The sequence below is a fragment of the Eretmochelys imbricata genome, chromosome 14 (assembly GCF_965152235.1).
Source record: "Eretmochelys imbricata isolate rEreImb1 chromosome 14, rEreImb1.hap1, whole genome shotgun sequence".
Lineage (NCBI taxonomy): Eukaryota > Metazoa > Chordata > Testudines > Cheloniidae > Eretmochelys > Eretmochelys imbricata.
Window position 1 is genome coordinate 42,679,960 of NC_135585.1, and position 71,884 is coordinate 42,751,843.

A 71,884-nucleotide genomic window follows, 5' to 3' on the forward strand; every position below is an offset into this window, starting at 1 on the left:
AGGGATAGGTACTGGGTACTCCCTAATCCCTGAGGATTGGAAAACGCTGCTGCGCATGATGTTATCACCCAGTCAGTATGTTATTTGGATTAGTGAGTATCGGCAGATGGCAGAATGCCAAGCTCAGGTACATAGAGTGCACGGTATCATTTATGAGCATTTGGCAGGGGAGGGCCCGTTTGCTACTATTGAGATGCAGTCTCAACTCCCTCAGGCCGTCTTCCCCATTATTTCCACCTGTGCCCAGCATGCTTTCAAGAAGGTCCCGGATTCAGGCAAGCCTACCAAAAGCTTTGTCAGTATCCGTCAGGGTGCCTCAGAGTCCTTTTTGGATTTTACCAACAGATTGCATGAGGCTATCCTCCGACAGGTGGATAACACTGAGGCAGCTCACGAGCTCCTGTTAAAATTGGCAGTTGAAAATGCAAACGAGGATTGCCGCCGTGCTCTCCAGGCAGCGCAAGCCTCTGGTATTTTAGAGCTCTCAGACATGCTGCGGGCGTGCCAGAACATCGGCACACAAGCCCACAAGGCTGGAGTTCTGGCTGCCGCCCTGAGAAAAACCGGGAAGGAGGGGAAGCGTTGTTACCGCTGTGGTAAGGAGGGTCATTTTCAGCGGGAGTGCTGCTCATCTAAGGCACCAGCCCGACCCTCCAAGAAGTGCCCCAAGTGTGGGAAAGGTTATCACTGGGCTAATCAGTGTCATAGCGGGTCGGGAAAGCGCATGATGGGTCCCCCCCGAACCCAGGGCCAAACGGGGGCGTTTCCCACTCAGACAACCGCTCCTCTGTCTTAAAATCCGTAGACTCTATGAGAGCGGCGACTGCTGGAAGTGCGGGGCTTGATTTGATCATGCAGGAGGACACTGACTTTCGGCTGCCAGGGGAGGTCTGTGCCAAACGTACACAGGTGACGGGACCTCTCCCTGCCGGCTTTGTCGGTCTTGTTCTCCCTCACTCACATGCTGGGAAACAGGGCTTTTTTGTCATTCCAGGGGTCATTGATGCTGACTACACTGGCATTATTAAGGTTCAGGTGTGGACTCATCTTCCACAGTCGCTCCCGCGTGGATGGTCAATTGCACAATTGATTTTAGTCCCCTACCAGGTGCCAGCTGCCGAGGATCGAACTCGGGGCGGAGGCGGCTTTGGATCGACGTTGTCTCACTCGCCGTCTCACAGCGCGTCTTCTCCACTTGTTGCTCTGACAATGTCAGTCTGCCCCTCGAAACCTCAGTTAACACTTCTCTTAAATGATGTTCCTTTTACAGGGCTGGTGGACACTGGAGCTGACATTACGGTGATTCGTGATCTGGAGTGGCCGGTTAGTTGGCCTACGGTTCCTTCTAAAGAATTGTGGGGGATCGGGGGTAGTAAACCTGGGCGCCAAAGTTTGTCTTGGGTCACAGTCTCTAAACCGGGAGGCCGTACCCTTGCTACTATCCGCCCTTTTGTACTCCCTGTCCACCTCAATATTTGGGGCCATGATTTACTTACAAAGTTAGACACCACCCACGATATTAACATCTGATGGCCCAAAAACCTCCCTCACCCACCGTGCCCTCCGCATTACCCTTGGTATGGCAATCCTTAGAGCCCGTATGGATTGACCAGTGGCCCCTCCCTCTAGAAAAGCTAAAAGCGCTTCATTCGCTTATGCAGCAGCATTTGCAAGCACAGCGATTGGAGAGCTCCACTAGTCCCTGGAACACCCCGGTGTTCATTATTAAGAAAAAATCGGGTGCTTGGCGGCTGTTACATGATTTAAGGGAAATAAATAAACGCATCCAACCTATGGGCCCCTTGCAGTTTGGCTTACCAAATCCAAATTTAATTCCTCAAACCGATCAACTTTGTGTGTTAGATTTAAAAGATTGTTTTTTCACCATCCCCCTTTGCCCACAAGATCGTGAAAAATTTGCATTTACGGTGCCACAATATAATAATCAGCAACCCTCTCAAAGGTATCAGTGGAAGGTCTTGCCCCAGGGAATGCAAAATAGTCCAACCTTATGTCAGCTTTTTGTGGATCGGGCCCTTGCCCCTTTCCGTGCCCGGTACCCTACGCTAAAGGTCTACCATTACATGGATGACATTTTGCTAAGTGGTCCCCGGGTCACGGCAGAACAACTTGAATCTTTGTCTCAGATTCTCGGCCAAAATGGCCTATTAGTGGCACCAGAAAAAATCCAACGCTCTTATCCCTACCACTACCTCGGACATAAGGTTTTACAAACCTATGCTGCTCCGGTTCGTCTGGAATTAATTCTACCTCAATCCCTAACCCTTGTTAAATTACAACAGATTTTGGGTCATTTAAATTGGATTCGGCCCTACTTTCGTCTCCCCACTTCAATGCTGCAGCCGTTGTTCGAGCTCCTGCATGGAGCCCGGGCACCGGGTGCGGTTATTGCCATCACTGAGGAGCATATTGCCTGCATTCGACAGATCAATGCAGCATTGAGTCAGCAGTTTGTGAACAGACTCCCAGAGGTCCGTCCCTTACGGTTGGTTCTTCTTGCCACCCCTCATACGCCAACTGCGGCTCTGTTTGCACCCCGTACAGACACAGCCGTTTCTATTATAGAGTGACTATACCTTTCATCCACCCCTCCTCAAAATATTTATCCATATTTAGATGCCCTATCTGATCTTGTTCGTAAAGCCCGCCACCGTGCAGTGCAACTCACTGGCACTGATTTAGTTGCCATTGTGCTCCCCTTGTCCCGTACTGAATTTGACTCCTTGTGCCACACCTCCTTGGCCTGGCAGGTTGCTCTTTGTGATTATGTGGGAGAGATTTCTTACAATCCTCCAAAAGATCCTCGGTTGGTCATTACCCAAAAGGTGCCCCTAATTGTTCATCGTCTTAGCCGCTCTCAACCCATTGTTTCCGCTGTCACTCTTTTTACTGATGGCTCTCCCCACCGAGGTGTAGTCACTTATCAGTTGGGTGACCCCCCTCATTGGCATTCTCGTTTTACACTGCCTCAGCGTTCTGCACAGCCTTCAGAATTGGCTGCTGTTATTTTGGCCTTTCAACTTTTTGCTGATTGTCCCTTTAATTTAATTGTGGATACCCATTATGTTTATCAGGTAATTGATCATTTACCCCTTGCCCTCATTACCCCTCAGGTTGATGCGGACCTCCTTCGCCTGTTTTTGTCTTTGCAGCATCTTATTGCCACTCATCATTTCCCTTACTTTGTTGCCCATATTCGCAGTCATACCCCTCTGCCTGGGCCACTCACTGAGGGCAATGCACGCGCCGATCACGCGTTGTGTGGTCAGGTAAATTCCCTTTTTTCTGACCCCATTGAAAGCCATGTCTTTTTTCATCAGTCTGCCTCTGTTTTGGCCCGGCAGTTTCACATTCCTGCTGATCATGCACGTTCCATTGTTCGTTCCTGCCCCCACTGTGCTGCTGCTGCTCCTACCTTTTCTTATGCCGTTAACCCCAGAGGTACCGCAGCAAATCAGCTGTGGCAAATGGATGTTACTCATGTGCCACAATTCCGCCCCTATTCGTTTTTACATGTTTCCGTTGATACTTATTTGGGCTTCCTTTGGGCAACCCCACAACGTGGGGAAGCCACTAACAAAGTTATTTACCATTTGCTGGCCTGCTTTACCGTTATGGGTTGCCCCTGCCAAATTAAAACAGATAATGCCCCAGCCTACTGCTCTGCAGCCCTCTCCACCTTTTGTACTCGCTGGGACGTCCATCTTAAACACAGAATCCCTTATAATTCCACGGGCCAAGCCATTGTTGAACGTGCCAATCGCACACTCAAAACCTTGCTTGATAAACAATTAAAACAAGGGGAGCTGCATCTCCGACCCTTAGGAGACATTCAACAACAAATGCATATTCTCTTGTTTACTTTAAATAATTTAACGCTGAATGCAGATCAGCAGACCCCTGCGGATCGGCATTTTCACAAATCTGAGGTACTGGAAAGACCGCGTGTCTTTTACCATCAGCTGCCCGATCCACAGTGGCTGGGCCCAGTACCTCTAATCACTTGGGGTCGGGGATATGCTGCTGTGTCTCTCCCTGCAGGACCGTTGTGGGTTTCAGCTCGGTGTGTGCGACCGGCACTTAAACAACATGGCATGGCACCAGGGGCTGTCGAATCCCATACCAGAGTTTCAGCTGACTTTGGAGGAGACCGCGTTGCCCCCGAGGCGACAACGACGGGACGGAAACGGAGGAGGCGTAGTGTCCCAAACCGGCCCGTGACATGGGGAGCAGTAAAAGCGTCGGTCGCTGCGGCCCAACGAAAACTGGCAGCAGATCAACAGCCAGAGACTCCTGAGACTTTGTTTGTGATGATTCTCGCCCAAATTACTGCTAATTCTGTGATGATTGTGTGCCTTTTGTGCCTGCTATTTCCTGTAGGGGTTGGCTCGGAAGCGCTTCCCCCGTTACGAGCCCGAATGACATATAACATATGGGAAAGATTGGCTTCCATAGCAAATGTTACCCACTTTTGTCTATCTAATTCTGTAGCTGCCGGAGATTTGTTAGGTACATGCCTTATTCCAGTATGTCATCACCCTGAGGAGATGGAAAATAAGACACTGTTTTCTGCTTATGCGAATCTTTCTTCCCAGTACTCTAGCATGGCTAATTGGGGCCCGGCCAACTATACTCTGCCTCGCACGGCTATATCCCTCCACACACCGTACCCGGCCGGGGCTGACAATGTCACCTGTGCGCGTGTAGTTAACTGCACTAGTACAAAGGTGCCCTTGGGCTGTCGAAAAATTTCTCAACCCCTTTAAAATTGTTCCCATGCTGTTAATGTTTCATACAATTATGGCCATATCATCCTACCATCAGGATGGTTTTTTATTTGCGGTTCACGCACCTTTCATTATATTCCTGCAAACTTAAGTGATGGCACCCTTTGCTGTCTTAGTAGAAGGACACTTATATTGCCTTTTGCCGGTCAAAAACATAGTAGAAGAAGTGTACCCCTTTCAGATGATTGTATTGCAGATGTTGAGCTTTTTAGTCTTGCTGAGTATACTGCCTTAGCGGCCTCTATTGTTGGGGTCCCCGCGCTTGCCATGTATTCAGCCAGAACTTTAAATAACCTGGCATGCTTTGCAGCAAAGGCAATTAATACAACATCCCAGGCTATTGCCTTACTTAACACAGAACAACACGAATTAAGGGATGCAATCTTGGATAACAGAGCAGCCATTGATTTTCTGCTCCTGAAACACCATCTAGGCTGCTCCACGTTTCAGCACATGTGTTGCTTTAATTTAATTGATAATAGTCGCTCCATAGAAACTAGACTGGCTGAATTGGCCAATCTTACAACACACATACGCCAAGATCTGCGGTTTGAGGGTTTTTGGAATTGGCTTACAGGTTGGCTGCCCTCTCTAGAATGGCTGCGACAGCTTTTCGGTTATACTGTGTTTGTAATCATTGGGTTTATTTTTTGCTGCTGCTGTGTACAATGTATTCCTTCCTTGTTAAGACTTTGTGAAATTTCGCCCTGGAAAGCTCCCCAAGTTATGTCCTTGTCTGTCTGGGAGTTAAATAGCATGACAAAACAAATTGACGGCTACCATGAGATGGCCGAATATCATTAAATAAAAAACGGGGGGATGAAGGGTTCATGTTTAGTTATTCCACCTGGAAGCAGGCAGGGCACACCCTGACTGTTTTGTAGAAGCAATGCACACATTGCTCTATCCAAGGACAAGGGCTAGATATGAACCATGAGAACTTGATTATTGGCACAGTGACTGTGGGAAGCTTTCTTAGCCTGGGCTCAAGGCCTGAGAACCAGGATTGTAGTGGATAAAAGATGGTAAATAAGTATATTAATCAACGTCATACATTCCTTTGTGTATCTTTTTGCGGTAGCAGTGTGTAATGTTTAGGGGGGAGAAATATAATAAAAGGAGAAGGTGGAAGGCGGGGGGCAGAACAGCCCATCTCAGCTGACCAGCCTGCTTGCTTGCATAAAGCTGTGTTCTGTCTCATCATTGAACTGCCACAGTGAATACCTTACAGGGTACTTAGATTCAAAACACAGAGAATCCCTCTAGGCAAAACCTTAAGTTACAAAAAGGCACACAGACAGGAATACCCATTCTATTCAGCACAGCTATTTTCTCAGCCATTTAAAGAAATCATAATCTAACACATACCTAGCCAGATTACTTACTAAATTGTACAAATTGTCAGCATCACGTGTTAAACTATAGAAAGTAAATATCCTTAATTCAACAGATCATACCTGTTTTTACTGTTCATTCACTAATCCATTTGTAAGCTTAATTCAAAAGTCTAAATCACTGGATTTTGAATCTAATAAGTTCTCCCGCAGTATTTTTCTTACTTTTCCTATCTGTAAATTTTGAGCATTATCGATGGAAATACATTTTCATCATTTTGTATGTGTGTGTGTGTGTGGTGAAATCGACATTTACCAACATTCACCAATACAAATCTAATCCTTCCAAGCCTAGTCATGACGTCTGTTCCTTGGTTGTTAGAATTTGATCCTGGGCAAACTGTAAAATCAGTTTTCATGTTCGATACAAAGGGGGAGATTGTCAAAGGATTTTCAATGGGAGTTGGGCCACAGAATTGCCCTCTTTGCCTCTGAAAATCTTCATCAAAGACAAAAATCATGGTCCTGGACTCAGAAGAAGATACATAAATAACCCCAGCGTTCCAAAGGTGTGTATTGGGAAGGGTAGCTGAGTACTGAAATGAGCTGGAGAATGGAAAATGAGGGAGGATCTAGGAGAAAAGATTAGGAGTTCAAGTTTGGCAATATTGTGCTGGAACTAGAGATTAGGATTCTCTGCCTTGGAATATAGCAATGTAAAATGTTCATCGTAGAGCCTTTGAGGAACAAAGACAAGTCCTGCCTGCCGCAGAGCACAGCAGAGATTCATGAAGGAGAAAATAGCAGAGGACAAGACTGACCCATTTACATTAATATTAGAAGAAAGGAAATTTTCAGGGAAACTGGGATATTTTTCTTCCTATTCTTCTTCATGCTAAATTCCATAGATCTGTTAAAATGGGATTTGCATATCAGTGATTCTCCAGAGTGCAAATCAAGATCATCCCTTAAATATGGACATCCAGAATCAAGGGAAATTCTACATGCCGTGTGTCCATAACCTAATGGAGTTCAATGGGTATTGAGTACCAAACTCTCTTAAACCCCTTTGAAAATCCCAGCTAAGAGCATGGAGGGACTTTTGACAAGGAATAGCACTGGCTGAAGATTGAATGAACAATTAGTAGATCAAAAGTGCCATCAACTTTTCAAATGTCAATGGGAAAAATGATGAAATGATCAGGATCCCCTTCCCTTCCCTTGCCCTGTTTCTTGACAAACTCTAGATGTAAGTTGCAGCTGATCAAGGCTTCGGGAGATAGGGGAGGTGGTAATAATTATTCAGGCACTAGGATTCTGACTTCAACATTCAAGGAACATCCAATAATGCATTTTAACTGTTTAACTCCATGAGCATCTCTTGTGACCTACAGAATTCAAGATTGGGGTAGAGATGGAAAACTGATTTGGTGTGTTGGTTTTCACCCTCAGAGTCCTGGATTTCCCTATTGCTGCTATTTACATACAGAGGGAAGCGTCCACTCCCATGGATGATGAGATTGTTTCTCATCAGGAGGACTTAGAAAAACAGAATTCAATACAAAGTATCCTTTGTTTCTCCAGATGTTAGAAAATCTGTGGACCAAATGAATTTGGTCACTGTGTGGGGTGGGGTAAAATTTTCAACAGCAGCTAAGGGCCAGATTTTTATAGGTATTTAGGCACCTAGTGGGATTTTCAATAGCATCGAGGTGGCTAAAACCCACTCAAATCCACTAGTACCTCAGGAGGATGTTAAACAGAAGCTACTAAAGTTAGACATTTTTAAATCAGCAGATCCAGATAACCCGCATCCAGGAGTTTTAAAAATGCTGGTTGAGGAGCTCACTGGGCCTTTACTGTTGAAACTCTGGAAGAAAGCTAATGTTGTGCCAATATTGAAAAAGGGTAAATGGGAGGACCAAGGTAATTATAGGCCTGTCAGGCAAGATAACGGAGTGGCTGATTGTGAGGTTATTGACATAAGCTGGGACCGTATAAATCATTGTTGCAACCAAAGTCCTGTAGTGGCACCAAATCTTGTATAAAGGGAGTCAAATAAGGTGTCAAAGACAAGGTTATGGTTTGCTGGTGCTGATTATGCTGTCTATTTGTGTGTATTATTTTTGTAGTTAAAGTTATGAATATTGGCTCTATACCGTCTGTATTGCAAACTTATGCTACGCTTCTCCGTGACACCCCAGACAAGTTGGTGTCAGCTCTGCCTAGCCTGCTTGATGGCCCATTAAGGACCACCAGATATACAATTGACCCACTGAGAGAAGGCAGACACACCTTGGGACTCAGCAAGGTATGCAGGGACCTTCCTATGGACAGAACTCTGATTCCAGGCCATGTGATGGACAGCTTTTCTTTGGCACAAAGAAAGAAAGACCACATGGCAAGAGACTATAAAAAGCTACTGCAGCTCCTCCATCTTGTATTCAATCCTGCTTCATCCCTCTGGAGGGACTTTGCTACACTGAAGCTTTGAACCAAGGACTGAAAGATCCATCCCAGCTGTGGATGTTCTCCAGAGACTTGATTTGAACCTGCAGTTTATTCTCTCACTGCTGCAAACCTGAACCAAGAGCTTTGCCATCACTGTATGTCATTGATTCCATTGAACCAATTCTAGCTCTCGTCTATATCTTTTCTTTTTATGAATAAACCTTTAGATTTTAGATTCTAAAGGATTGGCAACTGCGTGATTTGTGGGTCAGATCTGATTTGTATATTGACCTGGGTCTGGGGCTTGGTCCTTTGGGATGGAGAGAACCTTTTTTCTTTTACTGGGCTATTTGTTTTCATCACCATTTGTCCCCATAACGAGTGGCACTGCTGGTGATACTGGGAAACTGGGGTGTCTAAGGGAATTGCTTGTGTGACTTGTGGTTAGCCAGTGGGGCAAAAGCAAAGTCTTCTCTGTCTGGCTGGTTTGCTTTGCCTTGGTGTGCACAGAAACCCCAGCCTTGGGCTGTAACTGCCCTGCTTGAAGCAATTTGTTCTGAATGGGCACTCTCCGTTGGGTCCCACCAGAACCAGCATCGTTACACTGATAAGGGACTCAATTAATAAAGAAATAAAGTAATATAATTAATGTCATTTAACATGGGTTTATGGTAAATAGATCCTGTCAAACTAACTTGGTATCATTTTTGATGACATTACAGTTGTGATTGATAAAGGCAATAGTGTTGATATAATAGACTTCTCTATGGCATTTGACTTGGTGCTGCATGACATTTTGACTAAACAACTAGAAGGATACAAAAATAACATGGCACAGAATACATGGACTAAAAGCTGGCTCACAATTAGGTCTCAAAATGCAATTGTTAAAGGGAATTGTTTTGGAACAGGTATGTTTCCAGTGGGGTCCAAGAGGGTTCTGTTCATATCCTAACTCTATTTAACATTTTTTAATGATATGGAAGATGACATAAACTCATCACTGATAAAGTTTGCAAATGACACAAAAATGAGGAAGTAGTTGATAATGAAGAGGACAGGGTTACAGAGCGATCTGGATCGCTTGGTAAGCTGGGCGCAAGCAAACAATATAATTTTACTATGGCTAAATGTGAATGTCTACATCTAGGAACAAAGATGTAGGACATACTTGCCGGATGGGGAACTCTATTGTGGGAAATAGTGATTCTGAAAAAGATTTGACGGTCATGGTGGATAATCACTTGAACATGAGCTCCCAGTGTGATGCTGTGCCAAAAGGACTAATGCAATTCTTGGATGCATAAACAGGAAAAAGACTATGTCCAGTTCTCGTGTGAACAATTCAAAAAGGATGTTGATCAATTGGAGAGGGTTCAGAGAAGAGCCATGAGAATGATTAAAAGTTTAGGAAGCATGCCTTATAGTGACAGACCCAAGGAGCTCAATCTATTTAGCTTAACAAAAAGAAGGTTAATGGGTGAATTAACCACAGTCTATAAATTCCTTCATGGTCTCTTCAGTCTAACATAGAAAGGGATAACACCATACAATGGCTGGAAGTTTAAGCTAGGCAAAATAAGACTGGAAATAAGGCGTACAGTGAGAGTAATTAACTTTTGGAGCAATTTACTAACAGTCATGGTGGATTCTCCATCACTGAGAATTTTTTAATTAAGATTGGATGTTTTTCTAAAAGATCTGCTCTACAAATTATTTTGGAGAAGATCTATGTCCTGTGTTATACAGAAGGTCAGACTAGATGATCACAATGGTCCCTTCTAGCTTTGCAATCTATGAATCAATGAAATCAATCAGTTTAGGTGCCTTGGTGTTTTTGAAAATCCCACTACATGCCTAAATGCCATTTAAAATCTGGCCCTGGGTGACTTGAGAGCCTACATCCAATTTTCAAAAGAGCTTTAATCTTTCAGAGTTAGATTTTCAAAAGTATGAAGATGTCTAAAGCTTCAGATAGATGGTGAGTGGGATTTTCAGAAACCCCTCACCAGATTAGGTGCCTAACCTGCTTAAGCATTTTTGTCACTCAGCACCATTGACATCTAAACACTTTTGAAACTCTAGCTCTTAGGCTCCTAAGCAACTTGCATGATTTTGTAATGGGATTTAGGCTTCTATATCATTTAGGCACTGTCATAAATATAAAGGGAAGGGTAACCACCTTTCTGTATACAGTGCTATAAAATCCCTCTTGGACAGAGGCAAAACCCTTTCACCTGTAAAGGGTTAAGAAGTTAAGATAACCTTGCTGGCACCTGACCAAGATGACCAATGAGGAGACAAGATACTTTCAAAGCTGGAGGGGGAGGAACAAAGGGTCTATCTGTCTGTGTGATGCTTTTGCTGGGAACAGATCAGGAATGCAACTCAGAACTCCTGTAAAAAGTTAGTAATTAATCTAGCTAGAAATGCATTAGATTTCCTTTTGTTTAATGGCTGGTAAAATAGGCTGTGCTGGATGGAATGTATATTCCTGTTTTTGTGTCTTTTGTAACTTAAGGATTTGCCTAGAGGGATGCTTTATGTTTTGAATCTGATTACCCTGTAAGGTATTTACCATCCTGATTTTACAGAGGTGATTCTTTTACCTTTTCTTTCATTAAAATTCTTCTTTTAAGAACCTGATAGCTTTTTCATTGTTCTTAAGTTCCAAGCGTTTGGGTCTGTATTCACCTGTACAAATTGATGAGGATTTTTATCAAGCCTTCCCCGGGAAAGGGGGTGTAGGGCTTGGGGGATATTTTGGGGGAAGACTTCTCCAAGTGCGCTCTTTCTCTGTTCTTTGTGTAACACGCTTGGTGGTGGCAGCATAGGGTTCAAGGACAAGGCAAAGTTTGTACCTTGGGGAATTTTTTTAACCTAAGCTGGTAAGAATAAGCTTAGAGGGTCTTTCATGCAGGTCCCCACATCAGTACCTTAGAGTTCAGAGTGGGGAAGGAACCTTGACAGGCACCCTTGAAAACTGTACCTGTGATGTCTAATAATCCATGTAACAAAGCTTCTCCTGAATTATGGTCTCTTGTGTCTTGACAGATGGAGCCTGTGACTGGAATAGAGAAGGAAAACCAGTCCAGGATACAGGAATTTATCCTTCTGGGCTTCCCCGGTAGTCAATATTTGCAGATCTCTCTTTTTGTGGTGTTTACCATGATGTATGTCCTGACAGTTGCAGGAAATGTTGCCATCCTAGTCCTAGTGAGGGCCAGCCATCAACTCCGCACCCCCATGTACTTCTTCCTTTGCAACCTCTCCTTGCTGGGGATATGATACACCACAGCTTGTGTTCCCAAGACCATTGAGATTTTCCTGTGGAAAAGCAGAACCATCCCCTTTAGTAGCTGCATCCTGTAGATATACTTCATTTTCTCTTTGCGGGGCACAGAATATTTCCTCTTCTCTGCCATGGCCTATGACTGCTATCTGGCTATTTGCTACCCATTGCACTATAGCACCATCATGAACAGCATCTTGTCTGCTCAGCTGGCCCTTGGCTCCTGGGTGTGTAGTTTCCTGGCTATTTCTATCCCAGAATCTCTGAGAGTTAGATTGTCCTTCTGTGGCACTAATGTCATTACTCGTTTCTTCTGCAGCATAGATTCCTTCATCGTTCTCTCCTGCACAGACACCTATGTGATTGAGATGGCAGCTCTTATCATCTCGATCATCGTCATCCTGGGACTATGTTCAATAACTCTGGTCTCCTACATTTACACCCTCTCCACCATACTGAGAATCCTGTCAGCCCAAGGCCAGCAAAAGGCCTTTTCCACTTGCTCTGCCCATCTCACTCTTGTGATTATATGGTACAGCTCCACCATCTTCCTGTATGTCAGGCCTTCCAGACAGAATGCCTTGGACATGAACAAGACTGTCAACAGTTTGAACACCATTGTAACTCCACTGTTCAACCTCTTCATTGACAGTCTGAGAAACAAAGAGGTGAAGGAGGCTTTATGGAAGGTATTCAGTGGGCCATGAAGTTGTTTTTGAATGGCTTAGATGTTACTGGGTCTGATTCTCAGCCTTTGCTCATGTTCCCTTTGGTAGTAACTGTCCTTGTTGTTGTTCTTTTAATCCTGGTTCCAATTTTACATTTACAACTTTGGTATTTGGGTAAAATGTTCAGAAGTGCCTAAGGGCCAGATTTGCAAAGGAATTTAGGCACCTAAAGATTCAGATAGGCCCCTAAATACCATTAAAGATCTAACTTCTAGGAGCCTAATTTTTATTGAAAATCTACTGGACGTGAGCTCCTAAGGGGCATATTTTCGAAGATATTTAGGTGTCTAAAGATGCAGATAGTTGTTTAGTGGGCTTTTCCAAAGCACTTCAGCAGATGAGGCACCAAAATCCCATTGATTTCAGTGGTAGCTACAAATACTTTTGAAAATCTGTCCCTTAAAATCTCTCAAGAGGTCTCATCAACAACCCATTGGCATCAATGAACATCTTTCAACTCAATTAAATGGCCTTTAGATCAGGCCCTATGTGGACATTACTTTTAGCAATTCACATTTAGGCCCCCATCCTGAGATCCTTACTCAAGTGCTAAATTATATTATTTTGAGTCGTCCAGTTGACTCTAACGGGACTACTCACACTAGGAAAGAAAGCTTGGGCACAAAGCTTGTGCAGGATCAAGACCTTAGTGACACTGAATCTGCACTCAGAAGTTTGTTCTAAGTTTAAATTTGTAGCAACTCCAGAGTTTTCATTATCTGTGATGTATGACTGGTTGGCCAACTCACACGACATTGTGTCTGTTTCCTGGTTCAATAGCTGAAATATTATTATACAGCAGACTAAAGAACAACATGCAGGAAATACAGAATGATGAACAACGATGGTGGATTTTTTTTTTAATTAGTGAAGAATTTCAAAAAATCAAACTTATTTCCCTTTTTAAGGGTTCTAAGTTTGGGGGTCCTACATGTTGGTAAATGGAAACAATTCAATAACGTTTTTACAAAGTTTTCCATTTAAATGTTGTCAAAAATTGAAATGAAAAATTTAATTAAAAAAAGAAAACAAAAATTCACTAAATCAACAGTTCTTTACAAAAATTTCAATTTTGAAAATGGTCATATTTCAACAAAAAGGAATTACAAGGGAGAAAGAATTTCAATTAATGGTGATCAATATGTTTTCACAGAATGTTTTTTATCAAATGAAGTTGATTTAACTGTGACATTTCTGATTGATAAAGGCAATGGTGTTTATGTAATAGACTTGCATTTTTCTAAAGGTTTGATTCAGGGTAACATCACACTATTTAAAAAAAATAACACTACACAAAAACAACAGTAAATTGATTAAAAACTGGCTAACTGATAGTTCTCAAAACATAACTGTTCATAGAATCATAGAATATCAGAGTTGGAAGGGACCTCTGGAGGTCATCTAGTCCAACCCCCTGCCCAGAGCAGGACCAATCCCTAATTAAATCATCCCAGCCAGGGCTTTGTCAAGCCTGACCTTAAAAACTTCTAAGGAAGGGGATTCCACCACCTCCCTAGGTAACGCATTCCAGTGTTTCACCACCCTCCTAGTGAAAAAGTTTTTCCTAATATCCAAACTAAATCTCCCCCACTGCAACTTGAAGCCATTACTCCTTGTCCTGTCATCTGCTATCACTGAGAATAGTCTAGATCCATCCTCTTTGGATCCACCTTTCAGGTAGTTAAAAGCAGCTATCAAATGCCCCCTCATTCTTCTCTTCCGTAGATTAAACAATCCCAGTTCCCTCAGCCTCTCCTCATAAGTCATGTGTTCCAGACCCCTAATCATTTTTGTTGCCCTTCGCTGGACTCTCTCCAGTTTTTAAAAATCCGTCTTGTAGTGTGGGGCCCAAAACTGGACACAGTACTCCAGATGTCACCAATGTTGAATAGAGGGGAACGATCACGTCCCTCGATCTGCTGGCCATGCCCCTCCTTATACACCCCAAAATGCCATTAGCCTTCTTGGCAACAAGGGCACACTGTTGACTCATATCCAGCTTCTCGTCCACTGTCACCCCTAGGTCCTTCTCTGCAGAAGTGCTGCCGAGACATTCGGTCCCTAGTCTGTAGCGGTGCATTGGATTCTTCTGTCCTAAGTGCAGGACTCTGCACTTGTCCTTGTTGAACCTCATCAGATTTCTTTTGGCCCAACCCTCCAATTTTTCTAGGTCCCTCTGTATCCTATCCCTACCCTCCAGCGTATCTACCACTCCTCCCAGTTTAGTGTCATCATCTGTTGATGGGAACTATTGATTTTAATGGGTGATAGACACCTAGATGCTTTTGAGAATCCCACTAGGTTCCTAAATACCTTTACATATCTTGCCCTTGATGCCGGACTTATTTGTATTTTTGTATATTTGTATCTAGACCAGTCTTATCATCAAAGTGTAAATAAGCTTTAACTTTTACCTTTGTATCCCCCTACCTTTTGGAAAGTGTTTTACTTATTAAGGCTGGGGATTTCAAAGGAGTGTAAAGACGTAGGCTGGGTTTACCAAAGGAACCTGAGAGAGTTTCAATAGAATTTTTGCACCTATGTCCCTTTGGCATCTTTGGAAGTCCCAGCCCTAATTAGAGCTGGTTGGAATTTTCATTGTAGAGGAAATTCCAATAGTTTGAAATTGGTTTTTATCCCAAATCTGGATGAAAATTTAAAACGTGCTGATACAGACTAATACGGCTACCGCTCTGAAACTTGTAGTTAGCTGTGACACCTGTCCCAGACCCGAAGAAGAGCTCTGTGTAAGCTTGGAAATTTGTCTCTCCCAACAACAGAAATTGGGCCAATACAGGATGTTACTTCACCCATTGCTCGGAAAACCCCATCAAGGAGATGACATACGGGCACGCCCAATAAAGGAGAAAACACTGACAACACTGTCTATCCAAACACTCAGCATCTCCCCAGGCAGAGGAACCAGACTGGAGATGGGGGTGGGAGGGCAGGGGGCCATGGCTCGACCACTTTTAAAAGTGGGAGGGCTATGTTCTCCCACTTTTTACTGGCCTTAAGGGTGAGCGATGGTGGGGAGGGGGCAGAGAGGAGCAAGCATGGGGAAGGGCTTTGGGGGGGAAGAGGCGGCATGAGGGTGGGGCCTCGGGGGAAGAGGCCGTGTGGGGGTGGGGCCTTGGTTCAGGTGTCAGTGCCCCCCCCCCGCTTCTAGGGAGCTTCCAGCGCTCCTGTCCCCAGGCACTCCCACCTCATAAAGAAACAAATCAATCCACCAATAAAAAAAAAACAAAAAACCCCCTAAAATAAAATTAAAAAAATCTGAGAAAGAAGCAAGAACCAAACAACTGCACTGATACCACAATCATATCATTTACCCTGAGGGGAAGAACAAAAAAAGGAATGGAGTCTCTGGCTCCTTAGGGTCTACTAGGGGCTTTGCTGTGGCTCCTGATTTTATGTGGAAGGTGCTCAGATAGCATGGTGATGGGTGACAGTGTGGAATCCTACGATAGACAGATAGATTAGATAGAACGAACTCCTGCAAGTCCTTCTTACATGGGATTATGGTTGGCACCTGACACAGGGTAGGACTCTGCACTTAAATAGGTCCCCTGTCTCTTTGTCATGTGCTAAAATTAAGACTTCCAGACCCACCAGCCATGCCCCCGCCCTCCCCCCACCCCTCACTTCCAGACTCCCTATACAGCAAAAGACTTGTTACATGCAGCAGGGCCCGTAGGTGAAAGGCAACAAAAATCAAAGGCCCCAGACTTCAGTCTTGATTTCTCTGAGTGATTTCTCTTCTTTCTTCAGCAAAGTAACATGCACCTTTCTCAGGTAGGAGAGCTACCATGAACAAAGAGCGATAGACGGCTATTGAACAAGCCCAGGCTTCTGAAGTCACCATGTCAATATTTACCCAGATATCAAAACACAGAGTTCATGATCTGATGCTGTCATATCCCGCGCTGTCACACCAGCAAACCGAAACCCAAAAGCCATCATACCCCAAGCAAAGTTTTGACCCCAAAAAAGGAGAAGAACCAGAGACTCCATGAAGTCCACTGGGTACTTTCTAATGGCTACTGATTTTACGTGGAAGGAACTCAGATAACATGGTGAGGGGTGGCAGTATAGAAGCAGGCGATCGATAGATTTTCATCTTACTTATACTGCTATAAACCTGGAAGAACTCCACTGACTGAGTGGAGTTAGTGTGGATTTACCACTATACAGACAGCATTTTGCATTAAAAAAAAATCACACACCATATTCTTATGGGGACAATAATGTCATCAGTTGATTGTATTTGTAAAAAAAACAGATAAAACCATGTTCATCAGAGAAACGCAGACATTTTATTCTTGTTGAATAACCTCCACCCAGTCAGTTTCCTCAGGGAAGCTTTGATTTCCTTGTTCCTTATGCTGTAGATGATCGGATTCATCACTGGCGGCAGCACGGAATAGAGAACAGCCATCACGAGATCCAGAGTTGACGGAGAGCTGGAGACGGGTTTCATGTAGGCAAAGAGACCAGTGGAAAGAAACATGGAAATTACAATGAGGTGCGGAAGGCATGTGGAGAAGGTTTTATGTCGGCCCTGCTCAGAGGGGATTCTCAATACCGTGGTCAAGATCTGAACATATGTCACAATTATAAAAACAAAGCAACTTAGGGTTAAACACACACCAAATGCAATAACCCCAACTTCACTGAAGTACGAGTTAGAGCAGGCGAGCTTGAATAGCTGGGGGATTTCACAGAAGAACTGATCCACCATGTTGCCTCCACAGAAGGTTATCGAAAACGTGTTCCCCGTCTGCAATGAAGAATAGAGAACTACACTGATCCAGGCACTGGCTGCCATTTGGACACAAGCTCTCCTGTTCATTATAGTCTCATAGTGCAGTGGTTTGCAGATGGCGACATATCGATCGTACGCCATGATGGTGAGTAAGGCGAAGTCGGCTACAACAAAGAAGATGAGGAAAAAGACTTGGGCGACACATCCAGAATAGGAAATGGACTTAGTGTTCATAAGGGAATTGGCCATAGATTTGGGGATGGTGACAGAGATGGTGCCGAGGTCTAGGATGGACAAACTCATCAGGAAGAAGTACATGGGGGTGTGAAGGTGGTGGTCAAGAGCTATGGCTGTGACGATGAGAAGATTCCCTGCCAGGGCTGCCAGGTAAAGCACTAGAAACACCATGAAGTGCAAAATCTGCAGCTCTCGAACATCAGAGAATCCCAGGAGAAGGAACTCGGTCACAGTGGTTTGGTTGGACACAGAAATCAATGAGTTGTAGGTTCCGAGGTGCTTCTGGAAATTTCAATAGGCATCTAAATACCTTGAGAAATCTGGCCTTTTGTCTTTTACAAATGGAGAAACTGAGGAACAAAGAACTTAAACAATTTCACAGTGGTCCATCAGCAAGTCAATGGAGACACAGAACCAAGGTCTCCTAACTTCCAGTGCTCTTCTTTAAACAAGGACACCGTCCTCACTAAGCCAGGGGTTTGGCACATTCTTGAGAAGACAGTGAAATTCTGTTGAGACCAAATCCCAAGAGCACTTCTGAGGAACATAAATTCGTCTTCTTTCTTGGACCTGTTGAGTTGCCATACATAAACGAAGCAGGTAAGGGAAAAAGACAGCAGGGTGATGACAAAATGGTAATGCAATGAGATTCTAATCAATATAGAAATTTATGCAATAGTAGGAAGATTTTGTGTATGAAACCTTTAAATGTTTGATTTATAGCTGGAGGAAAAAATATGGCTCGCAATGCATTTTTTTCCTCAGAATCCAAGAACGCCTCAGTCTAAGGAGAGAATATAATGTGTGAAGGAGGTCTGTTCTGGCTAGTTCTGTCAGCAAAAGCTAATAAGTTAGGTCCACTAGAGAGAGAGAGAGAGGATCCCAGAAATATACTTTAAACCACTTGTATTAAGACCTATTTTTTGTATACTTGGTAATGTGACCTACTGGGCCATATCTGGTTGGAAGGAATAGGTTTCGCAGTGAGTAATTGGTTCATCTGTAACATACTTCCTTCTCTCTCACTTACTTTCTCACTTTCTAAATTTCACTCATCTTTTTCAACTCTTGAATGCAGAAGAGAAAATAACTATATGATAGATCTGTGGAACTCGCTGCTGCTGTAATTTATTGAGTCGCATAGATAAGAATGTAAAAATGGATTGGATAGTTCTCTAAGAGGTAGACTTAGGTTTTCATAGCCACAAATGCCACATGGACACCCACTCCTCATTCATTTTCACGGGCATTTGTTTGTTTAAGAACCAGATTTTTAAAGGTTTTTAGGCACCTAATGAGATTTTTAGAAGTATCTCGGCATCTAAAAATCCTTGATTGCAATGGGTATTAGACACCTAGCTGCTTTGAAAAATCCCACTACACACCTAAAAGCCTTTAAGAATTTGCCCCATAATCCCTTAGGCAGCTTTTGAAATCTCAGCTGTAGCCTGGTCTGGTAGATGGGAAATAAGGAGTTGGAGTTTGTCCCAGCTCTGTCACTCATTTACTGTGTGAAAGTCAGATTAACTGTCTGTGCCTCAGTTTCCCCATCTGTAAATAAATGAAATAATACCACTCACCCACCTTGGTAAAATGGTTTGAAATCTACAGGTGAAAAAGCACCATGAATTTCTTCCCAAGTCTACTAGAGTGAATGAATAGAATAACTTTGACTTCCTCTGTCATTGGATCAGGCCCTCTGTAACTATGAAGTTTAGGGTATTAGAAGGCAGGAGATGGTCTCTGTTCCGGGCTTTTCCCCTGACTTCCGATGCATCCCTAAGCAAGATCCTTTACCCCTCTGCCCTAATGTCTCCTCATATGGCAGAGGATTGATAATGCTTAATTATTTACTACAGAAGGGCATTGGGCCCATTCCAAACAACACTGAAGTTATGGCTACAAAGGGAGTTCTTTTCAACCTGTTGTAGAATAAAATAGCTAATGACTGGACAGTGATTTGAAGATGTAAAGAGGTTTATAAGTACAAGGTATTATTATCTTTGCCAGACTAGCTCAGATTAGCATAAGGAGGATAATCATTATGGGTGCGATTTTTAAAAGAGTCTGTGGGAATCAGGCATTTACATTCCACTGAATCACAAGGAGATTTGAATTTTTAATTGCTTTGAACTCCTTTGAAAATCCCATTGCACAGTGACAATCAATCGTTTATCCTTGAGGGCAAAGTCTTATTTCCGTCTCAGCTGAGCATGGAATGTGCCTCTAAGGTCCGGCACTGCAAAATCAGGTACGTTTATTTTGGTTTATAATTTCTTCTTTTGTAAAATGGGACAATGACCCTGACTCCAGTTGTAAAATGTGTTGAGATCTACTGATGAAAAGCATTGCACAAAAGCTAGGGATTATACTTAATGAGCATTGACAATTAAGCACTGTCTGGTACATAATTCTGTATGAAATTCTTGTTCTGGTCTCACTTATACTTTAATATGTCATGGATAGGCTTGGCAGCATTTTATTTTTATTATTTATAATTTTGATGGGTACTGTCACTGTTTGTTTTTAAGCATTTTCTCCACTTTTTATTTATTTCAGTGTTCATAGTTGTACAAAATTATGGGGGTGGGGCGTGGGAGACTGTCAGACAAATGATAGTTAACACTGAGATTCAAAAAGTGAAAGCTCTATAAACCATTAAAACACAAATTGTCAACATTTAACTATAGAAAGTAAATATCCTTAATTCAACAGATCATACCTGTTTTTACTGTTCATTCACTAATCCATTTGTAAGCCTAATTCAAAAGTCTAAATCGCTGGATTTTGACTCTAATAAGTTCTCCCGCAGTATTTTTCTTACTTTGCCTATCTGTAAATTTTGAGTATTATCGATGGAAATACATTTTCATCAGTTTGTGTGTGTGTGTGTGTGTGTGGTGAAATCGACATTTACCAACATTCACCAATAAAAATCTAATCCTTCCAAGCCTAGTCATGACGTCTGTTCCTTGGTTGTTAGAATTTGATCCTGGGCAAACTGTAAAATCAGTTTTCATGTTCGATACAAAGGGGGAGATTGTCAAAGGATTTTCAATGGGAGTTGGGCCACAGAATTGCCCTCTTTGCCTCTGAAAATTTTCACCAAAGACAAAAATCATGGTCCTGGACTCAGAAGAAGACACATAAATAACCCCAGTGTTCCAAAGGTGTGTATTGGGAAGGGTAGCTGAGTTCTGAAATGAGCTGGAGAATGGAAAATGAGGGAGGATCTAGGAGAAAAGATTAGGAGTTCAAGTTTGGCAATGTTGTGCTGGAACTAGAGATTAGGATTCTCTGCCTTGGAATATAGCAATGTAAAATGTTCATCGTAGAGCCTTTGAGGAACAAAGACAAGTCCTGCCTGCTGCAGAGCACAGCAGAGATTCATGAAGGAGAAAATAGCAGAGGACAAGACTGACCCATTTACCTTAATATTAGAAGAAAGGAAATTTTCAGGGAAACTGGGATATTTTTCTTCCTATTCTTCTTCATGCTAAATTCCGTAGATCTGTTAAAATGGGATTTGCATATCAGTGATTCTCCAGAGTGCAAGTCAAGATCATCCCTTAAATATGGACATCCAGAATCAAGTGAAATTCTACATACTGTGTGTCCATAACCTAATGGAGTTCAATGGGTATTGGGTACCAAACTCTCTTAAGCGCCTTTGAAAATCCCAGCTAAGAGCATGGAGGGACTTTTGACAAGGAATAGCACTGGCTGAAGATTGAATGAACAATTAGTAGGTCAAAAGTGCCATCAACATTTCCAATGTCAATGGGAAAAATGATGAAATGATCAGGATCCCCTTCCCTTCCCTTGCCCTGTTTCTTGACAAACTCTAGTTGTAAGTCGTAGCTGATTGAGGCGTCGGGAGATAGGGGAGGTGGTAATAATTATTCAGGCACTAGGATTCTGACTTGAACATTCAAGGAACATCCAATAATGCATTTTAACTGTTTAACTCCATGAGCATCTCTTGTGACCTACAGAATTCAAGACTGGGGTAGAGATGAAAAACTGATTTGATGTGCTGGTTTTCACCCTCTGAGTCCTGGATTTCCCAATTGCTGCTATTTGCATACGGAAGGAAATGTCCACTCCCATGGATGATGAGATTGTTTCTCATCAGGAGGACTGAGAAGAACAGAATTCAATACAAAGTATCCTTTGTTTCTCCAGATGTTAGGAAATCTGTGGACCAAATGAATTTGGTCACTGTGTGGGGTGGGGTAAAATTTTCTACAGCAGCTAAGGGTCAGATTTTTAAAGGTATTTAGGCACCTAGTGGGATTTTCAATAGCATCGAGGTGGCTAAAACCCACTCAAACCCACTAGTACCTCAGGAGCTCACTAATTAAACAGAAGCTACTAAAGTTAGACATTTTTAAATCAGCAGATCCAGATAACCCGCATCCAGGAGTTTAAAAAATGCTAGCTGAGGAGCTCACTGGGCCTTTACTGTTGAAATGCTGGAAGAAAGCTAATGTTGTGCCAATATTGAAAAAGGGTAAATGGGAGGACCAAGGTAATTATAGGCCTGTCAGGCAAGATAACGGAGTGGCTGATTGTGAGGTGATTGACATGAGCTGGGACCGTATAGATCATTGTTGCAACCAAAGTCCTGTAGTGGCACCAAATCTTGTATAAAGGGAGTCAAATAAGGTGTCAAAGACAAGGTTATGGGTTGCTGGTTCTGATTATGCTGTCTATTTGTGTGTATTATTTTTGTAGTTAAAATTATGAATATTGGCTCTATACCGTCTGTATTGCAAACTTATGCTACGCTTCTCCGTGACACCCCAGACAAGTTGGTGTCAGCTCTGCCTAGCCTGCTTGATGGCCCATTAAGGACCACCAGATATACAATTGACCCATTGAGAGAAGGCAGACACACCTTGGGACTCAGCAAGGTATTCAGGGACCTACCTATGGACAGAACTCTCAGGTGTTTCCAGGCCAGGTGATGGACAGCTTCTCTTTGGCACAAAGAAAGAAAGACCACATGGCAAGAGACTGTAAAAAGCTGCTGCAGCTCCTCCATCTTGTCTTCAGTCCTGCTTCATCCCTCTGGAGGGACTTTGCTACACTGAAGCTCTGAACCAAGGACTGAAAGACCCATCCCAGCTGTGGATGTTCTCCAGAGACTTGATTTGAACTTGCAGTTTATTCTCTCACTGCTGAAAACCTGAACCAAGAGCTTTGCCATCACTGTAAGTCATTGATTCCATTGAATCAATTCTAGCTCTCATCTATATCATTTTCCTTTTATGAATAAACCTTTAGGTTTTAGATTCGAAAGGATTGGCAACAGCGTGATTTGTGGGTCAGATCTGATTTGTATATTGACCTGGGTCTGGGGCTTGGTCCTTTGGGATGGAGAGAAGCTTTTTCCCTTTACTGGGGTCTTGGTTTTCATCACCATTTGTCCTCATAACTTGTGGCACTGGTGGTGATACTGGGAAACTGGGGTGTCTAAGGGAATTGCTTGTGTGACTTGTGGTTAGCCAGTGGGGTAAAAGCAAAGTCTTCTCTGTCTGGCTGGTTTGGTTTGCCTTGGTGTGCACAGAAACCCCAGCCTTGGGCTGTAACTGCCCTGCTTGAAGCAATTTCTCCTGAATGGGCACTCTCCGTTGGGTCCCACCAGAACCAGCATTGTTACACTGATAAGGGACTCAATTAATAAAGAAATAAAGTAATATAATTAATGTCATTTAACATGGGTTTATAGTAAATAGATCCTGTCAAACTAACTAGGTATAATTTTTGATGACATTACAATTGTGATTGATAAAGGCAATAGTGCTGATATAATAGACTTCTCTATGGCATTTGAGTTGGTACTGCCTGACATTTTGACTAAACAACTAGAAGGATACAAAAATAACATGGCACACAATACATGGACTGAAAGCTGGCTCACGGTTAGGTCTCAAAATGTAATTGTTAAAGGGAATTGTCTTGGAACAGGTATGTTTCCAGTGGGGTCCAAGAGGGTTCTGTTCATATCCTAACTCTATTTAACATTTTTTAATGATATGGAAGATGACATAAACTCATCACTGATAACAGTTAGCAAATGACACAAAAATGAGGAAGTAGTTAATAATGAAGAGGACAGGGTTACAGAGTAATCTGGATCGCTTGGTAAGCTGGGCGCAAGCAAACAATATAATTTTACTATGGCTAAATGTGAATGTCTACATCTAGGAACAAAGCATGTAAGACATACTTGCAGGACGTGGAACTCTATTGTGGGAAACAGTGATTCTGAAAAAGATTTGGTGGTCATGGTGGATAATCAGCTGAACATGAGCTCCCAGGGTGATGCTGTGCCAAAAGGACTAATGCAATTCTTGGATGCATAAAGAGGAAAAAGACTACGTCCAGTTCTCGTGTCAACAATTCAAAAAGAATGTTGATCAATTGGAGAGGGTTCAGAGAAGAGCCATGAGAATGATTAAAAGTTTAGGAAGCACGCCTTATAGTGACAGACCCAAGCATCTCAATCTATTTAGCTTAACAAAAAGAAGGTTAATGGGTGAATTAACCACAGTCTATAAATTCCTTCATGGTCTCTTCAGTCTAGCATAGAAAGGGATAACACCATACAATGGCTGGAACTTTAAGCTAGGCAAAATCAGACTGGAAATAAGGAGTACAGTGAGAGTAATTAAGTTTTGGAGCAATTTACTAACGGTTATGGTGGATTCTCCATCACTGAGAATTTTTCAATCAAGATTGGATGTTTTTCTAAAAGATCTGCTCTACAAATTATTTTGGAGAAGATCTATGTCCTGTGTTATACAGAAAGTCAGACTAGATGATCACAATGGTCCCTTCTGGCTTTGCAATCTATGAATCAATGAAACCAATGAGTTTAGGTGCCTTGGTGTTTTTGAAAATCCCACTACATGCATAAATACCATTTAAAATCTGGCCCTGGGTGACTTGAGAGCCTACATCCAATTTTCAAAAGAGCTTTAATCTTTCAGAGCCAGATTTTCAAAAGTATGAAGATGTCTAAAGCTTCAGATAGATGCTTAGCGGGATTTTCAAAAACACCTAACCACATTAGGTGCCTAACCTGCTTAAGCATTTTTGTCAGTCTGCACCGTTGACATCTAAACACTTTTGAAACTCTAGCTCTTAGACTCCTAAGCAACTTACATGATTTTGTAATGGGATTTAGGCTTCTATATCGTTTAAGCACTGCCACAAATATAAAGGGAAGGGTAACCACCTTTCTGCATACAGTGCTATAAATCCCTCTTGGACAGAGGCAAAACCCTTTCACCTGTAAAGGGCTAGGAAGTTAAGATAACCTCGCTGGCACCTGACCAAAATGACCAATGAGGAGACAAGATACTTTCAAAGCTGGAGGGGGAGGAACAAAGGGTCTGTCTGTCTGTCTGTGTGATGCCTTTGCTGGGAACAGATCAGGAATGCAGCTCAGAACTCCTGTAAAAAGTTAGTCAGTAATCTAGCTAGGAATGCGTTAGATTTCCTTTTGTTTAATGGCTGGTAAAATAGGCTGTGCTGAATGGAATGTATATTCCTGGTTTTGTGTCTTTTTGTAACTTAAGGTTTTGCCTAGAGGGATGCTCTATGTTTTGAATCTGATTACCCTGTAAGGTATTTACCATCCTGATTTTACAGAGGTGATTCTTTTACCTTTTCTTTCATTAAAATTCTTCTTTTAAGAACCTGATTGCTTTTTCATTGTTCTTAAGTTCCAAGGGTTTGGGTCTGTGTTCACCTGTACAAATTGGTGAGGATTTGATCAAGCCTTTCCTAGGAAAGGGGGTGTAGGGCTTGGGGGGATACTTTGGGGGAAGACGTCTCCAAGTGGGCTCTTTCCCTGTAGTTTGTGTAACATGCTTGGTGGTGGCAGCATAGGGTTCAAGGACAAGGCAATGTTTGTACCTTGGGGAATTTTTTTAACCTCAGCTGGTAAGAATAAGCTTAGGGGGTCTTTCATGCAGGTCCGCACATCTGTACCCTGGAGTTCAGAGTGGGGAAGGAATCTTGACAGGCACCCTTGAAAATTGTACCTGTGATGTCTAACAATCCATGTAACAAAGCTTCTCCTTAATTATGATCTCTTGTATCTTGACAGATGGAGCCTGTGACTGGAATAGAGAAGGAAATCTACTTCAGGATATAGGAATTTATCCTTCTGGGCTTCCCCCGTAGTTAATATTTGCAGATCTCTCTTTCTGTGGTGTTTACCATGATGTATGTCCTGACAGTTGCAGGAAATGTTGCCATCCTAGTCCTAGTGAGGGCCAGCTATCAACTCCGCACCCCCCATGTACTTCTTCCTTTGCAACCTCTCCTTGCTGGAGATATGATACACCACAGCCTGTGTTCCCAAGACCATTGCGATTTTCCTGGGGAAAAGCAGAACCATCCCCTTTAGTAGCTGCATCCTGCAGATGGACTTCATTTTCTTCCTGGGGGGGCACAGAATATTTCCTCTTCTCTGCCATGGCCTATGACTGCTATCTGGCTATTTGCTACCCATTGCACTATAGCACCATCATGAACAGCACCTTGTCTGCTCAGCTGGCCCTTGGCTCCTGGGTGTGTAGTTTCCTGGCTATTTCTATCCCAGAATCTCTGAGAGTTAGGTTGTCCTTCTGTGGCACTAATGTCGTTACTTGTTTCTCCTGCAGCATAGATTCCTTCATCATTCTCTCCTGCAAAGACACCTACATGATTGAGATGGCAGCTTTTATCATCTTGATCATCGTCATCCTGGGATTATGTTCAATAACTCTGGTCTCCTACATTTACACCCTCTCCACCATACTGAGAATCCCATCAGCCCAAGGCCAGCAAAAGGCCTTTTCCACTTGCTCTGCCCATCTCACTCTTGTGATTATATGGTACAGCTCCACCATCTTCCTGTATGTCAGGACTTCCAGACAGAATGCCTTGGACATGAACAAGACTGTCAACGCTTTGAATACTATTGTAACTCCGCTGTTCAACCTCTTCATTGACAGTCTGAGAAACAAAGAGATGAAGGAGACTTTATGGAAGGTATTCAGTGGGCCGTGAAGTTGTTTTTGAATGGCTTAGATGTTACTGGGTCTGATTCTCAGCCTGTGCTCATGTTCCCTTTGGTAGTAATCGTCCTTGTTGTTGTTCTTTTAATTCTGGTTCCAGTTTTACATTTACAACTTTGGTATTTGGGTAAAATGTTCAGAAGTGCCTAAGGGCCAGATTTGCAAAGGAATTTAGGCACCTAAAGATTCAGATAGGCTCCTAAACACCATGAAAGATGTGGTTTCTAGGAGCCTAATTTTTATTGAAAATCTACTGGACGTGAGCTCCTAAGGGGCATATTTTCGAAGATATTTAGGTGTCTAAAGATGCAGATAGTTGTTTAGTGGGCTTTTCCAAAGCACTTCAGTAGATGAGGCACCAAAATCCCATTGATTTCAGTGGTAGCTACAAATACTTTTGAAAATCTGTCCCTTAAAATCTCTCGAGAGGTCCCATTCGCATGAATGAACATCTTTCAACTGAATTAAATGGCCTTTCGATCAGGCCCTATGTGGACATTACTTTTAGCAATTCACATTTAGGCCCCCATCCTGAGATCCTTACTCAAGTGCTAAATTATATTATTTTGAGTCGTCCACTTGACTCTAATGGGACTATTCACACTAGGAAAGAAAGCTTGTGCATAAAGCGTGTGCAGGATCAAGACCTTAGTGACACTGAATCTGCACTCAGAAGTTTGTCCTAAGTTTAAATTTGTAGCAACTCCAGAATTTTCATTATCTGTGATGTATGACTGGTTGGCCAACTCACACGACATTGTGTCTGTTCCCTTGTTCAATAGCTGAAAAATTATTAAACAGCAGACTAAAGAACAACATGCAGGAAATAAAGAATGATGAACAACGATGGTGGATTTTTTTTTTTAATTAGTGAAGAATTTCAAAAAATCAAATTTATTTCCCTTTTTAAGGGTTCTAAGTTTGGGGGTCCTACATATTGGTAAATGGAAACAATTCAATCATGTTTTTTAAAAAGTTTTCCGTTGAAATGTGGTCAAAAATTGAAATGAAAAATTTAATTAAAAAAAGAAAAAAAATCACTAAATCAACAGTTCTTTACAAAAATTTTCATTTTTGAAAATGGTCATTTTTCAACAAAAAGGAATTACAAGGGAGAAAGAAGTTCAATTAATGGTGATCAATATGTTTTCACAGAATGTTTTTTATCAAATGAACTTGATTTGACTGTGACATTTCTGATTGTTAAAGGCAATGGTATTGACGTGATAGACTTGCATTTTTCTAAAGGTTTGATTCAGGGTAACATCACACTATTTAAAAATAACACTACACGAAAACAATAGTAAATTGATAAAAAACTGGCTAACTGATAGTTCTCAAAACATAACTGTTGATAGGAACTGTTCATTTTAATGGGTGATAGATGCCTAGATGCTTTTGAGAATCCCACTAGGTTCCTAAATATCTTTACATATCTTGCCCTTGATGCCTGACTTATTTGTATTTTTGTTTATTTGTATCTAGACCAGTCTTATCATCAAAGTGTAAATAAACTTTAACTTTTACCTTTGTATCACCCTACCTTTTGGAAAGTGTTTTACTTATTAAGGCTGGGGATTTCAAAGGAGGTAAAGACGTAGGCTGGGTTTAACAAAGGAACTTGAGGGAGTTTTAGTAGAATTTTTGCACCTATGTCCTTTGGCATCTTTGGAAGTCCCAGCCCTAATTAGAGCTGGTTGGAATTTTCATTGTAGAGGAAATTCCAATAGTTTGAAATTGGTTTTTATCCCAAATCTGGATGAAAATTTAAAACGTGCTGATACAGACTAATACGGCTACCACTCTGAAACTTGTATTTAGCTGTGACATTCTGAACACCTGTCCCAAACCCGAAGAAGAGCTCTGTGTAAGCTTGGAAATTTGTCTCTCCCAACAAGAGAAATTGGGCCAATACAGATGTTACTTCACCCATTGCTTGGAAAACCCCATCAAGGAGATGACATACGGGCACGCCCAATAAATGAGAAAACACTGACAACACTGTCTATCCAAACACTCAGCCTCTCCCCAGGCAGAGGAACCAGAATGGAGATGGGGGTGGGGGGGCAGGGGGCCATGCCCCCATCACTTTTAAAAGTTGGAGGGGTATGTTCTCCTACTTTTTACTGGCCTTAAGGGTGAGCGATGGTGGGGAGGGGGCAGAGAGGAGCAAGCATGGGGAAGGGCCTTGGGGGAAAGAGGCGGCATGAGGGTGGGGCTTCGGGGGAAGAGGCCGTATGGGGGTGGGGCCTTGGTTCAGGTGTCGGTGGCCCCCCCACTTCTAGGGAGCTTCCAGCGCGCCTGTCCCCAGGCACTCCCACCTCATAAAGAAACAAATCAATCCACCAGTAAAAAAAAACAAAAAAAACCCTAAAATAAAATTTAAAAAATCTGAGAAAGAAGCCAGAACCAAACAACTGCACTGATACCACAATCATATTTTTTACCCTGAGGGGAAGAACAAAAAAAGGAATGGAGTCTCTGGCTCCTCAGGGTCTACTAGGGGCTTTGCTATGGCTCCCGATTTTATGTGGAAGGTGCTCAGATAGCATGGTGATGGGTACAGTGTGAATCCTACGATAGATAGATTAGATTAGATTAGATAGAACGAACTCCTGCAAGTCCTTCTTACATGGGATTATGGCTGGCACCTGACACAGGGTAGGACTCTGCACTTAAATACGTCCCCTGTCTCTTTGTCATGTGCTAAAATTAAGACTTCCAGACCCACCAGCCATGCCCCCGCCCTCCCCACCATCACTTGCAGACTCCCTATATAGCAAAAGACTTGTTCCATGCAGCAGGGCCTGTAGGTGAAAGGCAACAAAAATCAAAGGCCCCAGACTTCAGTCTTGATTTCTCTGAGTGACAGTCCTTCAGCAAAGTAACGGGCACCTTTCTCAGGTAGGAGGAGTGCTGCCATGAACAAAGAGCGATAGACGGCTATTGAACAAGCCCAGACTTCTGCAGTCACCATGACTTTAATTTTCCTGATATCTGCTGGGAAAGCAATACTGCGGTGCATAGACAATCCAGGAAGTTTTTGGAAAGCGTAGGGGACAATTTCCTGGTGCAAGTGCTAGAGGAGCCAACTAGGGGGGGCGCTTTTCTTGACCTGCTGCTCACAAACCGGGTAGAATTAGTGGGGGAAGCAAAAGTGGATGGGAATCTGGGAGGCAGTGACCATGAGTTGGTTGAGTTCAGGATCCTGACGCAGGGAAGAAAGGTAAGCAGCAGGATACGGACCCTGGACTTCAGGAAAGCAGACTTTGACTCCCTCAGGGAACGGATGGCCAGGATCCCCTGGGGGACTAACTTGAAGGGGAAAGGAGTCCAGGAGAGCTGGCTGTATTTCAAGGAATCCCGATTGAGGTTACAGGGACAAACCATCCCAATGAGTCGAAAGAATAGTAAATATGGCAGGCGACCAGCTTGGCTTAACGGTGAAATCCTAGCGGATCTTAAACATAAAAAAGAAGCTTACAAGAAGTGGAAGGTTGGACATATGACCAGGGAAAAGTATAAAAATATTGCTCGGGCATGTAGGAATGAAATCAGGAGGGCCAAATCGCACCTGGAGCTGCAGCTAGCGAGAGATGTCAAGAGTAACAAGAAGGGTTTCTTCAGGTATGTTGGCAACAAGAAGAAAGCCAAGGAAAGTGTGAGCCCCTTACTGAATAAGGGAGGCAACCTAGTGACAGAGGATGTGGAAAAAGCTAATGTACTCAATGCTTTTTTTGCCTCTGTCTTCACTAACAAGGTCAGCTCCCAGACTGCTACGCTGGGCATCACAAAATGGGGAAGAGATGGCCAGCCCTCTGTGGAGATAGAGGTGGTTAGGGACTATTTAGAAAAGCTGGACGTGCACAAGTCCATGGGGCCGGACGAGTTGCATCCGAGAGTGCTGAAGGAACTGGCGGCTGTGATTGCAGAGCCATTGGCCATTATCTTTGAAAACTCGTGGCGAACTGGGGAAGTCCCGGATGACTGGAAAAAGGCTAATGTAGTGCCAATCTTTAAAAAAGGGAAGAAGGAGGATCCTGGGAACTACAGGCCAGTCAGCCTCACCTCAGTCCCTGGAAAAATCATGGAGCAGGTCCTCAAAGAATCAATCTTGAAGTACTTGCATGAGAGGAAAGTGATCAGGAACAGCCAGCATGGATTCACCAAGGGAAGGTCATGCCTGACTAATCTAATCGCCTTTTATCATGAGATTACTGGTTCTGTGGATGAAGGGAAAGCAGTGGATGTATTGTTTCTTGACTTTAGCAAAGCTTTTGACACGGTCTCCCACAGTATTCTTGTCAGCAAGTTAAGGAAGTATGGGCTGGATGAATGCACTATAGGGTGGGTAGAAAGCTGGCTAGATTGTCGGGCTCAACGGGTAGTGATCAATGGCTCCATGTCTAGTTGGCAGCCGGTGTCAAGTGGAGTGCCCCAGGGGTCGGTCCTGGGGCCGGTTTTGTTCAATATCTTCATAAATGATCTGGAGGATGGTGTGGATTGCACTCTCAGCAAATTTGCGGACGATACTAAACTGGGAGGAGTGGTAGATACGCTGGAGGGGAGGGATAGGATACAGAAGGACCTAGACAAATTGGAGGATTGGGCCAAAAGAAATCTGATGAGGTTCAATAAGGATAAGTGCAGGGTCCTGCACTTAGGACGGAAGAATCCAATGCACCGCTACAGACTAGGGACCGAATGGCTAGGCAGCAGTTCTGCGGAAAAGGACCTAGGCGTGACAGTGGACGAGAAGCTGGATATGAGTCAGCAGTGTGCCCTTGTTGCCAAGAAGGCCAATGGCATTTTGGGATGTATAAGTAGGGGCATAGCGAGCAGATCGAGGGACGTGATCGTCCCCCTCTATTCGACATTGGTGAGGCCTCATCTGGAGTACTGTGTCCAGTTTTGGGCCCCACACTACAAGAAGGATGTGGATAAATTGGGGAGAGTCCAGCGAAGGGCAACAAAAATGATTAGGGGTCTAGAACACATGACTTATGAGGAGAGGCTGAGGGAGCTGGGATTGTTTAGCCTGCAGAAGAGAAGAATGAGGGGGGATTTGATAGCTGCTTTCAACTACCTGAAAGGGGGTTCCAAAGAGGATGGCTCTAGACTGTTCTCAATGGTAGCAGATGACAGAACGAGGAGTAATGGCCTCAAGTTGCAGTGGGGGAGGTTTAGATTGGATATTAGGAAAAACTTTTTCACTAAGAGGGTGGTGAAACACTGGAATGCGTTGCCTAGGGAGGTGGTGGAATCTCCTTCCTTGGAAGTTTTTAAGGTCAGGCTTGACAAAGCCCTGGCTGGGATGATTTAACTGGGAATTGGTCCTGCTTCGAGCAGGGGGTTGGACTAGATAACCTTCAGGGGTCCCTTCCAACCCTGATATTCTATGATTCTATGATTCTATGTCAATATTTACCCAGATAGCAAAACACAGAGTTCATGATCTGATGCTGCCATATCCCACTCTGTCACATCAGCAAACAGAAACCTAAAAGCTATCATACCCCAAGCAAAGTTTTGACCCCAAAAAAGGAGAAGAACCAGAGAGTCCATGAAGTCCAATGGGTACTTTCTAATGGCTACTGATTTTATGTGGAAGGTATTCAGATAACATGGTGAGGGGTGGCAGTATAAAAGGATGAGATAGATAGATAGATAGATAGATAGATAGATAGATTTTCATCTTACTTATACTGCTATAAACCTAGAAGACCTCCACTGACTTAGTGGAGTTAGTGTGGATTTACCACTATACATACAGCATTTTGCAAAAAAAAATCACACACCATATTCTTATGGGGACAATAATGTCATCAGTTGATTGTATTTGTAAAAAAAACAGATAAAGCCATGTTCATCAGAGAAACGCAGACATTTTATTTTTGTTGAATAACCTCCACTCAGTCAGTTTCCTCAGGGAAGCTTTGATTTCCTTGTTCCTCATGCTGTAGATGATCGGATTCATCACTGGCGGCAGCACGGAATAGAGAACAGCCACCACGAGATCCAGAACTGACGGAGAGCTGGAGATGGGTTTCATGTAGGCAAAGACAGCAGTGGAAAGAAACATGGAAATTACAATGAGGTGAGGAAGGCATGTGGAGAAGGTTTTATGTCGGCCCTGCTCAGAGGGGATTCTCAATACCGTGGTCAAGATCTGAACATATGTCACAATTATAAAAACAAAGCAACTTACGGTTAAACACACACCAAATGCAATAACCCCAACTTCACTGAAGTACGAGTTAGAGCAGGCGAGCTTGAGTAGCTGGGGGATTTCACAGAAGAACTGATCCACCATGTTGCCTCGACAGAAGGTTATCGAAAACGTGTTTCCGGTGTACAATGAAGAATAGAGAATTACACTGATCCAGGCACTGGCTGCCATTTGGACACAAGCTCTCCTGTTCATTATAGTCTCATAGTGCAGTGGTTTGCAGATGGCGACGTATCGATCGTATGCCATGATGGTGAGTAAGACGAAGTCGGTTTCAGCAAAGAAGATGAAGAAAAAGACTTGGGCGACACATCCAGAATAGGAAATGGACCTGGTGTTCATAAGGGAATTGGCCATAGATTTGGGGATGGTGACAGAGATGGTGCCGAGGTCTAGGATGGACAAACTCATCAGGAAGAAGTACATGGGGGTGTGAAGGTGATAGTCAAGAGCTATGGCTATGATGATGAGAAGATTCCCTGTCAGGGCTGCCAGGTAAAGCACTAGAAACACCATGAAGTGCAAAATCTGCAGCTCTCGAACATCAGAGAATCCCAGGAGAAGGAACTCAGTCACGGTGGTTCGGTTGGACATTTTCTTTCTTAGTTCATCGTGTGATGGCTGTGGAGGGAAGGACAAGAGCAATGGTCAAGGTTATAGTGAGAGAGGGAATGACTCTGATTCCTCTCTCCATGATTTCTCATGGTGTGAATATCAAAGGTGCACAGCACTTGTCACTTCCATTGTCTGGAGTAGTGAGGGCTCCTCACTGCTCACAACCAATGCACTAATCTGGTGCGTTATGACAGGAGTGTAAATTGGCATCGCTCCCTTAAAGTCACTGGAGCTGGGTCAGTTTACACCATCTGAGGATCTGGCCAAGATGAGGATGTGGCTTGATCAAATGCAGGATGAAAGATGGAACAAAATACAATCCAAATCCAACAATTTGAGCCAAAATTATGCCCTATTGCTACAGACAGCAGGCTCATAACTTGGCCAACTCAACTAAAATACTACAATGCCAGCACAGTCTGATTCCCACTTAACTGAGAAATACAGCACAGAATCACCCAGCTTCCCGCATGGCAGCTTTTCTGTGATGATTCCACCCCAACATCCCACATACCGCCTGATGCCTACTTACACGTTGATTTATGGCACCAGATCCCAGCTGCACTCCCACTGCTGGGTGATGATGGGCTGGTCGCATCGCTCAGTTACCGCTAGGTTGTGTGGTTCCCCTCTGTGACTTTATTTCTGTGCTAAGGAGTACTTCTGGCACCTTAGAGACTAACCAATTTATTTGAGCATGAGCTTTCGTGAGCTACAGCTCACTTCATCAGATGCATACCGTGGAAACTGCAGCAGACTTTATATATACACAGAGAATATGAAACAATACCTCCTCCCACCCCACTGTCCTGCTGGTAATAGCTTATCTAAAGTAATCATCAGGTTAGGCCATTTCCAGCACAAATCCAGGTTTTCTCACCCTCCACCCCCTCACACAAATTCACTCTCCTGCTGGTGATAGCCCATCCAAAGTGACAACTCTTTACACAATGTGCATGATAATGAAGTTAGGCCATTTCCTGCACAAATCCAGGTTCTCTCACTCCCTCACCCCCCTCCAAAAACCCACCCCCATACACACACAAACTCACTCTCCTGATGGTAATAGCTCATCCAAACCGACCACTCTCCAAGTTTAAATCCAAGTTAAACCAGAACATCTGGGGGGGGGGGGGGTAGGAAAAAGCAAGAGGAAATAGGCTACCTTGCATAATGACTTAGCCACTCCCAGTCTCTATTTAAGCCTAAATTAATAGTATCCAATTTGCAAATGAATTCCAATTCAGCAGTTTCTCGCTGGAGTCTGGATTTGAAGTTTTTTTGTTTTAAGATAGCGACCTTCATGTCTGTGATGGCGTGACCAGAGAGATTGAAGTGTTCTCCGACTGGTTTATGAATGTTATAATTCTTGACATCTGATTTGTGTCCATTTATTCTTTTACGTAGAGACTGTCCAGTTTGACCAATGTACATGGCAGAGGGGCATTGCTGGCACATGATGGCATAAATCACATTGGTGGATGTGCAGGTGAACGAGCCTCTGATAGTGTGGCTGATGTTATTAGGCCCTGTGATGGTGTCCCCTGAATAGATATGTGGGCACAATTGGCAACGGGCTTTGTTGCAAGGATAAGTTCCTGGGTTAGTGGTTCTGTTGTGTGGTATGTGGTTGTTGGTGAGTATTTGCTTCAGGTTGCGAGGCTGTCTGTAGGCAAGGACTGGCCTGTCTCCCAAGATTTGTGAGAGTGTTGGGTCATCCTTTAGCATAGGTTGTAGATCCTTAATAATGCGTTGGAGGGGTTTTAGTTGGAGGCTGAAGGTGACGGCTAGTGGCGTTCTGTTATTTTCTTTGTTAGGCCTGTCCTGTAGTAGGTAACTTCTGGGAACTCTTCTGACTCTATCAATCTGTTTCTTTACTTCCGCAGGTGGGTATTGTAGTTGTAAGAAAGCTTGACAGAGATTTTGTAGGTGTTTGTCTCTGTCTGAGGGGTTGGAGCAAATGCGGTTGTATCGCAGAGCTTGGCTGTAGACGATGGATCATGTGGTGTGGTCAGGGTGAAAGCTGGAGGCATGCAGGTAGGAATAGCGGTCAGTAGGTTTGCGGTATAGGGTGGTGTTTATGTGACCATTGTTTATTAGCACTGTAGTGTCCAGGAAGTGGATCTCTTGTGTGGACTGGACCAGGCTGAGGTCGGTGGTGGGATGGAAATTGTTGAAATCATGGTGGAATTCCTCAAGGGCTTCTTTTCCATGGGTCCAGATGATGAAGATGTCATCAATATAGCGCAAGTAGAGTAGGGGCTTTAGGGGACGAGAGCTGAGGAAGCGTTGTTCTAAATCAGCCATAAAAATGTTGGCATACTGTGGGGCCATGCGGGTACCCATAGCAGTGCCGCTGATCTGAAGGTATACATTGTCCCCAAATGTGAAATAGTTATGGGTAAGGACAAAGTCACAAAGTTCAGCCACCAGGTTAGCCGTGACATTATCGGGGATAGTGTTCCTGACGGCTTGAAGTCCATCTTTGTGTGAAATGTTGGTGTAGAGGGCTTCTACATCCATAGTGGCCAGGATGGTGTTATCAGGAAGATCACCGATGGATTGAAGTTTCCTCAGGAAGTCAGTGGTGTCTCGAAGGTAGCTGCAAAAGAAAAAGGACACTAAACTTTCTAAACTACTACATGCTACAAGGGGCCACAGCAATGGATGTGCTAGCAATGCCCCTCTGCCATGTACATTGGTCAAACTGGACAGTCTCTATGTAAAAGAATAAATGGACACAAATCAGATGTCAAGAATTATAACATTCATAAACCAGTCGGAGAACACTTCAATCTCTCTGGTCACGCAATCACAGACATGAAGGTCGCTATCTTAAAACAAAAAAACTTCAAATCCAGACTCCAGCGAGAAACTGCTGAATTGGAATTCATTTGCAAATTGGATACTATTAATTTAGGCTTAAATAGAGACTGGGAGTGGCTAAGTCATTATGCAAGGTAGCCTATTTCCTCTTGTTTTTTCCTACCCCCCCCCCCAGATGTTCTGGTTTAACTTGGATTTAAACTTGGAGAGTGGTCGGTTTGGATGAGCTATTACCAGCAGGAGAGTGAGTTTGTGTGTGTATGGGGGTGGGTTTTTGGAGGGGGGTGAGGGAGTGAGAGAACCTGGATTTGTGCAGGAAATGGCCTAACTTCATTATTATGCACATTGTGTAAAGAGTTGTCACTTTGGATGGGCTATCACCAGCAGGAGAGTGAATTTGTGTGGGGGGGTGGAGGGTGAGAAAACCTGGATTTGTGCTGGAAATGGCCTAACCTGATGATTACTTTAGATAAGCTATTACCAGCAGGACAGTGGGGTGGGAGGAGGTATTGTTTCATATTCTCTGTGTATATATAAAGTCTGCTGCAGTTTCCACGGTATGCATCTGATGAAGTGAGCTGTAGCTCACGAAAACTCATGCTCAAATAAATTGGTTAGTCTCTAAGGTGCCACAAGTACTCCTTTTCTTTTTGCGAATACAGACTAACACGGCTGTTACCCTGAAACCTATTTCTGTGCTGTGTGAGTCAGGAGACTTCGGTTCTAGTCTTGCCTCTGTCACTTTGTGACCATGGAGCAGTCACTGCTGCCTCTCTTTCCTCCCCTTCCCTTTGTCTGTCTTGTGTACTTTGAATGTGAACTCTTTTGGGGATGGATTGTGTCTTCCTATGTGCATGTTCTGTGCACATGTTGACAGTATTTTTGTTTAGCAGGCAGCGGTGTGGGACAGAGGCTATGATGGTAGAAGTGGAGATCTGGGTTCTAGTTCCATCAACCTCCTGCACGTCCTTGGGTAGGATAAAGAGAGACAGCCTTTGTCTGGGAGCTTCGACTCTCAGGGCTTTAGTTTAGAGAGGTTAGTATGTTTAAAACACATTCTCTGGGCGACCAACTTTGCTACTTACTCAGTTTTACCATCCTGCAGCTACCCCTTTGAAACAGACAAACACGGTTGCAATAGAGGGAATGGGGTTGGAAATTATGGTGTTATTGGACAATATTCATGTTCCCCACCCTGGCAAAAAGCTAAGTTTCCAGGTAGGAGTAGTCAGACAATTTCTACTTTTTTTCAAAGGAAAATTCAGTTTTCAGTTGAATATATTTTCATGGAAAGTCTCTGATATCCATAAAAATGAAAACTTTTTTTGATTATGCCTAAAAATATTCAGGTTCCAACAGTTTTTGGCTGAAACTGTTTGGTTTTCACAACCTCAATGAAAAGTCAATTTTTTCTGGTGGAAAATAAAATCTGATCATCTCTAGATATCTGCATAATTTGATAGTAAAAGTCTCCAAGAGTTCTAATTGCAATTCATATTTCTGATATTAAATTTGCCCCATATATTAATACTCTAACATATTTAATTGAAATAGAAAACTTACTTTGTTGGTCTTTATTCCAATTTGCGATGCATTTGATCCTACTGTGTTAGGAATCATTGGTCATTATCTATCTATCTATCTATCTATTCACCCACTGCCAGGATTGTTTGTTTCTCTCTCTCTCTCTCCTGCCCCCAGCACTGTCGTATTCACCAGCTGTTGTCGCATCCCTTCGCTGGATGTCCTGAGTTGCAGGGGTCTCTCTGCAGTTCCTAGCACAGATGGGCACTCCCTGCTTCCCTCCTAGGGCAGGCTTGGGTGAAAGGTGATGGACTAAATGGGATCAGGGACTGAAAGACAGTCCCAGCTCTCGAGCTGATCCTGGTTTGTGCCAGCTTCAAACAAGGTCACAGCCCAAGATATCCCTGCTCTGGGGCTAAATAGCTGAATCTGGTCTCCAGAGCTGTGAGCCCAGCTCTGCTCTCACCTCAGGAGCAAACCATCCTGACAACCTGCCCTAGTTGACCCTAACCCCCCAGAGGGGGAACAGCACCTGCCCTGCATCTCACATGATGACAGCATCTCTTGAAGGACCTTTAGCTAAAAACAAGGCAGGGCTGGATCAGAAGGAGGGTCCCCACAGGATGGCAAAATAAAACAGATATTTGTAGCACAGACAGGGGATCTACAATAGCTAAGAGCCTCTTGGCACCAGAGTCTCAGTTGGCCTGGAATAGCCTGTTCCTTCATTAACTCCACATAGTCACCTCTAGGGGAGCAGAGATGTTTTTCTCCTGCATTGCACCAGCAGCTCTTGGGATGCAGCCACCAGAGAAACCCACAGCTCAGGCTGCCCTGGCTGCTTCAAGTTCCTCACTAAGAGACAAACACTAAAAACTAAGGACCAGGTCCTGGGCTGGTGTAAATTGATACACTTCCATTGACTTCAGAGTAGCATGGGCTATTTACACCACTTGGGGATCTGACTCATTGACTTCCAGGGAGCTACATCCGTTTACACCAGCTGGGGATCTGGCCCATGACGCAGTTTCCAACCCATATCCTTTGCCTGTGAAACTGAACCAAAGAAGAGTCAAACATTCGTAACCAGGCTCCTCTTTCCTAGCTCTTTGTCCACTGGGATGAATTACAAGTATAACTTGTAAGGGTGACAGAGCGATTCATTCCCACTTGGGACAGAACTGGGGACAGTGTTGTGGAGATTTTCTGCATCTGATCTTCAACTTTTATTGGGATGAATAGCCCAGGTCTTTTCCTTTCTTTCTTTCTTTCTTTCTTTCTTTCTTTCTTTCTTTCTTTCTTTCTTTCTTTCTTTCTTTCTTTCTTTCTTTCTTTCTTTCTTTCTTTCTTTCTTTCTCAGTAGTAACATTGTTTTCCTTCCGGCAGACGACATTAAAATAAAAGGCTCCTTTGGCTACAGATGCACTGTTTAAAAATGTGTAATTTACACGAGACATTCATATCAGAGAAACTGATGAAATGCAAAGAGCCAGAGAGTAGAAATCAGCTCGAGGCCGATTGGAATCAATGGTTCCGATCCTCAGCAAGTTCAAATCAGGGTAGCTCCACTGAAGTGAATGGGTCTGTGCCCCAGTTTCTGTAAATCGCCTCTAGCTGCCTTGGACTCAAAGGGTCCAGATCCCCAAACAACTGTTGTGTAAGTCAGCCCCAGCCCCACTGAAGTCAATTAGACCAGTTCCTCAGCGAATGTAAATTGGCAGAGTGCTATGGAACTCGGCCAGGTTACTTGAGCTAAATATCTGTGCCGTGATGTTGAGTTTTTTGTTTGTTCCTGTCTCTGAGATTCTCATTGCTGAACATCACAATCCCATCTCAATGCTCCTGGAATATTCCAATAGCAGGGTTCATAGAAACCTGCAAGATGGGTACCCAACCAGTAAATGAACTGATGAATATTATTACCATCACAGCAATGCCCTTCTAGTTAAGGTTGCACCATGACTTCTGTTTAAAGGTCCTCCTTTTAAAAAAAAAAAAAAAAAGGAAAAAACAGAAGAGAAGCTTAGTCAGATTCTTTTGAAACGTAATGTGCCTTAGGAGGGTGCAGGGTAGGATTAGTGACCTAAATGTGGGGTCATCTGAGAGAGGGTTGTGCAGATATGAGCCCCGTTACAAGTTTCTAGGTTTGTTTATTTTGCTCAAAGCTAGAGATCAAACTATTGATGTGAGGCAGGTCAAACTGGTCTCAATCTGTCTCATTTTACCCAAGGTAGTGCACGGCCCCCACTAAATCTTGGGGGACCCGAAATGAGAATGGAGTTTAAGAAAGTCTGCGTGTTGGATTGTGCGCTTGTGCCAATACAGAAGGAGGGCTAGAGGATTTCCATTCCCGCCATTTCGTATGGTTTAAAGCTCAGTTTCTGGACGTGCACTAGAAGCTGAATGGTTACTCAGATAGCTTTGAAATTTGGGTGCCTCAGGCAGGCCCGGGGTAGCATTCGAGTTCCAAATTTGTTGTCATTTGACCAAGGGCTTCCGGAGTTATAAGCCCCTCCATAACTTCCAGTTTCCTTCTGCTGCCTTGTATTGTTAAACTGCGAGGTACTAATGGCTGGATCAATCACAGACCTCATTGAGATTGACGGCTGTGAATTCATCCTTCAATTAACATAACTAACAATAAGTTAACCAAAAGCCCCCACCTTAAGCTTTGTCTACACTACCAGTTTTGTCGGTCGGGATGTGAAAAAACCACCCCGACCAACAAAAGTTTGACCGACCCAAGCGGTAAAGGTAGTAAGATCCGAAGGGTAGACACGGCGGTAAAGGGAAAAGCTGTAAGGTCCATAGTGTCGGCATGGCCTAACTCTGTTGAGTTACTCACTGGGTGAGTAAGAGGAGAAACAGCTCCATTTCCTCAACTAGAGTTACTCTTTATTTACACCAGGCTGAGGGAGAGAAGAATGAGTCTTACTGAGTCCAGTGGAATCACTCCTGGTTTCCATGGGGGGAGCGTATCCGCACCAATGACCAGTGTGGGAACACACAGGGATGCCATTAACGTCTCTCTGTTTGAACTGGGGTAAGACAGCTTAGAAGCCCCAGCCCATGTTTGTAGCTCTCTCCGTTCCTAACTGTGCAACCCTGGACTAGGTCACTTCATTTTCTTCCCCACCTACATTTCCATCCATACAAATATCCTTTGCTTGATGTGGCCACCTCTCCATGGAATGGGGAAAAAATGAAACAAAAACCTGTGAAGTGAAGAAATTTCCTTGGAGAAATTTGCTCTAATGAACACACGGCGTGCACCTCTATGATCCACCCCTGGAACTGCTGAAGTCAGTGGGAGCATTGCTCGTGACTGCAGTGGGATCAGGACCGGGCCTTCCCTGCTATATCAGAGCTGAGGGTTGTGTGGCTGACAGAAGAAGACTATTTCTATCAGGAAATTGCAAATTAATTTGAGATGGGCCCAGCTCAGACACTGGGATCCTTCTTGGGATCCTCACTTCCCCAAAGCTCAGGCGAGGGGGCTTAGGATCTGAGGTTCTGGTTCCACACTAAAGCCCATCCCTACAGAACCCACCTTTACTTTGACTGGCAACAATTGGCTCCTTTGATGTCTATCGCAATCTCCATGGAGAGACCATGTAGTGAAGGGGACTGGGAGCCCGATCTACCCTCTCCCATTTTGAGATGATCTCTTCAGGTCCGCGCTGGTCCATGGTCTCTGCTGAGGCTGCTCACAGGGGATTAATGGGTTCTAGTTTGGATGGATGAGATGTTTGGTGGGTGCTTTCATGACGTGTCCAAGGAGATGAGGCACAAAACCAATTTTTCATGGAGTCCAGAAGGGGAGGACACTGGGGCACTGCTCACTGGGGCTGGGTTGAATAGGACCTAGACATGAAAGCAGCCACTTCATTGGTTATCTCCCAAGCCATCATGTCCCATCCTGCGCCGAGATGGCTATAGCATTCATGTGGACATGGGATGTGAACTGAGACCTCCTCTCCTTTCACATGTCCAGTGCTGGAAGCGAAGACCAGGAACTGTCCTGCTCTCTAAAGATGCTGTTTCGGGGAACAGAGAGACAAGGTGGGTGAGGTAATATCTAGTGAGTAGAAAACAGGTCAACAGAATGGGCACCATGCATCCTGGGTACTAATTGCTGATTTCCATGGAGAGGCCCCAGGAATGGGCTTGGTCCTCTGGGGGGACCTGTAACCGACTCTGCAGCATCCTGTGTAATTAGAGCAGAAACAAGGGGGTGTGCGTGCTGCAGAATCTGGAACAATACAGTGGACACTTGCTCCAGGATGTGAGCTATGACAGGGATTTTCAGAGTGGTTTCAGGGAAACAGGTGCCCAATGCCCATTGTCTGCACAATGGGAGTTAGATGCTTAACTCTCTTAGGGTATGTCTACACTAGGAAATAAGGTCGATTTTATAGAAGTCAATTTTTAGAAACCGATTTTATTCAGTGGATTATGTATATCCCCACTAAATGCATTAAGTCAGCGGAGTGTGTCGTCAATACCGTGGTTGCGTCGACTTACAGAGAGGTGCACTGTGAGTAGCTATCCCATAGTTCCCACAGTCTCCACTGCCCATTGGAATTCTGGGTTAAGCTCCCAATGCCTGATGGGCAGAAACATTGTCGCACGTGATTCTGGGTACATGTCGTCAGGACCCCCCCCCCTTCCCTCCCTCTGTGAAAGCAACAGCAGACAATCGTTTCACGCCTTTTTCCCTGGGTTATCCATGCAGATGCCATACCACGGCAAGCCTGGAGCCCGCTCAGCTCACCGTACGTCTCCTGGGTGCTGCTGGCAGACGCGGTACTGCATTGCTACACAGCAGCAGCTCCTTGCCTTCACGGCAGATGGTGCAGTAGGATTGGTAGCCGGCGTACGTCTCCTGGGTGCTCCTGGCAGACCTCGGTGAGGTGGATTGGGGCGGCTGGACAGACATGGCACTCCTCCTCTTAGAGCACCGAATGGGAGCCAGAGACTCCAGGTCATTCTCTTCTTTAGGTTTCGTCTCATGGAGATTCAGTCCTGCCTGGAATATCATGCGAGCTGGAGGCTTCTGCCTCAGGCAGCTCTCCCAGCCGGCACCACCGTGCGGTCACACCTACCCAGCTATAATGATTTAGACCAACTGAGAACCTCTCCCTTCACTTTTAAGAAACCTGTGTAGCCCTTCTGCCAGTTGGAGACGGCAGCAACAAGGGCCGGGTTCAATATCTAGGGGGTCATTTTCAACAATGCAACACAACACCGGCTTGAGCCCCCAACTAGTGACCTGGGACAGTTACACATCCCCCGTTGGGCACCTCTAGAGATAACACTTCCCCTCTCACAAGCACAGAGCCCGAGTGTAGAAAAGAAACTTTTAACAATGTAACCCTTCTGCCAGGCCGAGTTGGTAGCAGCAAGGGCCGGGTTCACTACACAGGGGTTCCCTCTGAACAAAGCAAACGCAAAACCAGCTCAAGCCCCCACCCAGTGACCTGGGAAAATCTAACACACAACCCTGGGAGCCTCAGAGAGACAATACTTCCCCTCTCGTAAGCACAGAGTCTCGGTGTAGCAGAAAATCTTTAATAACATGAGGTAAACGACATCAGCATTAAATTGGGAAAACACCACAACTAGGGTTCATCAACCGAACCATGAGCAAAGACCCACCCCAGCAGATTGGGCCATGTCCTTTCCCTCTGGTTCTTGACTCCAACAACCCAAACATCTCTTGAGTCCAGCAACCCAAAGATCACCCAAAGTCTAAGAACCCAAACGCCCAGTCCCAGAGTTCAAAAGTTCATTTGCAGAGTGTTACTCCCCAGCCTGGGGTGGGTGTGTGTGTGGGGGGTTACGGGCACCTTACATGATCCGAAGCGGACTGCCCCGCCGCTTCACAGGGCTTTGCTCCGCTTCGCTCTACCAGCCGTCCCGCGAGCCACTCTGCTCTGCTCCGTCCCACTCCACCAGCCATCTCACAAGCAGCTCCTGCCGTCCCACTCCACTCACTGCCCAGCAATAAATATCTTCAGGCTCCCCACTACTTAACACAGTGCTCAGTAATTTTAGCTCTTTAGTGACTTCATCTTGTAGCAGTGGGAACCTCAGTGCTGATGCACCATAACCCCAAAGCAAATTCAGCTCAGCACCTGTAGTTAGACTCCTAATAGACCCAAAATTAGCTCTGATATTTCACAGTGGAGAAAGAAGAATGTGCAATTGATGTTTCAGGCCCTCTCAAAAGGCCCACAAGACCAGGTACTAACACCTGTCCCCAACCTCTCTGAATTCACTGAGTTTTGGAACCCATGTCCCTTGTCTACCCTTGTCCCGAGTGCTACTTCGTTGATGGCGAGCCCCTTGTCACGGAGTGTGAGGGAGTCCGGGCCCTGCACCCCTCTTCCTGGGATTCACTATGACTCTCAGCCAGCCAGTAAAATGGAAGGTTTATTGGACAATAGGAACACAGTCTAAAACAGAGCTTGTGGGGACAACCAGGACCCCTCAGTCAAGTCCTTCTGGGGGGCAGGGAGCTTAGACCCCAGCCCTGGGGTTCCCTGCTTTCCACCACCCAGCACCAAACTGAAAACAAACCCCCCGCAGCAGTCTCTCTCCTGCAGCCTTTGTCCAGTTTCCCGGGTAGAGGTGTTACCTCCCCCGCCCCATCCTGGCTCAGGTTACAGGCGCTCAGGTATCCCATCCCCAGTGAAACTCCCCTGCCACATTCCCAGGTCAGCTCTCCCGCCTCCCTGCTGCGTCACACCCCTCCATCATAACAAAAGGCCAAGTACAGTTCCATTCTCCTTGATTCACATTATCAAGATAATAACAATTTATTCTTCCTGCCCCAATAACAGAAACACTGGGGATCCCACAGCAGCCAAAGTGACCATTTGGGCAGCTATGGGCTCATGCTAGGCGGGGTGGGTGAGCCGATGCAAATGAGATCAGCCCCTGAAGTTCTTTTCCACAACTTGCCACACCTCACCACCAGGTGTCAGGGTGGAGCTCATCCTGACCCTGCTTACAGTAAAAAGGGGGAAAGGAACCGGGCATTAACTTGGGAAAGCACTGCAAGCAGGATTCATAACATAAACCATGAGCAAAACACCCACCCCAGAGTATGTTGGGCAGTGTCCTTTTGCCTCAGGTTCTTAAGTCCCACAGTCAAAGATTCCAGTAACGTGCCCATCCCTTCACCGCACCCCACGCACAGCTGTTGTCCTTGGTCAGTGAAGACCCAGAGTTCAGAGGTGCATCTGTGGCGTTCGACAATGTTTGTAGCTTCCACATAGAAATGGGGTGTGAACTGAGACCTCAGCTCCTCTCAGATGTTCAGGGGCTGAAGGCGAGGGACAGTCCTGCTCTCTCAAGTTGCCTTATTGGGGCACAATCTATTCCCAGGCCCTGCCACAGCGTGGTGCACCCAGCATGGTGTGCCAGGGACATACCATCAGCCCAGGGATTCAGTTACTGAGAGCAACCAAAGCAATCAGACGAAGTGGGACATCCCCTAGGAAACCCCTGTGAGGAGCACAGAGCTGTGATTATCCCCAGGGGGCATTAGCAGGGGAGAGAGTAGAAAACAGCTCAGCAGAAGGGACTCAATGTATCCTGGGTGCAAAATCACCGATTTCCCTGGAGAGGCCCCAGGAATGGGCTTGGCCCTCTGGAGTGCAGAGTAGAGAATACCACTGGTCTAGGCACTGGCTGCCATTTGGACACAAGCTGTCCTGTTCATCAGTGTCTCATAGTACAGTGGTTGGCAGATAGCGACATATCGCTCATACACCATGATGGTCAATAAGGCAAAATCTGCTGAAGTGAAGAAGACGACGAGAAAGACTTGGGCAACACATCCAGAATAAGAAATTGATCTGGTGTTCATGAGGGAATTGGCCATGGATTTGGGGATAGTGACAGAGATGGAGCTGAGGTCAAGGATGCACAAATTTATCAGGAAGAAGTACATGGGGGTGTGAAGGTGGAGGTCAAGGGCTCTGGCTGTGATGATGAGAAGGTTCCCCAGCAGGGATATCAGGTAAAGCAATAGAAACACCACAAAGTGTAACATCTGCAGCTCCCGACCGTCAGAGAATCCCAGGAGAAGGAAGTCGGTCAGAGCGGTTTGGTTTAACATTTTCTTCCTCAGCGCACTGTCTGATGTCTGTGGAGGGAATGAGAAGGACAATGGTCAGGATTAGAGTAACAGAGGGAATGGCCCTGTTTCCCCTTTCCCTAATATCTTGTTATGTGAACGTGAAAGGTGCACAGCACTCGTCACGTACAATGAGTAGGTGTTGTTAGTGCTCCTCGCCTCTGACAATCAATGAGTTGTGTTTTCACACTGGTGTAAATTGGATCAGCTCCTTTAAAGTCAAGGGCGCTTCATCAATTTATCCCATCAGAGGATTTGGCCCAAGGTGTGGCTTGATAAAATGCAATATGAAGGATGGAACAAAGCACGCTCCAAACCCAACAATTCTCACAGCTTGGGTATGAAACTGATCAACTAAAATGCTAACACAGCCTGATTCGCACTTTGCAGGGCAATATGATGTCGACTCACCCAGCATCGTAAATAGCAGCTCATCTGTAATTTTTACACCCCAAGCTCTGTGCCTAGACGGCCTGCTGCCTGCTTCCAGATTGATTTATGGCAACAACTCCCAACTGCACTTCTGCCTGCATGTAACAATGGGCTAGCAGCATCCCTCCGTCACCGCTCTGTTGCATGGTTTACTCTGTGCAGTGTGGTGCAGTGGCTGTCAGGACACCTGGGCTCTGTTCTCGTCTCTGCCAGTGACCTGCTGTGTGATCTTGGACCAGTCTTTTCCCCGCTTTCTGCCTCTGTTTCCCCCGTCTCCCTTTCTCTGCCGTGTCTTCTAGGACTATAAGGGCTTTCAGAGAGGGGCTGTGGGGCAGATTTTTAAAGATATTGAGGCACCTTGTGGGATTCTCAAAAGCATCAGGACCCCAAAACCCCTTGAAATCGACAAGTTGTGATCTCCTAGGTGATTCTGAAAATCCCACTAGGCATCTAAATACCTTTGGAAACGTAGCCTCGTGTCTTACTCTCTGTATATTCTGCACAGCCATTTACACCATCTATATTCAGCTCTGGCTGCTGGAGGCCCGGATGTGAGCGGCTTAATCTGGCCCGGCCGCCCTGTCAGCCGCGTAGCGCTCTGCATTGGGAGGGTAATCCCGGACCTTTTGAGAGTTTTCCTAATTCCACCCCGTCGGCGACTTAAAACCCAAAAAGCCGGACATGTCCAGGAAAATCCGGACGCATGGTCACCCTACCATAGGGACTCCAGGATCTGCAGCTGCTGCCACCTATATGGTGAATCCTCCAACTCATCACCAAACAGCTCTTCCCCATTCTGCAGCCTGGCCCCACGGTCTGACCGTGCAGGAGAACAGAAATCCTTTGGGACAGCAGCAGAGTCTCTTCAATGCCGCACTCTTTGCATGGCTTCCCGCGGTCACCGTGAAACACGACTACCCTGCCCCCAGGAGTCTCTCAAGGAGCTGCCGGCGCAGTCACTGGGCACCCACTCCTAATGGTCTCGGGCAGTGGCATTGCAGAGGGAGCTGAGCAGACCGTCCCTTCCGTGACTTCCTGAATTGCTGCCAGGACGGATTCTCCTCTGCGCTAGGGAGACCCCCCGAGGAAAAGAAGCTGTGGTGGGGGAGGGGGCAAGACAAGCATTCCCCCTGAGCCCTTGACTAGCAGGCAGCAGGACTCTGGGAGCCAGGGATCGGTGTGTCTTGCTGGGAGAGCAGAGCAGGAGAGCAGAAAAGGGCATTGAAGGAATTGTAGAAAAGTCAGTGTCATAGCTGGGTCATGGGCAGCCAGACCTAGTGGTCAGAGGCAGAGTCCACACTCACAAGACAGGAGTCGAGAGTCAGCTGGGTCAGGATACTGGAAGAGCAGAAGCAAAAGACCAAATTGTGTTCAGAACCTCAAATCAGGTGAGTCACCCCAAGTCCGGATGCCAGGAAATCAAGCCTGGGGAGTGGGAGCAGGAACAGCCAACACACGGTCCAGAGCCGGGGAGGAGCTCGGCTGTTCAGACAGCTTCTTCTTCCTGCTGCTGGTTTAAGGAGGTCCTGGGGGCCGATTAGCTGCTCTGGGACTCTGCCAATAGGAGCCTCAAACTGGGTCTGGACTTCGTCAGTCCTAGGTAAGCAGTTTTTTGTAGGCTTCCAGGTGGCGTGCTGGAGGGTGGCTGCTCCCAGGAACCCTGCAGACCTGGGTTAATGACCCAGGGGTCAGGACAGTGAGTGATCTCTCCCCGCTCAAACCTCCTGCACGAAACAGTCTCCAGGGTCCTGGACGCATCCTCTGGACGCATCCTCTGAGAAGAAAAAGACACAGTCATGAGGACAAATAGGCTATGGAACAGGAGCCCCCTCTTTGTTGCAACAGCCCCAAGTGCCCAGAAGAGTGGATAATTCTTACCTCCAGGAGATGCCTGAGATCTTCCATCTAAGCCTCAATGGGACCCCTGTTGCTTGGTCTGACAGGAGGAGATCATCTGTCCCCACTGCTCCCTGTGCTGGGCTGGCTGCAGCACACATCTGTGTAAGAGGCTGGGCCAGAGAGATGTTACAGTCAGGGTCCAGGCACCCCAGAAGGAGAACAGAGGGTCTGAAACCAGAAGTTGAAGCAATCAAATCAGCGGATTCGACAGAGAAGTTTTGTACCCTACAGGGACATCAAAGAAGGTCTCTTAGGAAAGCCGAGACATTAGTCTGGAAACTGCTAAGGCAAAGATTGTGACTTGTTAAGATTCAGTTTTAGTCACTGCAAAGTGTGTTGTGTTTTCTTTGTCTGTTTGAAATTTGTCTCTTTCTCTTGCTTAGTATCACTTAAATTTCTTCTTTGTTACTATGCTTCCCGAACCACCTCAGTGTTGTGTGTTTGAGTGAAGTGTGAGTCTCCAGCCTACCTAACATGCTGAGCTGTGCCCTGTCTCTCTGAAGGTAGCGAATAATTTCTGAGCGGTGCTGGGCACAGAGTCCAAGGGCAGTTCACCAGACATCTCCTGTGAAGCCCAAAGAGACCACAGGAGCAGGAGAGATTCAGGCTCCACTGACCCATGGGAACTTCCCAGAGAAGAGGCTACACAGGGCTCCGGACACAGCCAGCAGGATCCCTCCCACAAGCTGGGCCATGTCCGTCCCCTCCCAGCCTCAGGAACCCCTCCCATCTCCCTGCTCTCCCCACCCACTCTCCAATACCAGGCTCTTTCCAGAATGGAAGCAGGTTTGTACCAGAGTTCACTCACTGCTAGATCCTGGACACAGCTTTCTAGCTGGGCTAGCAATCCCGTTGAGACTCACTCTTGCAGTTTGTTGGCTGGGAACTCAGCCCTCCAACCAGGTGACTGTCCTTTACTCCACTCCTTCCTGGGTCATGCTCCTTGCAAACAAAGTCCAAAAATGTCTTGAACAGCAACAAGGCCTTCCACCCTCGTGGGGAGCTCTTTCTCAGCCTGATTTCAGCTTGGCCTGCCCTTCTTGGGTTTCTATGGTCTTCTATGTCCCCTTCCTTAGGGACGGTGAGAGAAGCCAGTCCTACCCTGGACTCCAGGTTTTGTCCCAAGGCCGTCTACTGAACAGCTCGCTCTGCTTCTGTACTTTTGCTGCTGTTTTCCTTTGTTTCCTCTCAGGTGAGTCGCACTTGGTCATCGATTTGGCCTAGCCCCTGGCTTTGCAGCCACAGGCCAAGCCACCCTGTTATATAGCCTCCTCCTTAAAATCCAGCCCAACCCGGGGGCAAGTTCTACTCTTGTCCAATCTTCATCCCTCACCATCTCGTCGCTGTCACCAGCTATGCACTCGTACAGACTGGGCGCGCAGCGTCTCCAGCTCCCCAGCCAGCTCGCTCACCAGAACTCAGAGGCCATCCTTCTCTTCTGCAGTATCCCAATGCTCTTCCTGCAGCCACTCATTCTCATTAACAACTGCTTGCAGAGCCTTGTTCTGAAGCCACTAGCTTCTTCTGTAGCCTTTTTTCTACTGCCGCTGCATCCCCCAAAACCTTTTCCATCAGGGGCTGAGCACACACCATTGCTCAACTCTTGTCTATGTCCCTACTTCAGCCTGCTTCATCTCTGTGCCAACCATTTCATTCTACACCTCCCTGCAGCACCCGACAGGGTGTGTTGGTGGAGGGTCTGCAAGGTCCACGGCCAACCCTGCCATCTCCACCTAGCCTGCCTCCTGTGTGTTTGTGCCAGAGGACACCTTCTCCTTTCTTTCTCCCCTCCTGGGGCCCTGGCCCCTCCATTTGCCACTCAGGAATTTCCTGTGCAGGCCGGGTCTTTTGATATGGCCTGCTTCTCTGCACCAAAGCCAAACAACTTTTGTTGCCGTCTTGGCATTAGGCCATGCTTGTACACTTTCTCATGCCCTGCTCTCCTGGGCTAACCTTCTCAGCATAGCCCTGGCATGCTCTCCGAGTCTGCTCTTTTTGTCCATGGGCGTAGCAGGTTGATTTCCCTTTGAAGGATCTCTGACAGGTATTGCTGCTGCTCCACCAAGATTACCAGCTGCATCTGTAGCTCTGCACTTCCTTCTGCTTTTGTTGGGTTTCTAGGAGCTGCTGGAGAAACCCCGAGACCTGCTTTGGCTGCTGAAGCAGTCCCTGGAACTCAAATGGGAAATCCAACTTCGGGGGACGGATCCTCCTTCAGTAACCAAGACTTCCATGAGCCCTCACCGATGACAGGGGGAATTCAATCCTGCGGACTATGCCAATAATAAATGAATCTACTCATTGTTAGATGCCCTCTGGTCCCCCATCGATGTCACTCCAGCACCACGGCAGTCTCTCTGCCTGGTAATTCGGCCCTCTGGCCGGCTCACCACCTTTACTCCACGCTTCTGGGGCTCAGAGTCCAAAGACGTCTTCCCAGAGAAAAAAGTTCTTCTCTCTCGCTGGGGCTCTGCCTCAGCCTGCAGCGCCCTTGCTGGGCTTGGTAACCCTCTCTGGGTGCATGTATGCCCCCTTCTTTGGGGCCAGTAGAGGAACCCTCTCCCACCTTGACACAGGTAGCAGCCCAGGCCTCTGTACTCAACAGCTACGTCTGCTCTTTTCTCTTTCCTGCAGGTTTCCCTGGGCACATCCTACCGCTCTTCTCAAGTTCCCTTCTCGGCTTTCCTTGCGGCTTTCATCTTCCTACCTAGTTCTCATTCCAGTTCATAGCCCAGCTGGGCTTTATCACCGCTGAATTCTGGTTCTTTTGGGGCCAATATATGGTCCCTCTGAGATAGGACTCATTCTGTAATCAGTTGGGCTAAGCCCCAGGCTCTGCAGCCCAAGGGAAAGCACTCTCCTTTCCCTGTTACACACCTGCTCTGCCCAGCCCTGCTCTTATTGGGTTCAGGGGGTGAGTCTTGCCCACATACTCAGTGTTTAGCTGATGGCCATATTTGGGCTGGGGAAGAAATTTTCCTCCAGGGCAGGCTGGCCGAGTCCCTGGGGGGTTTTCACCTTCCTCTGCAGTATAGGTCATGGTTCACTTGCTGGAGGATTCTCTGCACCTTAAAGTCTTTAAACCATTATTTGAGGACTTCAATAGTTCAGACACAGGTTAGGGGTTTATTCCAAGTGTGAATGGGTGAGATTCTGAGGCCTGGATTGTGCGGGAGGTCAAACTAGATGATCATAATGGTCCCTTCTGACCTTAAAGTCTATGAGTCCATGAGTTCAGATCTCTCCACTTCAGACCTGGTTTCCAGGTGGGCTAAGTTCACAAAGGCTCGACTCGCTGCAGTTGGAATTTTCTTGGTTCTGGTGACTCTAACATTCAGGCCTTTCATCATTCAGAGGCTGACAGGTTTGTTGAGGGGAGGGTGAAACCCCATTGCTGATCAGAAGGAGGTCAGAGTCCATTCTCTAGGAGCTGAATAGTTCTCAAAGAGGCTGAGAGGGAAGACCCCGCTGCCTCATGGAGGTAAGAGCCATCTACTGCTTTGGGCTTATGGGTCTCTTTGGGGAGAAATGGGATCCCTGCTGCAGAGCCTGGCTGGGAGCTTCCCCCATCCCTGGGACAGAGACATCTCCATCAATGTGCCACCTTTGTTTTTTTCCTAGCAAGAGGCTCCCCAGAGATCTTCTCAAACCTGTTCTCCTGGGAGCATTTCTGGGAGGAGGCTCCCGTCCCTCAGTCTCCAACTCCATCAGGCATTCTCATTCACATAACATCTCCGCTCTCCAGCTCCACTTCCCGCAGCAGGCAGCTAACAGTATCCACTGGAGCTAACTCTAGAAGAGAGAAAAGGGTAAGAACAGAGCAATAGACTTTCATGCTGTATAATCGACACTAGGGGCAGCAGATTGGAAGAAATGAGGCAGGGTCAGGAATATTGACCAATAGATTTCAGAACAGGATAAAGAAATGTGGAAAGGTCAGTGATGCTGCAAGATATCCACTAGAGGGCAGGAGAAACAGGCAACTATTTTGTGAAATGCCCACTAGATGGCAGCAGATATAGGCTTATTATTAATTATTATAAGGGCAGTACATTATAACAGGCCACCACCTTGGGCAGGTGTCTCTGAAAAATTTAACCTAGAGTTTCGTTATGTGAAGTATTTTCCCCCATGGGATTTTTCCTTCCTTTTATAAGGAATTAATAAGTCATATTGGACAATGTTTACAAAAACCAAAAACTTTGCAGACAGAAAATTAGACAGCTGGGAGGTAGGTTAAAGTGGGACCCTTATTACAAAGTTCAAAACCCATCACCATTAAAATGAACAAAGCCTAAAAGGGGTTGAGAATATTGTTTTCCCAATCAATTTTGCAATCAAGCCAGTAATCAAACAAACAAATAAATAAATAAAGTGTTTTTTTGCCCAAAGGCTGAAAGAAACAATTTTATTTGGGTTCATATGAGAAAACTTTGGTAAAAAATAAAATAAAACAAAGAACTTTGTGCTTGTATACCAGCTTCTGGAAGGCAGGTGTGTGGATAATTGTGTGATGCAGAAATGGAATGGATCTACAGACAATATCAAAATAACGTAAGCAACTGTGTGTGTGGGGCGGGGGGACTGCCATCTAGTGGATGGAATTAGATCCTGTCAGATGTGCCCTCTTCTGTAAATATCCAATCCCTGACATACCAAACAGTGATGCTTTGCAGCTTATTAATAACCATGACATGCCCACAGGTTAGTTATCTTCGAACAACCCCTGTGCAGTGACTCTGTACTTAATGCTGCTTTTCACTGTCTCAGATATTTCGATTAGGACGCGAGTTTGAATACATTGTCCCGCTCCATATCTCTTGAGTCAGTAAGACCAGGGATAGGGGAGACTAGTTAGGCAACCTCCAAATGTCCAGGTTCCATTCTGTAATCAGGCAAGGGCTCAAAAAGAGCTGACTATAAAAAGGACACATTTGTGGAAAATCCTTCCCAAATTGTCATCTCTACAATCTCTCTAGCACTTTTGCAAGTACAGGTTTGAGAACTCCTCAGTGACGCTTGGGATGAACATTGGCCAAAGCAAAGATCAGAAAACCTAAGAAGTTTACTTTAAAACAGGGTTTCATCAAAAGGGGGGCACTGTGCATCACCCCAGTAGACTGAGAAGGCTGGACATTTCCTTTCCCATTTCAAATGATTTATTTTCTGTTCCTTTGGGAGAGGCAGGAATCTCTCAGAAATGAGAATCCAACACACAGAATGGTCAGGCAACCCACAGGGCACATCCCAGGAACCACACTGGAACTATAGAGAAGCTATTGCAATAGCTATTAGGGTACAGCCCAGAGGGCTGTTGCATGGAAAATTTGTGAAGTTAGTTCATGGTGCAACACTGTGATGGGGCGAACCGGCCCCACACTGGGACTGAGAGGGTTAACGCCCCTGAGGCTCTGCTGGGCATGCTCCAACCGGAAGTCAAGTATAAAAGCCTGCAGGGCTGTTCAGTCAGGGTGGGTGGTCAAGGAGGAAGGATGCCCAGTGGAGGCTCCAGCCCAGGAGCAGCTACAACCCTTACAGGGGACAGCTGAGGAGTTGGGAACCGGGAATGGAGGCTTACAGCTATTGGAACCCCAGGGAGTGTCGGGTGCTGAGGAACCTGGAGACCCTGATGCCACAGAGACTGCTATTGTTGGAGAACTGGTGGGGAGTGACCCAGGGAAGGTAAGGGAGTGGTACCTCCCACCACAGCGAGGTCAATGTGTTGTGGTAGGATTCCCTGCTGACCCTGTGGCGGATCACCCCGCCGCTGGCAGGGCCCTGGGTCAGAGCCCGGTGAGGATGGGTGGGCCCGGTCTCCCCCACCGGGGATCACAGCCCTCCCACTTTTGATGACATAGTTCCCCGACCCCTTTCTTACCCTAAAAGGGATATATGGACTCAGGCCATTGGGCCACCCTGCCTTAGGAGCATACTCTGTGGACTCCGGCCACCAGGCCGTGCTATCCCACAGGGGAAAAAGAATTTAGAGGAACTCCTGGCCTTTGGGCCACCCTGCTCTAGGAGTACACTCTATGGACTCTGGCCACTAGGTCATGCTATCCCACCAGGGCAAGTGGAGTTATATGGACTTTGGCTATTAGGCCACACAGTACTGACTACCAGAAGGGTAGTAAAACCAACATAGACGCAGAGAGGTGCGGTCACGCCTTGCCCCCCCCGAATCAAAGGGATTGATGAGGTACAACCCCCCCAACACCATTAGACAGAATCACAGCTTCATTTGTCAGAGAGATCATACAGAGAAGTACCCTGCCTTGCCCAGCTCCTACCCACTGGTGATGACCCAGCTTTCACCCTTAGGGTATGTCTGCACTACAAAATTAGGTTGAATTTATAGACATTGATTTTTTAGAAAGCGATTTTATACAGTTGATTGTGTGTCCCCACTAAGTGCATTAAGTCGGTGGAGTGCGTCCACAGTACCGAGGTTAGCGTCAACTTTCGGAGCGTTGCACTGTGGGTGGCTGTCCCACAGTTCCTGCAGTCTCTGCCGCCCATTGGAATTCTAGGTTGAGCTCCCAATGCCTGATGGGGCAAAAACAATGTTGCGGGTGGTTTTGGGTACATGTCATCAGTCTCCCTCCCTCCGTGAAAGCAACGGCAGACAATCATTTCACACCTTTTTTCCATGCGGGCGCCATACTGCTTTCAGCAGACAGTGTAGTAGGGCTGCAAACTGTCGTCATCAAATGACCTTTCTGCTGCCACTCTGCTCTCCTGGTGGTCTCACAGGTCCTCTGTATGACCACTTCTGCTGCAACTCTGCTCAGCTGCTCTTGTCTCGCCATACCTTGGCAAGCGTGCAGACGATGCAGTAGGTCTGCAAAACTGGTCATCCAACCACCACTTCCCCTGCAACTGTGCTCTCCTGCAGACGCCATACCATGGCAAGCATGGAGCCCGCACAGATCATTGCGGCAGCTATGAGCATTGTAAACACCTCGTGCATTATCAGGTAGTATATGCAGAACCAGAACCTGCCAAAGCAGGCGAGGAGGCTACGGCAGCGCGGTGACAAGAGTGATGAGGACATGGACACAGACTTCTCTCAAAGTACGGGCCCTGGCAATTTGACCATCCTGGTGGCAATGTGGCAGGCTCATGCCATGGAATGCTGATTCTGGGCCTGGGAAACAAGCACAGACTAGTGGGACCGCATAGTGTTGCAGGTCTGGGATGATTCCCAGTGGCTGTGAAACTTTCACATCCATAAGGGGACTTACATGGAACTTTGTGACTTGCTTTCCCCTGCCCTGAAGCACAAGAATACCAAGATGAGAGCAGCCCTCACAGTTCACAAGCGAGTGGCGATAGCCCTCTGGAAGCTTGCAACGCCAGACAGCTACCGGTCAGTCAAGAACCAATCTGGAGTGGGCAAATCTACTGTGGGGGCTGCTGTGATCCAATGCAATCACTGAGCTGCTGCTATCAAGCGTAGTGACTCTGGGAAATGTGCAGGTCACAGTGGATGGCTTTGCTGCAATGGGATTCCCTAACTGTAGTGGGGCGATAGACGGAACCCATCTCCCTGTCTTGGCACCGGCGCACCAAGGCAGCCAGTACATAAACCGCAAGGGGTACTTTTCTGTGGTGCTGCAAGCTCTGGTGGATCACAAGGGACGTTTCACCACCATCAGCGTGGGATGGCCGGGAAAGGTACATGACGCTCGCATCTTCAGGAACTCTGGTCTGTATGAACAGCTTCAGCAAGGGACTTACTTTCCAGAGCAGAAAATAACTGTTGGGGATGTTGAAATGCCTATAGTTCTCCTTGGGGACCCAGGCAACTCCTTAATGCCCTGGCTCATGAAGCCATACACAGGCAGCCTGGACAGTAGACAGAAACTGTTCAACTACAGGCTGAGCAAGTGCAGAATGGTGGTAGAATGTGCATTTGGATGTTTAAAAGTGCACTGGTGCAGTTTACTGACTCGGTTAGATCTCAGCGAAACCAGTATTCCCATTGTTATTACTGCTTGCTGTGTGCTTCGCAATCTCTGTGAGAGTAAGGGGGAGACGTTTATGGCGGGGTGGGAGGTTGAGGCAAAGCGTCTGGCAGCTGATTACGCGCAGCCAGACACCAGGGTGATTAGAATAGCATAGCAGGGCATGCTGTGCAACAGAGAAGCTTTGAAAACCAGTTTCATGGCTGACCAGGCTATGGTGTGACAGTTCTGTTTGCTTCTCCTTGATGAAAACCTGCCCCCTTGGTTCACTCTACTTCCCTGTGAGCCAACCGCCCTCCCCTCCCCCCCTCGATCACGGCTTGCAGAGGCAATAAAGTCGTTGTTTCAAATTCATGCATTCTTTATTAATTCGTCACACAAATAGGGGAATAACTGCCAAGGTAGCTTGGGAGGGGTGGGAGAGGAGGGAAGGACAAGGCCACACTACATTTCAAAATGTATGGAATGCCAGCCTTCTGCTGCTTGGTCAGTCCTCTGGGGTGGAGTGCCTGGGTGCGCGGAGGGCCCCTTGACCCGCATTCTTGGGCGTCTGGGTGAGGAGGCTATGGAACTTGGGGAAGAGGGCGGCTGATTACACAGGGGATTCAGTGGTGGTCTGGGCCTTTCCTGCACCTCAAACATACGCCGGAGCATATCAGTTTGATCCTCCAGTAGCCTCAGCATTGCCTCCTGCCTGCTCTCATCATGCTGCCGCCGCCTCTCCTGTTGCTCCCGCCATCTATCCCCTTGTGCGTCCCTCCTGTCCTCGCGTTCATTTTGTGCTTTCCTGGACTCCTCCATTGCCTGCCTCCATGCATCCTGCTGGGCTCTTTCAGTGCAGGAGGCCTGCATGAGCTCAGAACATTTCATCGCGTGCGGGTTTTTCGCCTTCTCACCTGCGCTAGCCTCTGGGAGGGAGGTGTTAGTGGCAGCTTTGAAACATTTGCAGCTGTGGGAGGAACAAAAGGGAGAGTAAAAGGGAAAAAGACGCACTGGCCATTTAAAAGGAGGGGCTGATGTGTTCGGGTTAACGCGCAGCACAAACCCAGCTAACCCCCCGCCGCCCAATTCTCTGGGATGATGGCTTCACCCCTCCCCACACTGTGTGGCTAGCAGCGGGGAAGATTTCTGTTCCGCCACAGGCAAACAGCCCAGCAGGAATGGCCACCTCTGAATGTCCCCTTAATACAATTCTCTTATTTCAACCAGGTGACCATGAATGGTATCACTCTCCTGAGGATAACACGGAGAGATAAAGAATGGATGTTCCTTGAATGCCAGCAAACACCGGGCCCACACGCTGCCATGCTTTCTTATACAATGATTCCAGACGACATGCTACTGGCCTGGTGTGGTAAAGTGTCCTACCATGGAGGACGCAATAAGGCTGCCCTCCCCAGAAACCTTTTGCAAAGGCTTTGGGAGTACCTCCAGGACAGCTTCCTTGAGATGTCCCTGGAGGATTTCTGCCCCATCCCCAGACACGTTAACAGACTTTTCCAGTAGCTGTACTGGCCGTGAATGCATCCCAAGTCTTCAGGGCAAATTAATCATTAAACATGCTTGCTTTTAAACTGTGTATTATATTTACAAAGGTACACTCACCAGAGGTGCCTTCTCCACCTTCAAGGTCCGGGAGCCCGGGTTGGGAGGGGTTTGGCTCCAGGGTGATAAACAGTTCCTGGCTGTCGGGGAGAACGGTTTCTCCACTTGCCTGGTGTGCGCTATCATCTTCCTCATCCCCAAAATCCTCATCCCTGTTGCATGAGACTCCCTTGCAGGAGTCCACGTACAGGTGTGGGGTAGTTGTAGGGGCACCCCCTGGAATTGCATGAAGCTCAACATAGAAGCGGCTTGTCTGGGGCTCTGACCCCAAGCGGCCGTTTGCCTCTGTGGTTTTTTGGTAGGCTTGCCTGAGCTCCTTAAGTTTCATGCGGCACTGCTATGGGTCCCTGTTATAGCTTCTGTCCTTCATGCCCTTGGAGATTTTTGCAAACATTTGGCATTATCTCTTTTGGAACGGAGTTCTGATAGCATGGATTCATTTCCCCATACAATGATCAGATTCAATACCTCCCGTTCGGTCCATGCTGGAGCTCTTTTGCAATTCTGGGATTCCATGCTCACCTTTGCTGATCAGGTATGCATGGTCGCCTGTTTTTATCAGCTTGCCACAGTGGCCAAACAGGAAATGAAATTCAAAAGTTTTTGGAGCTTTTCTTGTCTACCTGGCCAGTGCATCAGAGTTGAGAGCGCTCTCCAGAGCGGTCACAATGGAGCACTCTGGGATAGCTCCCGGAAGCTAATACCATCGAATTGCATCCACGCTACCCCAAATTCAACCTGGCGATGTCGATTTCAGCATTAATCCCCTCGTCAGGGAGGAGTACAGAAATTGATTTTAAGAGCCCTTTAAGTTGACAAAAATGGCTTCATCGTGCAGGGTTAAATCAATCTAACGCTGCTAAATTTGACCTAAACTTGTAGTGTGAACCAGGGCTAAGTGTCCTGGGCTGAAAGTATTGTGTGGGGGAAAGTCCTTGCTTGCTAGTCCTGTCTCTGATTTGTGGGCTGAGATCCCTAAAAGGAGGATTCCGACATGTCGTCTGTGGTCACCTCTGTTCCAGGACTGGTGTATATAGTGTGCAAACAAACAAGTTACACTGAGAAATTACCCAGACTCCACATCACTAATTTTCCAATGGGAAATCAATCTACAAGACCTGAATTCTGCTACCGCTCAGCAGAAGGGTGAGAATATTGTTAAATAAACAAACATTAGTAATTACTGATAACATCAAAGTTCCTTGGGGGTGTGAATGGGAGAGAGATTCTTCCATCCAAATCTTTCATTTGCAAACTATGGATTAAATTTACTTTGCATTCAATTTCCTGTGTGTCTGTTAAACTGTGAGGCTTCAGCACCCAATCTGGCAGGCTGAATCATTTTAGCCATTGTTTCTTGTGCAATTGTTCCACTGAAGGCAATGGGACAGTTGACATGAGTAAAGATTGCTCAGTAGTTTCAGTCTCTGCATGGCCCTGCACTCCAGGGTCTCTGCATTACATTTCAGCCATGCAGAGCAATGACCTTAAACAGCTGGTAGCAGAAAGGCGATTCCTCTGGGAGTGGGAGGTTGGTTGCATCAGGACAGTTGTTTGTACTGTCTGCACAGAAAACACAGTGCTAATTCCCCAGGCTCAATCTCTTCAGAGGTGGAATCAAGGGAGACACAGCCTTCCATGGAGAAGGATACAAATATGAGGGCTCTGCACTGTGTAAATGGAGGGGGAAGAGCATGTTCTAAGACAGATCACAGCAGCTGCTTGTCCATTCAGGTAGATGCAGGTGTCTTTGCTGAGCAGATTCAGTTTCTACTGAATGATGAGACCCAAGTAGTTCAGTGGTGGAAACCGAGTCCTGGCTGCCAAACCCTGAGAAATAAGAGGTCATCACTTGAAGCTTGAACTGTCCTGTGGTTACAGGTGAGCACCCTCTTCCTGATTGTGTTTCTATACCATCTTCCAAACAGGGGCATGGATATGCTGTGTGAATATTGTTTGCAATGTTGTTGTAGCCGTGTTGGTCCCAGGGTATTAGAGAGACAAGGTGGGTGAGGTGATATCTTTTACTGGATCAACTTCTGTTGGAGCGCGAGACAAGCTCTCTAGCTCTCAAAAGCTTATCTGTTTCTCTCTCCAACAGAAGTTGGTCCAATAAAATATATTACCTCACTCACCTTGTCTCTGTGAATATTAGCACTTTTAGCCTCACCGTCCCACAGCAGTGCCAGTCAATGTTAATAGCACCATTTAACAATGGGGAAATTGAGATATGTGTCTTGTGAAAGGTCCTCAGCTAAGGATCTGGCTCAGGATAACTAGGGTGAAGCCTGGAATAGAATAATGGGAAATCAAAATTAAATAGGGTGACCAGATAGCAAGTGTAAAAATCGGGACGTGGGTGGGGGGTAATAGGTGCCTATATAAGAAAAAGCCCCCAAAATTGGGACTGTCCCTATAAAATCGGGACATCTGGTCACCCTAAAACTAAGTGAAGCTGATAGAAAGGAACATTAAAATGGCATGTTAGGTAGATAAAGTGTAATTAGGAGGATGAGTAATTAATTAGGAGGATGAGAGGGTATGTAAAGAACAAATGGTTTTAGTTAAAAGTAAATAAAAACTGCTTCACTATATCTGAGTCAGGCAGGTTAAGAGAATCCACGAGTCCACTGAACCCAGGGAATAAACAAGATATAGACATTGCTCAGGTGCTATGGTTGAGATTTTTAAAGCCACCTAGGAATTGGGTGTCCTAATCTCCTATTAGAATTAATGTCCCAATCCTATAGACAGTTTTTGACAACCTCCTCTCAAATGATTTCTTTGTATCGATTGTCACCAAAAATGTGTTATCTGTGCCAGGTCAACTTTTTTCTGGGAACAGCCTGACAGAAGCTGAAATATCAAACAAGTAGCTTCCTGAACTAACTGGAATTTTGGGCTTCTCTGTATCACTTTAGGAGAACATAATAATAATATAGGAATTGCCAGATTAGATCAGACCCAAGGGCCATCCTGCCCAGAATCCTTCTCCAAGAGCGGGCAGTACTAGATGTTTCAGAGGCAAATGTAAGAACACTGCAATAGCAGTTCTGGGATAATCTCCCCTCACATGTGTCATGTTGGTCTAGAATAGTTGTGGAATGGATATTAAACCTCATGTTTTGGGGGTTAAGCCAATCTCTATTGTTGCCATTAATTAGGATAACTCTGGATATTTATATGGCTGTCAGGAACATCCAATCTCTTCTGGAATCTAGTTAAGTCCTTCATATCAATGACTTCCTGTGGCAATGAGTGTGATGCTCCCAATGGGGATGCAAGAGTGTGAGTGCCAAACTCAGGGCAGACAGTTACAACCCTGGGCACAAACCCCCTCATTGCTTGTCAGTTCTAAACTTAGATTTCACCAACCAACTGCACCGAGTGCAAACTCCTTAGGCACTTTAACAGCCTTGACAGAGTCCCCTACACTCCCCTCCTTGGCTGCGCCGGTCTGTCCTGCCACCCAGGTGAGCGTATCTGTGGTACACGACCCCTTACACGGCCAAGAATCACAGCGATATTCAGATTACTCCGGACTTCCCCCAGGTCATTTGCACTTTAGGTCTCACACCAAAGACAATGCTTGTAGCCAATCCTATAGTGAACTACTGTATAGGAAGATTTGTTAAATAGGAAAAGGAAATGAGAGTTATTTACAAGGTTAAAGCAAGAAAACAGACCCATGAATGAGTCACAGTCTTAGGTTTCAAAAGGTGATACAGGCTTCTCTCAGCAGCAAGCTGTATTTGACCTTTAGGGCTACCCCAGGCTAAGCAGCTGGGAATCTCTTGCTAATGCCTAGAAACACCCTGCCCCAAGTGTGCAAGCAGCACAGAGATCCCTAGTTCCTTTCGTTTGAGGTTTTTATCCCCCTCCTGCCATCTTTGCTCTGAGTTGCAAACTCAATCCATTTGCATGACTCATCTTCATCGGGAGGAGAGCAGAACAATAAGAGTCTCTAGTCCTTTTGTTGATGGTTTCTCAATCCAGTTGTCAGGAGTTTCCAGTTGCAATATGCACCCATAGCCCAGCCGGTATTAGGGTGACCAGATGTCCCGATTTTATAGGGACAGTCCCATTATTTGGGGCTTTGTCTTGTATAAGTGTCTGTTACCCCTCCCCACCCCACATCCCCTGTGCTGATTTTTCACACGTGCCATCTGGTCACCCTACCTGGTACTGATGGGTCTCCTTTTTCAGGAGAGGCTTAATGTCTGTGGGAGAGCAACTCTTCACACTCATGATCGTCCCTCTCCTGTGTGGTGATTCATACTCACAGAAGCTCACTACAAGCACTCAAATGTTAAATTACAATATGGAACAGACATTGCAGGGGAGATTAATGCAGGCAGCAACTGACAAGCATTCAGAGTCAAACATTAAACACTTCCATATAATTCTAGTACCCATTTTATCAATATTAACCTAGAAGGGAGCCAGACTGATTCCAGCTGTGTATGTTAGTGTCCTACTGAGACAGGGGGGACCTTGGCATGAGCTAGCACTTGGTCTGCCAGCATCACAGTGAGTGCCACAGTTTACTTACACAGTGGGTTAACAAGAATTTCATTTGCTAGATTTTAAGTTGCCCACCTTTAAATTTTGTTGTATGTCCCCCTTGTTCTTGGAGTAAGGGGCAGGGAAAACAGAAGTTCCCCATTCTATCATCTCCGAGTTTCTGCAGAAAGAGGAGTGACAAGAACCTCAGCTGAGGATCCTGAGTCCTGGCCACTGAACCCCCAGAAACAAGAGCTCATCACTTCACATTTGGGTTGTCCTGTGGTTTCAGGTGAGCACCATCTTCCTGACTGCATTTCCATGCCACCTTCCAAACGGGCATGAATGTGATTTGTGAATATTAGAGGGTCAAGGTGGGTGAGGTAATATCTTTTATTGGACCAACTTCTGGTGGTGAATGAGAGAAGCTTTTGAGCAACACAGAGCTCTTCGACAGGTGAATATTAACAGTTTTAACCTCACTTTCCCACTGCAGTGCCAGTCAGCATTCATAGCACAATTTCACAGAGATGGAGCATGAGATCCATGTCTTGTGACAGGTCCTCAGTGGAGGATCTGCCCCACTGACACAAAAGAAGCTACTTTGATTTACAGCAGCTGAGGATCCAGCTCAGTGTGAGCCCCAAGCATAGAATCACAGAACTGGAAGGGACCTCGAGAGGTCATCTAGTCCATTCCCCTGCACTCAAAGCAGGATTACGGATTATGTACACCATCCCTGACAGGTGCTTGTCCAACCTGCTCTTAAAAATCTCCAATGATGGAGATTCCACAACCTCCCAAGGCAACTTATTCCAGTTCTTAACCACCCTGACAGTTAGGAAGTTTTTCCTAATGTCCAACCTAAATCGCTCTTGCTGCAATTTAAGCCCATTTCTTCTTGTCCTATCCTCAGAGGTTAAGGAGAACAATTTTTCTCCCTCCTCCTTCTAACAACCTTTTATGTATGTAACCCTTCTGCCAGGCCAAGTTGATAGCAGCAAGGGCCGGGTTCAGTACACAGGGGCTCCCTCTCATCAAAGCAAATGCAAAACTGGCTCGAGCCCCCACCCAGTGACCTGGGAAAATCTTACACACCCCCTGGGCGCCTCAAAGAGGCAATACTTCCCCTCTCGCAAGCACAGAGTCTCGGTGTAGTAGAGAATCTTTAATAACATGAGGTAAACAACCTCAGCATTAAATTGGGGAAACACCACAACTAGTGTTCATTAACCAAACCATGAGCAAAGACCCACCCCAGAAAATTGGGCCACATCCTTTCCCTTGGGTTCTTGAGTCCCAGAACCCAAACATCTCTTGAGTCCAGCAATCCACAAATCACCCAAAGTCCAAAAAAGTCCAGCTCCAGAGTTCAAAAGTTCATCTGCAGAGTGACAGGTTTCAGAGTAACAGCCGTGTTAGTCTGTATTCGCAAAAAGAAAAGGAGTACTTGTGGCACCTTAGAGACTAACCAATTTATTTGAGCATGAGCTTTCGTGAGCTACAGCTCACTTCATCAGATGCATACCGTGGAAACTGCAGCAGACTTTATATATACACAGAGAATATGAAACAATACCTCCTCCCACCCCACTGTCCTGCTGGTAATAGCTTATCTAAAGTAATCATCAGGTTAGGCCATTTCCAGCACAAATCCAGGTTTTCTCACCCTCCACCCCCCCACACAAATTCACTCTCCTGCTGGTGATAGCCCATCCAAAGTGACAACTCTTTACACAATGTGCATGATAATGAAGTTAGGCCATTTCCTGCACAAATCCAGGTTCTCTCACTCCCTCACCCCCCTCCAAAAAACCACCCCCATACACACACAAACTCACTCTCCTGCATCTGCAGAGTGTTACTCCCCAGTCTGGCTAAAATGTGCCTGTGTGTGGGGGAAAGAGGTAAGGGGCACCTTACGTGTCTTGAAGCTGACTGCCCCACAGGGCTCTGCTCTGCTACGCTGTCTCACGAACGGCTCTGCTCCACCACAACCGGCTCCGCTCTGCACAGCTCGCCGTCTCACGAACACACCGCTGTCTCATGAACAGCTCCGCTCCACCACGACCGGCTCCGCTCAGCTCGCCGTCTCACGAACAGTCCCCCAGCCTATCCACGAACAGCACCGCTGCACTCTAGATCTTCTGGCTCCCGACTACTTGACACAGTGCTCAGTGATTTCAGCTCATAGTAGTGGGAGCCATAGTACTGGTGCACCATAAAGGCAAAGTGAATGCAGCACAGTACCTGTAGCAAGACTCTTAATAAACCCAAAATTAGCTCTGACATTCCACAGTGGAGAGAGACAGAGGTGCAATGGGTGCTTTAGGACCTCCCAAAGGGACCCACACCACCAGGTACTAATACCTGTCTCAAATCTCTCTCCATTCACAGAGTTTTGGAACCCAAGTCCCTTGCCTAGCGAGTGCTACTCAGTTGATGGTGAGTCCCTCCATCATAACAAAAGGCCAAGTACAGTTCCAAGCACAGTTCCCATAATCAGGTAATAACAATTTATTCTTCCCGCCCCAATAACAGAGACACTGGGGATCCCACAACAGCCAAAGTGACCATTTGGGCAGTTATGGCCTCATTCTAGGCAGGGTGGGTGTGCCTATGCAAATGAGATCAGCCCCTGAAGTTCTTTTCCACAACTTGCCACAGCTCACCACCAGATGTCAGGGTGGAGCCCATCCTGACTCTGCTTACATCCACTTGAAAACTCTTATGTCCCCTCTCAGTCTTCTCTTCTCCAGACTAAACAAACCCAGTCTTTTCAATCTTCCCTCATAGTTCATGCTTTCTAGATCGTTGATCATTTTTCTTGCTCTTCTCTGGACTTTCTCCAATTTGTCCACATCTTTCCTGAAATGTGGTGCCCAGAACTGAACAGAATACTCCAGTTGAGGTCTAATCAGCTGGGAGTAGAGTGGAAGAATTACTTCTCGTGTCTTGCTTACAACATTCCTGCTAATATATCACAGAATTATGTTTGCTTTTTTTGCAACAGTGTTACACTGTTGACTCAGATTTAGCTTGTGATCCACTATGACCCCCAGATCTCTTTCTGCAGTATTCCTTCCTAGGCAGTTATTTCCCATTTTGTATGTGTGCAACTGATTGTTCTTTCTTAAGTGGAGTACTTTGCATTTGTCCTCATTGAATTTCATCCAATTTACTTCAGATCATTTCTCCAGTTTGTCCAGATCATTTTGAATTTTAATCCTATCTTCCAAAGCACTTGCAAACCCTCCCAGCTTGGTATCATCCGCAAACTTTATAAGTGTACTCTCTATGCCATTATCTAAAACGTTGATGAAGATATTGAACAGAACCAGACCCAGGACCTATCCCTGCAGGACCCCACTTGTTATGCCCTTCCAGCATGTCTGTGAACTACTGATAACTACTTTCCGGGAATGGTTTTCCAACCAGTTATGCACCCACCTTATAGTAGCTCCATCTAGATTGTATTTCCCTAGTTTGTTTATGAGAAGGTCATGTGAGACAGTATCAAAAGCCTTACTAAAGCCAAGATATACCATAGCTACCGCTTCCCCCCTATCCACAAGACTTGTTACCCTGTCAAAGAAAGCTATCAGGTTGGTTTAACATGATTTGTTCTTGACAAATCCATGCTGACTGTTACTTATCACCTCATTATCTTCTAGGTGTTTGCAAATTGATTGCTTAATTATTTGCTCCATTACCTTTCCGGGTACAGAAGTTAAGCTGACTGGTCTGTAATTCCCCAGGTTGTCCTTATTTCCCTTTTTAAAGATGGGCACTATATTTTCCCTTTTCCAGTCTTCTGGAATGTCTCCGGTCTTCCATGATTTTTAATGTGGTGGCGAGTGGTGATAGAGTCTTACTAACCTGGATCACACATGCCAGATTGTTTCTAGACTCTGAGTTCAGGGACAGCATCTCCCCCACCCCCATCGCCCCAGTGCCTTTCTTGCTCCTGTATTATCATCCCACATTCATTATGGATGTGGAAGGTCACTCCACCAGTTAGGGTTGCACATCATCCTGGCTTTACCCCTTCCTAAGATCCACCCTCCAAAGAGCTGCATTGTTTTACTGCTACATAGCTAATGTCAGGAAACAGAAAAGGCATTACCAGTCCCTCCCTACATCACCATCACCACCACAGGAACTAAGGGAGAATTTACTTCACTTCATAAATTATGCAAAACTGATCTCTTGTGTGGGGGTGAAAATTGTTCCTTTTCCTACAGGGAAATGAAAGGCGGAATATACCAGGATATATTGTTAGATTTATTTCCATTAATTATAACACAAGATTGGTGCCTAAGGACACTAGACTGCATTGGAGATCTCAGTACAAGATTTCAGTTGATGTATTTATTGATTTTTGACTCCTAAGGCATGGCATGATTCTGGCCATTGTCAGAAGTGAAATACAGCATTTAAGTATCATTGTTAAGCTCTGGTATGTCACCTGATGGGATTTGATATGACAGAACAGATCATTTCTCTATCAGTAATTGGCCACCATGGAAACGGGCTGTTATAGCAGTCATTGGTATCCAAGTAGACCACCCTCTTCCCCATCAGAGTGAAGTTCTGTCCTCAGACTGAGACTCATAGAATCATAGAATACCAGGGTGGGGACCTCAGGAGGTCATCTAGTCCAACCCCCTGCTCAAAGCAGGACCAATCCCCAAGTAAATCATCTACCTTTTTTTAAATTTTTGCCCCAGATCCCTAAATGGCCCCTCAAGGATTGAATTCACAACCCAGGGTTTAGCAGGCCAATGCTCTGAGCTATCCTTCCCCCTGCAAAAGGAATAGTGATGAAGTGAGCTGTAGCTCACGAAAGCTTATGCTCAAATAAATTTGTTAGTTTCTAAGGTGCCACAAGTCCTCCTTTTCTTTTTTGCGAATACAGACTAACACAGCTGCTACTCTGAAACCTGTTTCCACTCCAGGCACTTTGCTCTGAAATCTACATTTAGTCTTAACATTTCAGCCTTTAACCAGGAGAGGAAGGGGAGTTTCTGAATATTTATGGAATTAATTCATGAGATTTGATTAACTTTGAACTCCATGTCCTTCTGATTCAATCACACAGATTTATTGTTCCTGGACTCAACCCATGGCAGACTGGAGAAACCAAACAGCCATCACAGAATTCTTACTCCTGGGATTTGGGGAGCTCCCTGACCTACAAATTCTTCTCTTCCTGATATTCCTAGTGATGTACATGGCAACCGTGAGCGGGAACACCCTCATCGTGGTGCTCATTGTGGCTGATCAGCACCTTCACACCCCCATGTACTTCTTCCTGGGGAATTTGTCCTGCCTGGAGACCTGCTACACCTCGACCATCATGCCCTGGATGCTGGCCAGTCTCCTGACTGGGGACAGAACCATCTCAGTCAGTGGCTGCATCACACAACTGTATTTCTTTGGGTCTCTGGCAGGTACGGAATGCTATCTCCTAGCAGCGATGTCTTATGATCGGTATTTAGCGATATGTAAACCCCTCCACTATTCAACTCTTATGAATACCAGGTTTTGCCTCCATTTGGCTGCTGGCTCCTGGTTAAATGGTTTTTTGGCTCTTATCATCTTGGTCTTATTCCTATCACTGTTAATATTCTGTGGCCCAAATGAAATTGACTATTTCTATTGTGATCCCCTCCCACTGATAGAGCTCTCCTGCAGTGACACCCACCAGGTCATATTGGTGGATTTCATACTATCCTGTGTATTCACCCTGCCTCCATTCCTACTAACTCTGACGTCCTACATGTGCATCATCGCTACCATCCTGAGAATCCCTTCCACCACCGGGAGGCAAAAGGCCTTTTCCACGTGCTCCTCTCACCTCATTGTGGTGACAATTTTCTATGGAACCCTAATAATTGTGTACCTGCTACCGAAACATGATACACTGAGAGACCTAAACAAAGTGCTCTCTCTTTGCTACACGGTCCTGACTCCCCTGGTAAACCCCCTCATCTACAGTTTGAGAAACAGAGAGGTCAAGGAAGCCTTGAGCAAAGCAGTCAGTAAATGTGGCTTTCACAGAAATGTGCAGATACACCTAGATAATAACATAGCCTGAGGTTTTCAAAGCTGCCTGGGTGATTTCAGCAATCAGCCCCCATTAAAATTAAATTGAAAAGTCCCAGTTAAAATTTCAGCACTCAGTGTTGTCCATTTTAGTGGAAGAACCAGGGAGGGAAAACTATGTTTCGATCATGGAGTTTTTAACTGGGTACTAGGCAGAGTGGAGACAAAATTTGAACCGATTTTTATATCTGTAGAAAAGCCATTTTTGATCAAAATAAATATTTGGAGAATAAAAATACTAACTCCTGGTGCACCATATGTGGGGATATAAACCTGGGAAATCTGCCACCTCTGAAATTGTGCTTATTGCCAGCATAGCCCTCTGCAAACCAGCCACCTTTACTGTGCTCACACAGGTCAGATGCAAACAACCAGGCCCCAGCAGTGATCTCTGGACACTTCACCAGGAGCAGTGTTATAGCCTTTCTTGCCCTTCCACTTTGGCTGCTGTAAGAATCCCTCTAGGCAAACCTTAAGTTACAAAAAGACACAAAATGGTCAAGGTGGCAACATGTTGTAAGGGTGAGACCATTGGGTCTGTGTTCACCTATGCAAATTGGTGAGGATTTTTATCAAGCCTTCCCCAGGAAAGGGGGTGTAGGGTTTGGGAGGATTTTGCAGGGGGAATCATAGAATATCAGGGTTGGAAGGGACCTCAAGAGGTCATCTAGTCCAACCCCCTGCTCAAAGCAGGACCGATCCCAGACTAAATCATCCCAGCCAGGGCTTTGTCAAGCCTGACCTTAAAAACTTCTAGGGAAGGAGATTCCTTCACCTCCCTAGGTAACGCATTCCAGTGTTTCACCACCCTCCTAGTGAAAAAGTTTTTCCTAATCTCCAACCAATCAATATCTAATCTTGAGACCATTACTCCTTGTTCTGTCATCTGCTACCACTGAGAACAGTCTAGGTCCATCCTCCTTGGAACCCCCTTTCAGGTAGTTGAAAGCAGCTATCAAATCCCCCCTCATTCTTCTCTTCCATAGACTAAACAATCCCAGTTCCCTCAGCCTCTCCTCATAACTCATGTGTTCCAGTCCCCTAATCATTTTTGTTGCCCTCCGCTGGACTCTTTCCAATTTTTCCACATCCTTCTTGTAGTGTGGGACCCAAAACTGGACACACTACTCCAGATGAGGCCTCACCAATGTCGAATAGAGGGGAATGATCACGTCCCTCGATCAGCTGTCAATGCCCCTACTTATACATCCCAAAATGCCATTGGCCTTCTTGGCAACAAGGGCACACTGTTGACTCATATCCAACTTCTCGTCCACTGTAACCCCTAGATCCTTTTCTGCAGAACTGCTGCCAAGCCATTCGGTCCCTAGTCTGTAGCGGTGCATTGGATTCTTCTGTCCTAAGTGCAGGACTCTGCACTTGTCCTTGTTGAACCTCATCACATTTCTTTTGGCCCAATGCTCCAAATTGTCTAGGTCCCTCTGTATCCTATCCCTACCCTCCAGCGTATCTACCACTCCTCCCAGTTTAGTGTCATCTGCAAACTTGCTGAGGGTGCAATCCACACCATCCTCCAGATCATTTATGAAGATATTGAACAAAACCAACCCCAGGACCGACCCCTGGAGCACTCCACTTGATACCGGCTGCCAATTAGACATGGAGCCATTGATCACTACCCATTGAGCCCAACAATCTAGCCAGCTTTCTATCCACCTTATAGTCCATTCATCCAGCCCATACTTCTTTAACTTGCTGGCAAGAATACTGTGGGAGACCGTGTCAAAAGCTTTGCTAAAGTCAAGGAACAACACGTCCACTGCTTTCCCTTCATCCACAGAGACAGTTATCTCATCATAGAAGGCAATTAGATTAGTCAGGCATGACTTGCCCTTGGTGAATCCATGCTGACTGTTTCTGATCACTTTCCTCTCCTCTAAGTGCTTCAGATCCTCCTTCTTCCCTTTTTTAAAGATGAGCACTACATTAGCCTTTTTCCAGTTATCTGGGACCTCCCCCGATTGCCATGAGTTTTCAAAGATAATGGCCAACGGCTCTGCAATCACATCCGCCAACTCGTTTAGCACTCTCGGATGCAATGCATCTGGCCCCATTGACTTGTGCTCGTCCAGCTTTTCTAAATAGTCCCGAACCACTTCTTTCTTCACAGAGGGCTGGTCACCTTCTCCCCATGCTGTGCTGCCCAGTGCAGTAGTCTGGGAGCTGACCTTGTTCGTGAAGACAGAGGCAAAAAAAGCATTGAGTACATTAGCTTTTTCCACATCCTCGGTCACTAGGTTGCCTCCCTCATTCAGTAAGGGGCCCACACTTTCCTTGACTTTCTTCTTCTTGCTAACATACCTGAAGAAACCCTTCTTTTTACTCGTAACATCTCTTGCTAGCTGCAACTCCAGGTGTGATTTGGCCTTCCTGATTTCACTCCTGCAAGCTCGAGCAATATTTTTATAGTCATCCCTGGTCATTTGTCCAATCTTCCACTTCTTGTAAGCTTCTTTTTTGTATTTAAGAGCAGCAAGGATTTCACTGTTAAGCCAAGCTGGTCGCCTGCCATATTTACTATTCTTTCGACACATCGGGATGTTTTGTCCCTGTAACCTCAATAAGGATTCTTTAAAATACAGCCAGCTCTCCTGGACTCTTTCCCCCTCATGTTATTCTCCCAGGAGATCTTGCCCAGCAGTTCCCTGAGGGAGTCAGTCTGCTTTTCTGAAGTCCAGGGTCTGTATTCTGCTGCTCTCCTTTCTTCCTTGTGTCAGGATCCTGAACTCGACCATTTTATGGTCACTGCCTCCCAGGTTCCAATCCACTTTTGCTTCCCCTACTAATTGAAAAACGTTTCCAAGTGGGCCCTTTCCCTGTTATATATTTATTAGACGCTTGGTGGTGGCAGCAATAAAGTCCAAGGGCAAAAGGTAAAATAGTTTGTACCTTGGGGAAGTTTTAACCTAAGCTGGTAAAAATAAGCTTAGGGGTTTTTTTATGCAAGTCCCCACATCTGTACCCTAGAGTTCAGAGTGGGGAAGGAACCTTTACATGGTGGCAGAGCAGTGGAATTAACTTGAAAGCATTTTGAGATCAATTTGAGATTTTTTTTGAACAAGAAGCACAGATTTTAAAAAGGAAATTTTCCTTTGGGCTCCTGGAAGGCAGGTTTTAAGCTGCAAACAGTTAGAGGATTTTTTGTCTCTGCTTGGGGGTCAGAGCAGAGACAAAAGGGAATTGTCTTTTGTGAGCTGGAGTTTTCTCTACCTAAAGGCAGGGTAGTTAACCTCCTGCAGGGAAATTCACAAGTCTTCACAGACCTGAAGAAGTTTTTTTCTTTTACCTAAGAGCAACTAGAGGGGTTTTCTGTCTAT

At 45.6% G+C, this 71,884-nt stretch overlaps 3 protein-coding genes and 1 pseudogene across 3 annotated transcripts; 2 read left to right on the plus strand and 2 right to left on the minus strand.

Annotated features, from left to right (window-relative positions):
* Window positions 1–11,647: 11,647 nt before the first annotated feature.
* Window positions 11,648–12,592, plus strand: LOC144274864 (olfactory receptor 6F1-like; annotated as a pseudogene).
* A 4,318-nt stretch (window positions 12,593–16,910) lies between these two features.
* Window positions 16,911–26,314, minus strand: LOC144274865 (olfactory receptor 14A16-like). The gene is made up of 2 exons (XM_077833964.1): window positions 26,282–26,314; window positions 16,911–17,897 (listed from the first exon to the last, which is right to left on the minus strand). Exons 1-2 carry the CDS (start codon window positions 26,312–26,314, stop codon window positions 16,911–16,913), a joined length of 1,020 nt encoding a protein of 339 aa, XP_077690090.1.
* A 6,247-nt stretch (window positions 26,315–32,561) lies between these two features.
* Window positions 32,562–33,515, minus strand: LOC144273970 (olfactory receptor 14A16-like). Its single transcript, XM_077832697.1, has one exon. The coding sequence runs from the start codon at window positions 33,513–33,515 to the stop codon at window positions 32,562–32,564; it is 954 nt and encodes a 317-aa protein (XP_077688823.1).
* Window positions 33,516–67,563: 34,048 nt separating this feature from the next.
* LOC144274866 (olfactory receptor 6N1-like) lies at window positions 67,564–68,538 on the plus strand. Its single transcript, XM_077833965.1, has one exon. It carries the CDS (start codon window positions 67,564–67,566, stop codon window positions 68,536–68,538), a length of 975 nt encoding a protein of 324 aa, XP_077690091.1.
* The last annotated feature ends 3,346 nt before the right edge of the window (window positions 68,539–71,884 follow it).

Coding starts and splice junctions, on each gene's coding strand:
- LOC144274865 (XM_077833964.1), bottom strand. CDS start 26,314: ATGATGAAGGAATCTATGCTGCAGGAGAAACAA. Junction 17,898..26,281: donor CTATGCTGCAGGAGAAACAA/GTAACGACATTA, acceptor TGAAATTTCCAG/AAGCACCTCGGAACCTACAA.
- LOC144274866 (XM_077833965.1), top strand. CDS start 67,564: ATGGCAGACTGGAGAAACCAAACAGCCATCACAGAATTCTTACTCCTG.
- LOC144273970 (XM_077832697.1), bottom strand. CDS start 33,515: ATGTCCAACCGAACCACCGTGACTGAGTTCCTTCTCCTGGGATTCTCT.